Source organism: Chamaea fasciata, unplaced genomic scaffold (assembly GCF_029207755.1).
Source record: "Chamaea fasciata isolate MVZ Bird 193981 ecotype frontalis unplaced genomic scaffold, bChaFas1.0.hap1 SCAF_24, whole genome shotgun sequence".
In the NCBI taxonomy this organism is placed as follows: domain Eukaryota; kingdom Metazoa; phylum Chordata; class Aves; order Passeriformes; family Sylviidae; genus Chamaea; species Chamaea fasciata.
The window spans coordinates 255,908-313,400 of record NW_027094109.1 but is presented as its reverse complement, the minus strand read 5'-3'; the positions used below and the strand labels follow the sequence as shown (position 1 = coordinate 313,400).

Here is a 57,493-nt window from a genome sequence, read left to right as displayed (position 1 = left end):
GAACAGCTTCCCTGAGCGCGGCACTTTCCCCTTTGGGGCAGTTCCGGGCACAGCCAGCAGGGGCGCTGGTGGCTCCCGGCGGGCGGGGCAGGTGCGATGATCCCCCCGGGGCTGCAGGGGGCGCTGTGGGGCGGGATGGGGGAGCGCGCGGGAGCGGAGGCTTTATCCGAGACGGGAAAGGATGGAAGGGGTGGATCAGGAACTCCGGAGCTGTGGCTGAAGGGATGGATCAGGAACTCCGGAGCTGTGGCTGAAGGGATGGATCAGGAACTCCGGAGCTGTGGCTGAAGGGATGGATCAGGAACTCCGGAGCTGTGGCTGAAGGGATGGAAGGGATGGATCAGGAACTCCGGAGCTGTGGCTGAAGGGATGGATCAGGAACTCCGGAGCTGTGGCTGAAGGGATGGAAGGGATGGATCAGGAACTCCGGAGCTGTGGCTGAAGGGATGGATCAGGAACTCCGGAGCTGGGGGTGAAGGGATGGAAGAGATGGATCAGGAACTCCGGAGCTGTGGCTGAAGGGATGGATCAGGAACTTCCAGAGCTGTGGCTGAAGGGATGGAAGGATGGATCAGGAACTCCGGAGCTGTGGCTGAAGGGATGGAAGGATGGATCAGGAACTCCGGAGCTGTGGTTGAACAGCACAGCCCTGCTCCCAGCATGGTCACAGACCCCACTTTAGTGAGGGAGGAGTTTACCAGGTCCCAGTTCAGTGGCTGCTCCCAGCAGCAGGGACTCACCCTACAGCAGAAGAAACAGGGCAAACTTCTGCAGCAGCTGTGAGTTCCTTCCCCAAGAAGCCGCTCCACCCCGCCATTACTGTCCGAAGGCTCAGATCGAGTGAGACAGAGTTTTCCCTCCCCTGCCGTCTCAAGCACCCAGTGCTTCTTAGCAACTCAGTGGGAAAAAATCCCACAGGTAACAAGGAAAGAAAAGGAAAGAAAAAAACCGGCCCCCAACTATATATATATACATAAACAAATATATATATACATATATTTATAGTCTGTAAAAGTAAAGAACACTTGAAAATCCTCAAATACCCAGTGTCTTGGAAAAATATGAACTGACAGCACAGGAATAAATGCACCATCTATACCCAGAGTGTGATTCAGAGCACAAACTGGGCCCTTGGAAATTCAAGTGTTCTCTGCTTTTTAAAAAATAAACTTGAGCAAATGGACCTGAAATTATATTACAATGATGTTATAAATGCATATTATAAAGTTGGCTTTTTGCAAATATTAGAACGAATACCATGTGTATAATTGTACTGTATTATGTTTTGTTAATGAAATTTAGAAAAGTGATGAGTGTATTTTCTGATTGTGACATAATGTAAGTGGCAAGAGGACTGTTTTTTTTTCTTTGTGACGTCTGGACTGACCAAGCCAAAAATTATGGGGGAGAGGTCAACACCTTATAGCCCTGCAAGAAGGCTGCTAGATTTCTGGGGTTTTTTTATCAAAATAAAAACAGCTAAGACCCGTGTTACCAGACAGAGTGGAGCCACTCACAAATCTATCAAATAAGATGATTTGGGATACTTGAAACTGAAAAGAATGTTTTAATATCTATTGAATATGTAAAACAGCAATCCTTAAAAACACAGTAATTGAAAGAGAAAGGTGTGCCTTTGTGGTGAGGCACCCCAGCTGGAACATTTTCCCTTTTTGTCTCCTAATTGTCTATTTTTATTAAACTTATAAATTTTTAAAAGAGAGTGGAACTCGTTTTTCACAAAGGACTTTTCTCATCTGTGGCTTGTAGTTCTTGATGCATCATCCTGAAAAAACAAAGGATGCTTCAAGTTCAACCCAAAAAGCTGGTTTTGGTGTTCACTCTTCAAAACAAGGAGAAAGCAATAAGCAAAAGGCAAAACAAACAACGTTCCCAGAACTGTGAGCAGAGCACTAAACACATAATCTGTACAAAAGGATTATTAATTAAGTAACTGGAATAGCTGAAGGCTGGATCTGTGATCAAGCCTTGAGATAGTTTCAGTCTAGTTCTTGATTCTCAATACCTGGAATGAGCTCCAGTAATTTACTTGTGTCACCAGTAAGAGGCAAATTCATCTCTCAAAAAACCTCAAACCAGCGTGAATCCATCCCAGCAGCTGGATCATTACCCGCAGTTTATTTCTCTTCCAGCATCCAAATACATGGCCAAAAGGAATGTTTCCTTCCTCATGCCTGCTAAAAACTCATGTCCATAATTTCATCTTCACAGGATAACACAAAATCTAAAACAGATTATCCTGTTACATCCAAAGTGACACAGTGAGGGCTGAGTCCCAGAAAAAGGGCTGCACGTAAGTTTGCCCAGAGGAGGAAAAAAAGGATTTCATTTCCCTGTGGCCTGCTCTTAAGGTGAAGTAGGGAATCCCCCTTTAGACTTTCCTGGTCTCAGGTAATCACATAGGTTTTCCTGCCCCAAAACCCATGGATAGGGGCAGGAAAGCTGCTACTGAAAAAAGCAGTGTTATATTCGGCCATCCGGAGAACTACTCTGACCCAAAGCTGGGAGTTCAGTGTGATGCCCTCCAGAAGTTCCTTCCAGCCTTCATTTCTCCATGAGCCTGCACCACCTGCAGGATTATTCCCTGCCAGACCACCACACTGAGAAAACAGTGTTTATTTTTATTAAAAGTTATTCCTCACCTTGCATTTGGTGAGGCAGTGCCAGGCCTGGGAGAAGCAGCCCCGCTCTGTTCTCCACTGCAGGAAGCAGAGGCCCTGGTCAACACACAGGAAAGTAGCCCGTCCTCTCCCCTTCACACATACAGCCTGCAAACCCAAGGAGCAACACCAATAGCCCAGTCTGTAAGGCTTCTTTTCCACCAAGTTGCTCTAAGAACAGGCTCTCTGCCAGATGTTCACCAACACACCATGGAAGCACCAACCCCAGCTCCAGCATGGCAGGTCTGTGCCAAATTCTCAATCCTAGCAGCCACCCAGGGAGCAGCTGAGGGAGCCAATCCCTCTGCTCAGAAGCCTTTTTACCACTATTGGGGTTCCCAGCACCTCTGAGGGCCCAGCCCTTGCAGAGAAGTGTCTAAAAAGCAAAAAGGTTTTAATAGAGAAAGAAAATAATACAAACACAAAGGCAAAGCTGTACCCAGTATAGAGACAGGTCCCGTACCTGCTACAACACCCAAAAATGCCTTGAGCTTCTTTGTTCTCTCTCCTTAGTACTCAATAGTTCAGGTGGGCTGTTTGGCTTTTGGCCGAATGAAATCAGCAATAGGCTTTGAGTTACACTTTCCAAGCCCAATCAATGCTTCTGTGCTGGCACTGAGCCAGTTACAATGAGAAGGGCACAGAACTTTCTAGTTAAAGTTCCTAAAATGTCTAAAGGGAAATGGAAACTCTTTCCTTATAGAGATGCCCACTCGGGGGTGGGGGATGTTTTACTACACACCACTTTCTCCTTGCAGGTGTTTTCTCTGAAGTGCTTGTGCTTTCAGCTAAAAAAAATAAATCCACCCTGGCATCATCCAAGAAACCAGAGTTTCCCTCTTTTTTGAGGGTACCACAGGCAGAGCCCTTCCTCTCAGAGACCTTGCAGGAGGATACACCAAACAACTGCTATGATATAATCCAGAAGGGGTATTAAATTCAACCATCTACATCTCCCTTACCACTCACTGACGCTGTCCAGAGCACCGTAACTAGAAGCATCCTCAGCCTCCAACCTCAGAGCAGTATGTTTTACAAGGAGAGATTCTTCACAGCCACACACACATGGGATGAGTAGAAAGTTCAAAGCCAAGAGTAAACACATTCAAAGTCTCAGGTTTTTCACTTCCTGCTGCACAGTCAGGCAGAGAAAAGCCCCTGGTGTGCAGGCAGGGACTCAGAGGAGAGAATAGATGTGCGCCCTGCCAGGGAATGTTCCCAGGGAGCAGATGAGGAGGAGGAGGAAGGAAATCCCTGCTCTCACATGAAACAGGTGAGGCACTCCTGAAAAGTTCCTGCCTCCAGAGTGGCCTCCAGCCCAGGTCTGGAGGATGGATTTGGACCAGCTCATGTTGCCATGGAGACTGGAAGGATGTTGAGGGTGTCAGGGGGACCATCCTCAGGTAAATTGACTCCCCTTGCACCTTCTGCTCTTACATTCAGGGAACATATGGAGAAATCTAAGGCATGGAAATGGAATTTTGACTAAGGCTCTTACCTTCCCATAGCATGACCAGGCTGTGGGACCCAGAGCTCTAACATAAGGAAGCATTCAGAAAACCCCAAGCTGTTCCAGTCAGACACAGCAATTCAGGTATTAAGTTCCACAGACTCTGTCTCATCACCTCGTCCCCTTAAGTGACTTTACCTCCTCCCACTGACACACATCATGGCAAGGTTTGGGGGAGATAGGACCACTTCCCTCAGATCCAGCCCCTTGTACCACCTTCAGCCCTACACTCCAAGCACTAGAGTCTGTTCAGAGATGGGCCCAGGGAACCTCCCTGATGCCATCCACAGACTGATGGTATTAAACAAGCAGCTCGTTCAGCCCAGAGCCTGTTCTCAAATTGCTCTCAGGAAAATAGTGCTGCTGGAAATAATATTTTTCATTCACCCATCTGGGAAGCACACAAGGAGAGCCTCCAGGCCAGGGGTTAAGTGCTCCTGCTACAAAGCACAGTCTCCACACAGGTCACTGGTAAATACAGCAAAATGCTCATGTTTTTAACCCACTCAGTCCTGCAGAATCACATACACGTGAATTAAACCCTCATCTCTGTCAGGTGCTGTGCTCAGCAAAATCTTCTCCCCACCTCTGCAGCAAAGGTACCAGTGCCTGCTGGGATCAAAATGTGAATTTATGCAGATGTGCCCAGAAGATTCATCATGCTCTGACTCCTGCACTGGGAAAACAGCTTTTGAGCCTGCTGCTTTACAGTTCCCCGAGAGTTCCATCCCATGATGCTAATAAGGATCACAGCCAGGTCATCTGCATGTGGTCCCACTGAGACCTGAAAGCAGGAATGGCTCCACTCACTCTTGCTTTCTCTACCGTACTCTACTATGTCCTCTAAAAACTGTCGTTTTCTGGCTCATCACTGCTGCCCCTCGCTGTGCAAACCTGGTAGCCTTTGTCACCATAACAAAGCCACTGCTGCCACTGACTTAGTTGCACCTGCTCTGGAGACCACCCAAATTCCTGTGCGGTGGCACCAACTTTAGGCACCACACTCATGCTGGACCAAAAGGACACCTCACCTTGAGACTTGCAGCTCTCAAACACTACCTGAAACACCCAGGTCAAAGGATTAGGAGGGTTTATGCACTCCATCAGGTGAATGTCACCTTTTGATGGGGCAACAAGGAAAGGCTCCAGGCACTGCATCACCACCTCGAGCTCCTCACAAGCACCTTTAGTCGCTTCTGTTGGCCAGGACTAAATGATCAAAACCACACTTCACGCAAGTGTTGCTCTGCACATCAGAGACACGTAAGGCTGGTGAAATCAATCCACCCACATCCCATTCACTTGTTCCTGAGCACAGAAGGGGTCTGACATTCATCACTGTGCCCTTGCAGGAGGGCTAAAAACAGCTTCAGAAGGGAGACAAGCTGACCCAGCACTTCCTCTGCTCAGCATTCCCCAAGGCCCTTCTTAAACATCCTGTTTCCTCACCAGAGAGCTACACTGCTCCTCTTAAAGCACTTTTTCTTTAAAATCGGTTTTTCTGTTGAAATAGAACTCTCTAAAACGTGCTGCAAGTCTTCCCCCAACCAACTGCTCCACTGTGCTCTGAATCATTTAAGCATCTTAGTGCCATGAAACTGCTGATATTTCCCCAAACTACCCCGTCACCACTTTGCTGGGATCAGCCCCTCCACTTGCACAGCTGATACCAGGAACACTTGGGACATGCCTTAGCATCCATCTTCAAGCAGCTAAGTTTAAATATGACTTTTCAGAAGCTGTGGTCAAAACCCATTCTAAAGAATCTGTCCCGAGTGCTTGACAGTCTGTGCCAAAGAGTGGAACTAATAGACTTTGATTCCAGCCTGATGCATTTATTTTGCAGGCAGGACTAATAGAACTTATCAAAGGAAAAATCTAATACCCAAATTCAGTTCTGGAAATCAATCTGCAGCCTCTGTAATTCGTTTCACTTGCAGGCCACCCTACCTGAGGGTGCAGTCCAAGAATGGCTTTGGGCTGCAGATATGCTTTGGCATAATTTTAATTATATTTAATTTAAAATCAAAAATCTTTCCCAAGTAGCTGTGACAAGCCAGCAGACGGCATTTTCTAGGACAGCATCTGCTCTTTCCTCGGTGTCTGAATAATTTAACCAGAATATGGAGGTTCCAGTGGAACCAAGGAGCCCATATTCAAGGAGAAACAGGACATGCAAGTGCTTCCTGTTCACAATTGCTAAACCTCCTTTTTTTCCTCCTTTCCCTCTCTTTCTCCTGACCTATTGGGAAATGCACAGATCAGTATGGAGGAAAATTAATTCTATTTACCTCTAAAATGACATTCAAGTAGCAATGACTCTTTGGACATTTCACTGAGATGAAAGAGGAGGAATCTGTGCTTGAGGTCACACCTCAAAGAATAGGAATGACACATGGGAGCAGAAACAGCTTTGAGCTTTACAGGCTGTTAGTTTTAGGTGTTTTGGAAGAGTGACTTAAACCAAAGTTATTTCTCCTCATAAAACAGCAGCAGCAGCAATACAGTGAGCACTAACCTTAATTAGCTGATTCCTGCTCTGGGCTCTATGACTTTAATTATTTCAGATCTGGCCATCCACAAGAAGCAACCACAGAAACTGTGTCACTCTGAGGTCATTTTCCATGCCTTCATATCTAGGAATTCTAAGATTTCCTGCTGTCCTTCTGCCCAGCCCCATTCCTGAGGCCTGTGGGTATCACAGGCTCTGAGCACACAGCACAGGGTCCCACTGGCTCCCAAGAAGTGCAGGTGGATGGCCAGGGACAGAACAGCTTGACTGCAGAGAGCTTTGGCTCCGCTTGCTACCACAGACTGTGCGAGCAACAATCTGCATCCTGGGAATGGGGAGAACCATCTGCAGGATCTTCCACAAGCAGCCAAAGGCAGCCCCAGCTCTCCCCAACCTGTACTCCACCAGCTGCTTTAACGCTACTCAGGATCCGGCCGTTGGTTTAGCATTCTGCCTCCTCCTCACCACAAAGATCGTCAGGATCTGACAATACCACAAAAGACTCCAGGCATGGTTATACATCAATACCTGTACAGTCTTTCTCACTGTCAGGGAAGTCTTGTGGGTTTGCCAGAACATGGTGGGAGGAGGGGGAATTAAAACGAGCCCATGAATAAAGAGAAGAAACAATCTGGAAGTTGAAGTGTTTATTGATGTGTTTAAACTTTGTACATTCCCCACAGACCACACTAAGGAGTTTGCAGGTAAATCTGTGCATAGTGGGAAGAAACACAGAAAGGGGAAGAAAAAATAAAGTCACAGGAAAAATAGAAAAAATACACCACAGGTTACCAGAACCCCCAGATTTAAAAAAGCCATGAGCATTAACACCAACTATACAAGCATTACAAAGACGTGATGATGGTGAGTGGAACAATGCCCCTTTTGGTCTTCTTGGGGCCTATGCATCCCATTTCCCTTAAAGCAGGCAGCATCCATTTCCCGACATGTCACTCTCTTCCCTCCCCAGCTAAGAGAGCTCTGTGTTTGTCAGCTCCCAAGGTCCCAGTTATTGCAGTGATTTGTCATTTCTGGCCCAGGGAGATGCAAAGGCTCAAAAACCTGCAGCTCTTAACTACTTACCATGTTGATGAGGCAGGAGAGCTGGGGAAATTAGAAAGTAGTAGCAAGAGGGGGCTGTTAATGCCAGGTGAGTACTGAAGGAAACTGGCAGAGAACAGAGGATTTCAATGCAATACCAGAACTTCCAACTCTAGAGCAGAACTGAATCTAGAAGGGGAATGTGCAGACATCAGAATGCACAAACCATGTTCTAACATTCCACTAGAATAACTATAAACAGAGATGCTAGAAGCCTTTTAACTCCTTGCCTCCAGGGAGTCTTGATTCCTAGAGCCCAAGCTGCTAAGCAGCAGGGTGCACACCACTGGCATTTGAAGACTGGGGGGCGGGAAGGTGTTTTGTTTTTTTCTCTTTTTCTTTTTTTCTTGTTATAAGGAATTTTGTTAGTTACCATTCCCAATTGCTTCCTTGCTTATGCTGTAATAGCTCCTACTCCTAAATTAATCTCTTTGCAACTCCCAGCGAAATTCACTTAAAAAAAAAAAAAAAAAAAAAAGGAAAAAAGAATAATGCTTTATATATAAAAGCCAAAATGACTGAAGAGCCACAACTGTCTCCTTTTTTCAAGGTAGGCTGGTACAAATCACCCTCAATATACAGGTGGTCTATCAGAAATAAAAATCAACATTTCCCATTTTTATATATATAGAGCTTCTATCAGACAACAGTACAACAGAACTGGTATTTTTCAGATTATTTAAAAAAAAACCCCTACATCTCAGTCAAATATCAGCAATAGATCCATTTTTCCCATTTAAGGAGATTTATATATCATATTGTTATATTATCATTTCTTCACCCATTTAAAAGAATGGAAATTGCAACTCTACAGTAGTAATTATAGTCTTAATGATCCAGGAGTTCTGAATGTAAGATGAAGTCCTCTTGAAGCAACTGTTGGTCAGTAGTTGATCCAAAACACTGGACTACTTTGGCCCTTCACCCGGCACCTTTTCCTGTCGGGGCTATTCTATCTTCATCTCTTTTATATCTGCATCTGCTCCAGGTATTTGTAAGTGGGATTCTCATAGCCATGGTTTTGCATCTTGCTCAGATGCCGCTCCTCAGGGGTGAGCATCGGGTCAACCTTTGGAAAAAACACATGACACTGGTCAAAGGGACACTTCCACGATTGATTCCACAGAACAAGAGGCAACAGACAAACACCGAGTGAATACCGTGGTGAGCAGTAAATAGAGAAAAAAGGTAAACTGCAAAAGGTAATGGAGTTGCTTGTTCAGGAGCTGATGCTTCCTGCCCATCTAATCCCCTGTGGGGATGTTCTCACAAATCTGCCACTGCTCAGCCAACACTGCAAATCAGGGACCCACTTCTCTCATTAAAGAGGTTGTTATGATTTCGTGCATGGGTGGGGCAAAGGGAAAAACAGCTTTCTCTGGGCTCCATTAAGTTGTCATAGAAATGTGCAAGGAAGAAGGAGCTGCTCTTCAGCATTTGGCCAATCACAACATCTTAACTGTCAATTAGCTGGGAGGACAAATTGCTATGGATTGACTGACTACCCTGCTGAAGATACTGCCTGAAAAGCTCATTTACTGCTAAATCCTACCCTGAGAGAGCCAGGGAAGCCTAATTGAATCCTAGTGATAAGCAAATGTAACTCAGGAGTGGCATGTGCCAGCACAGCACACTGGGAACTGGCACCTGCACACTGAGGAACGAGTTAATTCCTACCCAGCCAGAAGCAGAACTCTGCATGGCCTGGCAGCTCCTGCCATCCTCTACCCCCACACACAAGTGATTCAACACTGACTATTTTCATCCTCACTTACGGAGCTGTTTCTCACCTCCACAATTCCATGGCTGATGGTTCCATACTGCCTCTTCCTCAGCATCACCAAGCTGATGACTATAACTGTAGCTATGGCAACAGCAATCACCAACAGCCCAATAAGGGCACTGCTGCTGAAGCCGAAGTCATCACGGAGGGAGCTGTCATTATCCTGCAGGGAAGAAAACAGAGGAAAAGCAATGAGGGAGGTGCATTGCTGAACACAAACCTAAACCACGGTGACTAGTAAGGTCTTTGACCGTCTGTGGTATCGAGATATGACTGATTATACACTAGACAGTGTGTATATATCACCCCTAAGTATTCACCCCTAAATATTTCACCTCTAAATATTCCATCAGAAAGATAATGAATGCAAAATTCTTTCCCCACTTACTAGCTCTGGAAAGACACTGGCCCACATCACTTCCCTATCCCACAAAACACTTTTGTATTAGGGGTCAAGTTAATATCTAATGTGTGTTCACTGTTTACATCTTTATGTATTAAGGGCAGTATTGTATTTCACTCTGCACGAGCCCCCAGAGCAGCATCCAGGCACCAAACCCTGAATTCATGGTAAAAATGGGAATCAAAATCCAGCTTTAGGAATTTGCCAGTCCCTGGATTCAGCAGCCACAAACGTACCGGCTCATCGACCAGCCCTCCAACACGCTCCGCATTGAAAATCATCTCCTTCACATCAAGGGTTTCATCAATTACCTAAAAACGGCCACAAAAGTCGATTATGGTAGGATCCACACAAAAAAGGGAAGAGAAGGAAGAGGAAGAAAGACAACAGACCTTTAAGGAATGAAGGCTCAGGACCACTCTACCAACTCCCCTCTGCTCTCAACAGCATGGAATGTTCTCCAACTCTTATACAGGCACCAGAGATAGTATTACAGCTAATTACCTCCAGACTACCTCAAACTAAAGCCCCAAAGAAAAAAAAACAAAAGAGAAAATAGGTGCTAACTTTGGACCCATCATTTCTGTTATGTAAGATCTAACCTGTGGCTTTAGAACAGTATTGAAAGGAACTCAAAAAGCTGACTTGTTAATTTTTTTATACCCATGGAACTGAGGTGAAATGCCTGTCACTAGAACCTAGAGAATTCTTAACTCTGTGGACAGAGGCAACTGCTGCTGGGTCGCTCACCTCAGAGGAAGGTGAGGCCTTCTCTGCCATGAAAAATACCTGGTAACACAGACAGAACACATCAGCATTCAGTGTGTTCAGAGAGTGAGCTACCAAGTGAAAATAAAAGGAAATCAAAGGGTCTCTGCTTGGGAAAAGCATTCCTAAATCAGAGAGTTCTCAGACTGCCAAAGATCTGAAGCTCTCTCCTTCCCTCCCCCTCCCACCCTTCTGATGCGGATCAGTATTAAGAATCTACAGTAGCCACCGAACTGACTCCCCCACACCATATGGATAACGAGCACACTGACATTCTGTGAGCTGGAACGAGATATGGAAACAAGCCACTGCTATTAATTAGTGTCCACGTCAGGTTTAATTTCACAAAATAAAGGTGGAGAACTCACCACATTTTCATCCACCTTGTTTTTGCTGTTAATCACTTTTTCTTCAGCACCAATCAGCCCATCCAGCTCGGTCATGCCAGAACCTGCACCAAAAGAGCAAGGAGAGCCCATCAGCCCTTAGGAACATTTTGGAAGGTTCACCTACTCTGTGTAGAGCTGCCATGGATCGTGTGTTTAACTGCACAGACCACTGGGTATTAACCTGTCCTCATGCTGCTGCGTCAGATGGCAGCTCACAAGCTACAGTGACAAGTGATTAGGAGCGCTGTTAATGAGGGGAAATGAGGGGACAATGAGAGGAGCAGACAGGACACACCACCAAAATCAGGCTGAGGTGTCAATCCACACTGTTAAGTGCTTCTGTTAGATGGCCCCAGACAAGGCATAACACACAGTAACGGCTGCAGATGTCACCCTGGGTCACCAACACCTCTCCCTGACCCCGGACAGGAGTGGACACATTCATCTGCCAAGAGCCAGCACACAGGGAATGCTTGTAGCATCGCCCACTCTGCTGGAGTCAGGCGCATCAGCAAGTGCCTCGGGAATGAGAATTCCAAGGTCACCCGGCACGGCTCTGTAATGAGCTGCAGTCCCATACCTGGCACAAGCCCAGAAACAATAAATCCCAGGGCAAGGGAGGAGCAGAGAACTACACCAGCCTTTGTACCAGAGCACTACGACCCCACTTTCCAGGCTGGAACCAGCACTGGCTCAAGAGAAGAATATCAATTAACAGAAGGCTCTGCATAAACTGTTTTGATCCAAAGCATTTATAAATAGATCACATCAGTAAGAGAGTCTGATGCAAACTGCCTTGACCTGACATAACACAGCATGTTAGGAGAACACCGGTGTTCCACCAGTGGTAGGCACAATGTAATGACCTGTGACGCACTAGTTCAAAAGCAGGACAGTGAAGCCTCAAACCTTTCCAATGGTGTGGGGGAAATTCTACTACAGCACTTCAGGCTTTGCTGGTGACTGCAAACCCCTCCCCTGCACAAACTGCTGAGCTTGCAAGGTGCCCAAAACATTACGTCAACTGCTGCTGGAATTGGCAGCATGTTCTTTGACAAGATGCAAGGAAAGGCTACTTGTCTTGAAGGCAAGTTTTTACAGTGACAAGTTTGTATTGCCTGAAAATGCCACAGATATAACATTTCACTATGAAGCATCTCAGCTTTTAGTGCATCACATTTTTCTTTGGAGGCAGTAATCACATTCCAAGCACGGCCAAGACTGACAGTCTGACTTCTCACAACTGTTGAAGCAGGTCATGTTATTGCGGAAGTCAATGACTGGGATTTTCAGGAGAAACCAGCCACAAATAGTTTGTACAGAACTACTGTATCAGCTTTTGGCCTATGGTTGCTTTAGTCTAGTCTCAGAAGCCAACCCAGCACAGTCTCCAGGGCTGAGAGTTCAGTTTCTGCACTGAGCTCTGCTATTTGTCACAGTGTGCTGTACTAAGTAACAGACCCAGTTCTATGTAGCTCAAAGGCACAGTTTAAATTATATACCTCATCGGGAAAAAAAACCAAAAACACACACCTGCACAAAATACCCCCCCGCCCCTCAACCCCACCAAAACTCCCTCAAAGCCCTTGAGCAATTCAATGAAAAGGGAAGGGAGAGGAGGAACAAGTGGAGGACAATCCTTATCCCCAGGTCATCAGATACTCTTGTATTTACCCAGACAGGGAGAACTAGCACAAATTTATCATCCTCAAGTCAACAAAGCAGTTGCCCAAAAATTTAATTAATAAAAAAATCAAACTAAAGTCTGTCCCAATTCCTGCCAGAGCAGTCAGCACACTGTACACTGTTCCACAAGAGAGATGAAGGTGACTTACATTTGCAGAGAAACACGGATTATGAGAATAGTTTCAAGCTATTTGGCCATCATCGTGTTACAAAACTACGTGTGCTCACATGAAATGGTTATTAGCAAAATCCTTTTGCTCTCCTTTGAGATATACACAATATATTTGGAACCAAAGGCTGATTAAAACACTGGGTTTACTCTACACACAGCTCATGCAGCACTGCTCTGCAAGAGCCTTTCTTTTCTACTGATCTTTCGCTGATTTCATACCACTAACAGAGACATTATTTAATGCTACTATTTCTATGCTGCTCTTAAAGCTGCTTTTTAGCCAAGCACTGAGCTACTGCAGAATTAATCCTGAGTTAAGGGAGAAATGGAAAACCACACACACTCTGCTGGTATGGAGAGATGCTATATGTGGGAAGGTGATGCTGAAGAAAGCACAAACATGGAGGAGGAATCTCCTGATTTATCTGCCCCATACTAGCTGCACTCTATAAGGACATTTAGATGGGAAACAGCCTGCGTCCTGAAAAATACTCATTCCTTGTTCAGTGGTGTCATGGGGCATCAAGGACAGGTTCCACAGGAGGCGAAGAGCCTCTGGACTATTCCCCACCAACACAGTAGGGTTTAATCTGAGAAGTGTCACACATGGAGAGATGCAAAGCACCACTGCAGACACTGGCCAAGGCCACCTTTCCCAAGGGCTAAGAGCCACTCCAGGCACTTCGAGACCTGTGTGAGCCCATCAGGGAGGAGCACACACAACCAGATGCTCAGACTAGCTGGATTCTTTAACACTAGGCCTAAACAAGCAAAACTGAACATAACTCATCTAAGTGAAAGCAGGGAAATGAAAATCAAGGTGAGTAAGGAACTAAAATGAAGCTATCAAACACACTGAGGAGGTAGGAGAGTGATTGAAAGCACTGTGAGGGAGCAGCTTAGAACCAACCTTTTTTCATTGGATGGTACAAATCCGGCTGAGGATCTAGCAGGAGGGAAAACAAAAAAATAGCAGAGAAAGGAGATTAAGAGAGAAAGGAAAAAAGGCTTGTGCATGATTTCTGACTCAGACCCTGGGAAAAGCTTTTAGTCTACAGCTTTAAGCTCAGGACTCTTGTTTAAGCTTTTTTTAAATTAAATACACACGCACACATCAGCTGTCAACACCCAATGATACAAAAAATAGATAAACATATTTTTTTTAAAAAAAAGGGAATTCCTTCAGCCCTTCAGCAGGTCACAGCGCAAAGATTTAACATTACACAAAAACATTTTTGTTAAAGACTGAAAATTAAATCCAGAGGCAAGACACACTGTAAAAACTTAACACTCGCTGCAAAATGAAAAGAGAGGACAATTTTGCAAAGAGAAGAATCAGAAAATCATCAGAGCAGCTCAGCAGACCTTACTTGCAGCACTGCTTCTCCAGTCAGAGTCCTGTCAGGGCAACTGCTTTACTCTACATCACCCAAAGAGATGGAGCTTTCTCTGTTCCAGCTGAGCCTACTGTCTAAGGAAAATCACCAGTGAACCCAGTGTTCAGTTCCACATACCTTCACTTTCAGGCAGGGCTGGGAAGGTTTTCACCTGGAATGGGTGGAAAGGTTTGCCCTCCAGGGGAATTTCTTCACTCTCCTCTGAGCTCACTCTGACATCCACCTGGGACTCAGAAATGGAGGATGTGAACTGATCCATATCTGCATGCTGCTCCTGTAGCAGCTCATCTGAAAGGAGTAAGAGGAATTATTACACAAACTGCACGAAACCTGGCAGCGACAGAGAGAGGCAGATGGTTTGAACAAGGCTGAGGCAGGACTGCAGGGGAACACTGCTCTCAGGGCTGCCAGGTTATTTTATCTTGCATATCTCATCTGGAATTCTCAGTAAAGGCACTGGTTAGAAATACATTCAAATAAGAGCCAAGAGGTTTGATGTGGCAAGACATTTTGGAAAGATGGGAATTAACCTATAAGGGGAGGAAGCATCTGGGATTTTTTTACACCTTTTTCATCTCCCTTAGAGAGACAGCTTTGCTATTCTGAGCATTGTTGATTTCTTTTTTTAATGGACAGTGAAAATTCTTGGGAACAAGCTATTCTGACTGGCTATTTTGTAACATCCAGACAGTATCTTCCCTGAGCCCAAGTGCTTGTTGTCAAGGACACCCCCTCAAATGAGAAAGCAATCTTTTAGGAGCTCATTGGATAAAAAAACTTGGGAGTCCTTACACAGCAGCATAGGGGCTGGCACACACACTCACCAATCTCATCCTGGATTTCTTCAGCCACATACGGCACCTTGTAGAGCAAAGATAAGCTTTGATTCATCCGTTCCTCAATCACATGAAGATGTGTCATCACCTGCAGATGTAAAAGAGTGTGTTGGAGTAAGCAAATACTCTCAGTTACTTCACGGTACCAGTTCCTTCCTTGCTCAATAAGTATCTATTACTGGTGGATCTGCCATGGTAGGCAATAGGAGACACAGATCCATCCAGTCCAATTCTCTCACCAATGTTCTCACACTTCACTAGAACTGGCCGTCTGTAGACAGTGCTCTCAGAAGTCTGGGAAATGTTGGGAGTAAGAAAGGATTCAGCTGACTCTCACTGTAACCAGCTCTCCACTGGAAACACTAAAATGCCACCAAGGGTGGTATTTCCCATATGACCAACATAGTCACAATTCATCTCCTGTAGCTGCATTATGAAATGGATTATCATTCCTGACTGCTAGAAAAGATACAGGCAAAAGGAGCAGACAGGATATTTTATCAGCTCTGGTTTCAGAACAAAGGTGCCTTTCAAACCAACAGTGGCATTACATTTGTCCTACACCCACTCACGGCAGCAGTGCTCCCCCTTCCTTTGAGAAATACATTCAAGTTCTGGGCAAGCTCAAATCACTCCTCCCAAGCACATTAAATCCAGCGGTGAAGTCACGCCTGACCTGAAGAGGATGCTGCATAATCAGGGATCAAGGACAGCAAGGAAAACATTTACATGGATGGCCAAACATTATAAAAAGCTAAAGAGTCAGACGGACCTGTTTCACAGTTGGATGTGTGCTTGACCTTTAAGAGCAAGGATGAAAACAATTTCATTTTGCATGTGGCAGCTTGTCAGTCAAAGAAATCGACTGAAAAGCTTAGAGTGTATGTAAAAACTAAAGGGAATGGAAGCTGAACTGCACCACCCACATCCCCCGTACGTCGATTTGTTGACACTGCAGCCTTCAGAATGAATTAAGGACTGTTTAGGGTTTAGCTTAAGAACACAGTTCACACACTCTCTCCTGGGCTTGTTGCAGCAGCAGAACAAAGCACTGGGCCGGGCTGAGCTTGACATGTCTCTGAAAACATGACCATGAATTCCACATGCAGAGTCAAGCACCATCTTAACCACCACAGTTGCCACCACTCCTCCTGGGGATGTGCAGTTTAACAAGAATCCCACAAGCTGGGGGAGACCAGGAGACACGAGGTGAAGGTTCACTGCCAACACCCAGAAACACAGTGGAACTCATGGAACCTGCCACCTCCCAGTGTGAGGTTTGCTTCTGGAAAATCACTGTGACACCACTCTACCCCTCACCAGAGATGACAGCAACAGGCTCCAGACCCTGTCCTACCCTTAACCCAGGATGTTTCCACCTCCTGGTTATACAGTTCTTTTATGCATTTTTTCCTCAGCGCCTATTTCTTCCTCTTGGCAGCACTGGATGTGCTCCACTGCACTGTCTTCCTGCAGCTCTCCATTCTTTATTCTTCTTGCTTATCTTTTTCGCCTTGCAGAATTCAAAGATGCGCAGCATACCAGCCACAAACTGGGACTAGGAAAACATTCCTAAAGCTGAAACTGGACAGCAAGATCTCTCTGAACCTGAAAAAGGACACACCCTTCCAAACACATCTTTCACTGTTAACAGGCTATTCTTGATTTGAATTTTGAATCAGTTGACCCTTAGAGCACATCTTTCACCATTTTAAAACAAGTGAAAACAAGTATCAACATAATTCCAAAGACTTGCAGAGTATCTGCGATGAAACTCTTACAAGTACAATGGCCAGGTTTGAAGCAACATATTCACATACACTATCTACCCAGCAGAAGGAAAAGGATTTTCTGGCTGTTCAGAAGTAAAATACAGTGTAATGGTGTAGTGATTCTAGTGTTGGCCAAACGCCAGTGCAGCCACTAGAATTATTTACTCATTTTCTGCTGCAAAATAAGGATTAGGAGGAGAGCAAAGCAGACTCAAAACTTTAGAGGAAATAAAAAACCCAGTTTAATTCTGTTAATAAAGAAGAAAAAAAAAAAGATATCAGAATAAACCTCCAGAACACTTCTCCTCCCCCCAACTTTAATTTCTTTTTCCCACTGACAACGTAAAGAGACAAATTTGGTATTTCCTGTTGTTTTGCCACTTTTTAAATAATCTTTCTTCAGTTGACCTAGGGAGGGGAGTCTCTCCTGCCATGCCATGAAGATATTTCCAAGAAACAGTTCTCTTCTGATTTTATTTTTCACAAATAGCAGCTGCCCAGAAATCTGCAATCATGATGTCCCTCCCATGGTTTGGTAGTTTTCCACAACTACCACTACAGGTAATTTCAGCTTATTGGGGAGCAATTTTAAGGATAAGCTGTTCTAGTACAGAAACAAAAGTTTTTTTATCTCAGGGAACAGAGGTTTTCTTCCATTCCTGGGGCATCATTTTTCATCTCTCTCGTTTCTCTCTGTTCAAGCTTCTCATTGGATCAGATACTTCCAACATCTGCTTGCTTCAACACAGGTGACTCTGCTCATAGCTGTGGTTAGAACGCTACATCCCTCCAATGCATTCCATGAGTTACAGGGGAAAAAAATAGTCTGATGCATCAATTATGCCTTCACCATAGCCTTACAATAGAATTTCAGCCCAAGACTAAGGCATCTCCTCATTCTCCTCCCATCTGGGATTTGACTCCTTCTTCACTGACTTTGGTGTCCCCATGTTCTTTTCTTTGTATGTCTTCACCCCTTCCTTTTCCTCTCACTCAAGAGAGGATTAATGTCTGCAAGTTTCATCTGTGCACTGAGGGAGTGGATATCTCTCCTGGGCCTGCAAATAGCCATGTGATCTCGGCCAGGTGGCAGCCATTCTGGCTGCATGGCTGTTTTCTGGCCCCTGCCACATTCAATTCCAGCCACAAGGCTGCTTTGTGTGCAGGGGTGCCTCTGTTCTTAGCCACAAAGCCGCGTGGAGCCAGCCTGGCCCACCAGCTGCGGCTGGAACTCAGCAGTGGCAGAATCTCAGCTGAGCAGTGCCATGCTGCAGGCTGAGCTGGCAGAGCGGGGCCTGGCCCAGCCAGTGTCCAGTTATCTTTTCAAAGGCTGGAAGCAAGAGAGTTTTTCCCAGGGCTTGTTCATTTTTAAATGGGATTTCACAGATGCATGTTCAGTTTTCTTAAGTGGTTTAACAGGGTGTCAGCATTCAGAACGAGCCAGCTGATCGGTTCTGTTGGGTCTGGAGGAAGCTTTTAGCAGTCCTCGCAGAGAATCACTTCTGTAACTGATGGATTTTCTCTTTAACTAAAAACCAAGCTATGTTAAACCATGACAAATGGTACAACATAAACTCATCAAAACCAGACTTTCTGATAAAGCTATCAACATTGATCAAGTGCTTGGAAAGGGTTATGAATTATGCTTTGGAAACCAGGCAATAACCCTGCAGGGGCACAAGAGAATTCCCACAAACCCCAAACACAGGTACTATGAAGAACAAGCCTAAGGAAAGGAAAACATAGTTAGAAGTGAGGAAGCCTGTTCAAGATAACTAAGTCCCCAGCAAATAAATTTCAGGGGTGCTTGATAAAAGGAAACATAGAACTGATACTTACCTAGTTCTAAACCCTCAACTAGTCATGGTGACCAACAAGGTATAAAACAGAGCTTAAATTTTTAACACTGAGTCAGGCACCAAGGAAAACCATGCAAGGAGCATGTGTGGTTACAGGAAGTAAGCACAGGAGAGAAGAAGAGCTCCAGAAGAAGGAGGATGAAGCTGCTGTAGTACCAAGCAACACACAGCTTCCAGAGCCTCCGACAGCCAGGGCTGGGCAACAATGGCTCCCATGACAGAAACTCACTCATACCTGGGATTTCATCTGTGCAGCCTTCTCCGGATCCACTGCCAGGACGTGCTGGTAGTGGCGGATGGTGTGCAGCCTGTCCTTGTTCTCGGCACGGACATAACGCTTCAGGGCCTGCAGGATGCGGTGGGGCTGCAGAACGTGAGCAGGGAACAGGTCAAACCACTGGAGTCAACCCAAATCCACAGCGGAAAACAGCACTTCAGGTGTGAGCCTACACTGATGCTGGACCGATCTGTCACCTGCATTCAGCCCTGGGATTTTTTTTTTTTTTTTTTAATTAGGCCTGTTTGACTCAGAACACCACAGATTATGAACAGTGCCTTAAGAACACCAAACAAAGCAGAGTTTTATTCCCCAGGCAGGAAGGAGAGGGAGCCAGTTACAGACCCACTGCAGCACCACCACTAAGTCTGCAACAGCAACTTCCACAATGCACAAGCTTTCCTAGGAACTAATTCGCAGTTTCTGCAAGTCACAGGCAATCTTCTCACCAAGACATTCCCACCTGCCACCTTACCCAGTGCTATCCTACTGGAAAATGTGTTGGGAAGAAACTCACACGTGGTGGGTCAGCCTGCAGGGCAGCCAGGTAGTTTTCCAGGGCGATGCGACGGCGATCGTTCAGCATGGCTTCCACACGAGCCAGGTGAGTCTCCACCAGCTGCTGCTTCTCACTCGCTGCTTCTTTCTCCAGAGATTTCACCATGGCCTGGAAGTGCTAGAACAAAGAAAGTAATGTGTGAACAGTTGTATCCAAAGTGATTCATTCCACCATGGCCTGACAGTGCTAGAACAAAGAAATGCACTGTGTGACCAACAATTCCTGAAATCCCTTGGAACTAACAAAGGCTGTCAAACTCCATTTACAGTTAGGAGAGAAAGGCATGGATGCAGATTTCATCTCTGCAAATTCAGTAGCAATAATTTGCCTTCCAAACTTCCTTCACAAGCCATTTAAAAGGTCTGAAGAGTGAAAAGGACCTTGCACTTAAAGACTACGTAGGGGTTGGGAGATCCAGGTTGTGCTGAAGAATTGACACAATATTAACTCTTTCCTCCAACCCTGCAATATGAGAACAGGATTGATCCCTTCAGCCTGGAGCCATTAATTTGAATTTGCAAGTTTACAAAGGTACTGCATAGGGAATTTTCCATCAGCACACCTTCAGATCAAATCTCTCTGTATTCTTTTAGAAAGGTCATAACCCTCATTTCCAAACCAATCAGCATAGTCCACTAAGTGTTATGCTTCAACAGAGATAATGACAAACTTCTGGATTTGCACATAGTTCCAAACAGTGACGTATATTAAAAAATGCAGACAGAAAACTGTGTTCCAGGATAAAATCCAAAGTGGGCTTAAAAGCTGGAGTCAATCACTTAGTTGAATGCTGGTCTGAGAGAAATTCACAGAGTTGTCACTGCCAGAAGAGCCTTCCCCTAATGATCCCACACTGCAATCTCTCATTAACTTCCCAGTCCAAGTGAACTCTCCTCATAAGGCACAAGATTAGCATTTTGGCAGCAAACCAGCTTTATCTGCTGTCTAAGCTGTTTTCACTAAGTCTGCCCGAGCAGGAAACGTGTGCCCAGAGAGCCAGGGCTGACTGAACCAGGCTCTGAAGCCAGTGGTTAGTGCAAAACAGGCCAAAGGTCTGAAATTACAATTTGGCTCCACTGTTGCTACGCTTGAGGAGCGAGATCACTTTCTACTAGTGTTTGTAGGAAAGGACCTGGCATAGTATCAGATCATCTCCAGTTTTAAGAACAAAGCAAGCAATTGAATCAAATCTCCTCTAAAAGGCAGCTGTTGACAGAGCAGGAAGGCTGTTCTTGAATCTCAGTTGTCTTTTGGCTCTGAATATTGCAATCTCTCACAGTAACTTTCCCCTTTAGATCCTTTCACTCTTACCTGGATCAGAGTCTGCCTTTCTGCCTTGGGGAGATTTACAGCCTGGTGCTCTGCTTCCTCCCACTCCTTTTTCACCTAGACAGGAAAAGGACAGAACACATGAACAACACACAAATTTAAATCTTATCTTTATGAGCTGATTTGCCTTCACAGGCAGATCCTAGCACAGCCTGGCTGGGTTTTGAAGGCACAAAAGAGCTGTTGTGGGGTTTAAGTCTAGCACTTAATCCCTCTGAGTAACAAGCCAAGCTTCACAGAATCCCAGAACGGTTTGGGCTGGAAGGGACCTTAAAGCTCATCTTGTTCCACCCCTTGCCATGGGCAGGGACACCACCTACTAGACCAGACTGCTCCAAGCTCTGTCCAACCTGGCCTTAAACACCTCCAGGTATGGGGAATTCACATCCTCTCTGGGCAACCTGTGCCAGGGCTTTAGCAGATTAAAGTGCTGAAGTAAAGAATTTCTTCCCATCATCTAATCTAACTCCTCTCTCCCAACACTGGAGAACTAAAAATCTGACTCCTACGGTGTGATCGTACTGAAAGAAACACACAGAAGGCTGGAAACTGGAAAGCAAGTTACTTCACCACCAATTTTTTCAGTTGTCCTAGGGTGACTCCCTAAACCAGGACATCAGCAAAACAGGAGCAGCAACCCTACACAGAACAATGGCCCAGCACAAAGCCTGAAGGCTGACGCTCACCCGGTCCATGCGGTTGTGGTGCCTGACCTCCAGCTGCTCCTTGGCCTTCTGGAAGCGGGCATGCTCGTTGTCATCAGCAGGGGTTTCAAAGTAGACATCCACATCATCAGTTGGCACTGCACGAAGAGGGAAGGGTAAGCAGAGCATCAGAAACCTGCAATCCTGGATTGCAGAGGGCAAGGAGAGGAACCTCCATGCCTGCCTAATTAATCATCTGGCAAGCTGAGCCTACTGAACCACCACCTTCCAGAGTCTGTTTTGGAATCTTTATGGTTCCAATTTTCTGTCCAACATCAGCTCCATCAGCCCAAATGGCAGCAATGACCACAGCTCCCAACACTGTTTGGCCTTCACAGTGCTGAGGTGAGCAGCACTCAGCTCCAGAAACACAGTGCCTGGCATGGCAAGATAAAGAATTCATTTTCCCTTCCCTTCCACATGGGCTTTGGATGGTTTAAGTGACATTCTGTGCATTAGCTGTTTGCTGACAAGCTGGCTCCAGACATCATTAATACGATTAGGAAGTTTGACAATAAATTTTCACAAAACCAGTATTTTACACTTCAAACCTACCTTCCCTATCAGATGCACCACTCAGGACTTACAGGCAATGATATTAGACAAGACAGCAACAGAAGGAGGCTCAGTGTGACAAAGTGACTTGTCCACTACACTGGATGGTTTGTAACTTCAAGACATCCAAATTCAACAAGGGGAAAAACAAAATTTCAGAACTGATAAACTTCAAGCATCCACAGAATTCACATCAAGAGCTCTGTATTCTATATACTGCAGTTCAGGCAGTGCCGAAAGTATTCCTGTGCTACAGTTTTAGGAACTACACACCCCAGAGCCTTTCTGAAAGATTTGTGGCAAACATGATGCACTCTGTTGTTGCCCTTTGCTTGAGGGAAGGCACAAAGGGACAGTTAAGGCAACGTGTCATCCATATTAGTTATTCAGGTGGAAACTCCTCCAACATGTCATTAAAGACAGCATGCTTCAGAAAAAAAATACCTGGCACTTCAGCACGAACACTGGCTAAGAGTTTAGCATGCACTCCGCCCACCAACCTTCCCTCTCTAGGGGGAAACAATGACAACATACAACACAGGCACTCTTGTGTGCAAGGGACAATGTCACATCAGTCCTGTATTCTGGCCCTGCTCCTGGCATTTCTGAACCAGGCTTGGACACAGAGAACTCTCTTCCCAGCCCCAAATCCTTCTGTAACAGGACAATCTTTTGTACAAAAAGCTCCTGACATCTGCATCTTTTCTTTCACCACCTCAGTCAGATCAGCCCAATCTAAAGCACTTGCATGAAGCACATTTTGTACACAGGATTATGGCTGTATTGTCAGGCTGCCAAGCCCCAGATAACACAAAAAGCCTTTCAAAAGCTTTAATGGTAGCTGAAGTGGAAGTGCTGGAGTTCAACAATAAGATTAATAAGGAGGTTAAAATGTTTCTGGTAGTTTTATCATCTGACATAAAAGCCAGCTGAAATTGGTGCCAAAAACCTTAAGCACTCAAAAACACAGGGATTGAGTTGTGATTTGTATTTCATACCAAGCTGAAAATGGGAATCCGAATTCTATACTACTGGTCTGAAATTTTCCAAAATTAAGATGGCAAGAAAATCCCTAATACCAGGAGAACAGTAGCCTGTTTTTCAGGATCTACTGTCAAACATATGCATGGTAACACAATTAGGGAAAGCTTAAGGGCTTCCTTAAATATATTTTGATTAAAAAGCCAGTTAGGCAAGGGGTCAGAGACACCCCTAGTCCCTGCAATAGATCTGGAAGACGACAGCTGAGCCCGCAGCAAGAGCTTCAAGTCACCAGGGAGTAGAGACAGCATATGGTATGGGGCACTCTCCTCAGGAACAACCACCCTACAGACCTAGAGAAGCAGAGACAGGAGGAGACTGCTGCAAAGGGACAGACACCAGAACCAAAGGGATAAGCTACAGACGGGTCCTCTATTGCCCAATGGAAGGAGGAGGAGACACCACACGCCAGACAGACAGTGGCCAGCTGCAAAAGGCCAGTAGGAGGCAGGACTTACTCATCTTTTTACACACAGCCATACAATACTCCTCTGACTCAAAATTGTTCCTGTTGCCTCCGCAGCCTCCATATATAAAGCGAATGCATTTTCTCTTGTTAGGATCGAAGTACCAACGAGGCATCACAGCCCGGCAGGGCCCTGTCATGGCCTCCTGGGAGCAGACAGCTGTGTGGAGATGGGTGAGAACGTGAGCTGGTGAGGAGCACAGGCCTTGCCAAGCGATTTACATGATGCAGAGGTGGCTCTACTTCACCCCTTCCTCTGAGGCACCGGCCTCAGCATCGCTGCTGCACCAACCCAAGGGCTTCTGTCAGTTTTGCGGGGTTTAACATTCCAAAGCATCCATCACAAGCTGGTCAGGGAGATGCCTGCGTGAGGTGCTTTGGAGATAGCCAAGCACCTTGCTCTGTCTCTACATGGAGCTATAATCTGTGAGAAACTTCTCCAGAGCCAGGGGCTGGGACAGCAAGAATCTGCTCTGCTGTTGCCATAGCATTATGCCCCAGGTGCCCCAGTGGAAGAACCTCCACTCTACAAAACCAACAGCATGGAAAGCCAGTCAATTAGGGCTGCTTAAAGCATCAAAGAATGTCCAGTCCACTGCACACTGCCTGGACAGACACTCCACATCTTAGAGGGCAGGTGCAGGAGTAAGTGAAAAAGCAGGCTAAACAAAAGGAGTGATCTCCATGCCAGCCTCAGACACTGAGGTTTTAAGGTTTGAAACATCTATGCACCAAATATTAAAACTTCATATAGCCATGGCACAGGGGATGAATGGCACATGGCACATGGTGAGACAGCAATAGCAGCTGGGTCGTTTTGAGGCAAGACAGCAGATATAATGTATAAATTATCAACTGTTCATAGTACTTCAGGAAAAAAACTGTATACCCCCAAAACAGACACCCCAATCATGTTCCTCCAAGCCTCTTACACCTGCTGATCTGCAACAGCCCTGTACACATATGAGCTAAGCCTTGTTTCAGCAAGGAAAATTATCTGCAGCATGCTGGCATTTTACCAAAAAGCTGCAAGAACTGCTGGCAATGATTCAGTGATCTGTAGCTAATTGAATTTCATTCCCTCCCTGCTCCTCCCTCCTCTGCAGACACTTCTACATGCAAAGTGTAGGACATCACATAGTGCTGAGGCACCACACCATGAGCCCTCTGCAAGGGCACCTATCACTGAACAAAAGCCATCACCAGCACAGTAGATTCTATTACTACAGAAAGTATACCATAACATTTTATAAAGTTGGGGCAGTTGTGCTAGCTGACTTTCTTTTGTGGAAGAGAAGCATTTATGCAAAGGCAGCACCAAGGATGATCCTCACCCTAAAATGACCAGATGGCATCTCTGAAGAGTACGGCCCATCACCTTCAGCTTCTTCATTTTAAGCTGGTATAAACCACCAGATTTTAAATTTACAGTGTACCCCAAATGTCCCTTTAAGATTTTACAAAATTTGCAGATATGGCTTTTCTGACTCATCACTGGACCTTCATGAGGTGCTTGTTCAACATGCCATACACTGGGCTCTCTGCCAGCAGAACTGCTGTTTATCTGGAAACATATGGCCCATGCTCTAGAGAGGTAATTTCAACACTTGAAACAAGCATCATCAGCTTTCCTCTGTTTGCTAACTTATCTGTCAAATAAAACTTCTAAGCAGCACTTACTGACTTGATCAAACCCCCAACACTAACTGATAGCCACCAGGAATGATCTCAAGGGAGCAGGAGGCCTGTGGACTGGAATGTGTCTTACATTTCATGTCACTGCTCACTTCTTTTTCAGCCATAGCCTTGTGGTTGCTGGGCTCTGTGGGAGTCTCTTCATTGTAGTCGTCAACCTTGTAGCTGTCATAATAGTAATCACGGTCTTCCACCACATCCTCCTCCTCTTCCCCTTCATCATCCTCATCTTCCTCCACAGCTGTTCCTGTGAAGTCTTCTACACCTGCCTCTGTAGGGAACTCACTGGAAGGACACAGATAAATTAGGGAGTAAAGTTAAGGCTAATCACTTGGATGCACCAGAATAATAATTCTTTCCACCTGTTCTAGAAACACCAGAAATGAGAAAAGGAAGTGTACCAGCTATTGATTAGCCCATCACTCACAGCAAGGGGACGACAACCCTCATTACTCTCCTGCTGCTGCAGGCGGAGTTTCTCCACGGCTCTGGCTTCATGTGGCCTCTTTCCATTTTTCAATAAGTGAAAGTCTAACCTCGGGGCAAGTTCCTACTGTAGAATCCCAGAATCGTTTGGGTAGGGAAGGACCTTAAAGCCCATGCTGTTCCACCCCATTCCGTGGGCAGGGACACCTACCACCATCCCAGGCTGCTCCAAGCCTCATCCAACCTGGCCCTGGACACTTCCAGGAATGGGGCAGTCACAGCTTCTCTAGGCAGCCCATGCTAGGGCCTCACCATCCTCACAGGGAAGAATTCCTTCCCAGTATCCCATCTAACCCTGCCCTCTGGCAGGGTGAAGCCATTCCCCCTTGTCCCACCCCTGCAGACCCTTGTCCGAAGACCCTCTCCACCTCTCCTGGAGCCTGTTTAGGCATTGGAAAGGGCTCTATGGTCTCCCTGGAGCCTTCTCTTCTTGAGGCTGAATGACCCAAACTCTCTGCAGGATGAAGGGAGAGGGGGTGTTTAGCTCCTCCAGGAAAAGGGGCACTGCAAACTTCTTCAACCTCAGGACACTCCTTCAGGAAAATCAGAAGCACAGAAATTTGCACAATCCTCACCACAAGGGAGTTGCTGTGTGAAATATTCCCACACAGCAGCTTCATGATACAAAGCTGTCAACATCTACACCAGTAAGAACTCTACCTCTTGTAAAGATCATAGTCTTCATCCTCATCCTCTTCCTCTTTGGACAGAGCCTCATCCACAACTTTATTCTGAGGACAGCACACATATTCTGTTCCGTGGAACTGGTCTACTCCGCAGGGCAGCAGCATCCCGTAGCTGTGCAGGATCATCCCTTCTGTCAGACAGGCCTGAAAGGGGAGCCATTCATGTCAGTTCAGCATCATGCTCTTCCTTTGGGTAAAGCTCAAGTTTGCCTATCAGAGATCCCAAGAATGGTTTAAGTTTTACAGCAAAAACAACAGCAACATATGACCTAAATCTGAACATCAAAGGAAAGTGTATTTGAAACTTATAGTCTCAAAAAAAAAAAAAAAAAGTCCCAGATTCAGAAACACCCAGTACTTCCTGGTGTTAACATTTCACACCCCAGCCCCAACAACTGCTGGTTTGTCAACCTGACAAAGTTCAGGAAAAAAACCAAAACATATTGTGCCAACTCAAGGGAGAATACTTGAAAGAACCAGAAAGGGTGTTTACTGGGCTGGGCATTTCATTAAATTTTCTCTATTAAACTTTACATTGGAGCAAGTTAATAATTGCTCAAATGGACTTTGTGTCATGATCATTTTACCATGCTGCAGATGAAAATCATTCAGGTAACTCAAGAAAAAGTCAAATGTAAACTATGCTTAGACATTATGTCCACACTTCTCTTAAGCTAAGGAAATACTTGGCTTTGAGGTGCCCAGAAAAGAAAGAAGAAAAGCTTTATTATACCCATCAGAACCCTTTTGGGCTTTGCTTTGTTACAGCACAGATTTTAAATGAGCGAAATATTGCTGAAAAAGTTCTCCAACTGTATTTCAAGTACATGATTTTTCAATTTTCTAGACATTAACAAGTTTACCCTCAATTAAAAGACAATTCCTCTAGTACAGCTTTATTTAGATGGATTTTTGCTCACAGGTTCTTAAAGAAATAGGGATCATAAGTGGAGCATCCTTAACCTCATCTGGTTAACAATTGGTCTTTATGTTGCTGATTCTACAATTGTTGCTTCTACAAAATAGAAAACACATACATTCTGTCATGATCTTATTTATATTACCCCAGCTTCAAATGGGAGTGCTGAGCTTTTGCAACAGTTTAGCTACTGAGATAAAAAAAACCACAAACCCAACCCCCCAAAATCATGGGCTGGATTTATTCTGAGAATATAATCCCTCTCTTATGTAAAACCTCCACTAATCAGTCCCAACAAAAATCAGTTTGCTCCCAGGCAAGCCCTCCCAACCAAATCCCCAGCAGAAGGTACATAAAAGCAAAATGTGCAAGAAAAATAGGAAATATCCTATGCCCACTGTATCTCCCTGTAAAAAGAAAAGAAAGAGGGATGAACCATTGGTTAAAGCAGTATCCCAGAGAGCTGATTTCAATTCCTGGCTCTGTGATATGGATAAGCTATTTAGGACAGCTTTTCATGAAGAATAACTCAATTGCTACACAGGTTTTTTAAGTCACCTGAGTACTTTTAAATTTTTATTTCCTTGCTGTCTGCCTCAGTTCATTGATAGGAACATGGGAATAGCAATACAGAGAGAAACACTACAAGCATCCAAGTGGACAGATCCAGAATAAACACTCCTGTCCCAGTGGCTCCATTACCTCCTTTGCCACAGTGTGCCAGTGCTGGTGGCTTTCACACACATCCATGCGCTCCTTGTGGAAGAACCGGCATTTCTCGGGAACCAGGAGGACATCACTTACAAACTCACCCACTGAAAAACACAATGGCCACAGTTCACACTCATCCAGGTTCCAACAGCAAATAAAGCCTCCATCAGAACTCCCCCAAAGGGCACTCTGTGCATGTGCCTTGAAGGCTTGCTATATTCTTAAAGACAAGTCACACCAACTCTGAAAATTATTTCTGAGAATCTAAAGAAAAACAGAGCCTCAGAGATTCCAAGGTAAAACCATGAGCATGGGGTGACTGGGCTGACCCCTAAAGCTGAACTGAAGGCAGAGTTTACAGTGCAAAATTAATAAATAGTTGTTCTTCCATGAAAGGATTGTCTGAAGAGATTTCACTCAAATCTTTAAAAGACTGTGTCTGCACTAGGAAGTTTACTTAATCACTACTTAATCACCTATTTTCAAATGAGCTGCATCATCCCAAAGTTCCTTCATTCCATCTGCTGCTGTAACAGCCTGGAAATTTTTATATGCTGAGAGTGTTATCTATGTTTTCAGTATTTGAGCAAGACTTGTTTGGTTAAGCTTTGTTTTTTTTTTTTCCAGATAGTTTAATTAAAGATCAACTGCAGCACATTCACTGCCCTAACCCAAACACAGAGGGCTTGAAAATAAAAACTATACAGCCTAAATATCAGAGTACAACCAGTCAGCAAATACTGCATTCCAATATCTAGATAACCACAATCTCACTAGCATGAAGAAGCTTTGACACAATCTTTGTGTGAAACCCAGACTTTGGCTTTTGAGGAAGATGGGAGAAAGAGTCTTCTGTACAGACTCTAATTTAGTTGGACTTAAAAGCTATTTAGCCTGAATTTCCATCGTCATTCATTTTGGTACGAACACATATGAATTAAGGATCAGAATTAGATTAGCATCATTTCCTGTTCCTACCCCACAAGTCCCAGAAAACACTGCTGCAGGAATCCAAATGTGAAATTTTCTCCAAGCTGAGGTTTTTCTTTCTTTCTTGCAGATTCAAATGCTGCATTCAGTCATTTTAAAATAAGGAGAGAGCTAGATACTCTGAGAAGACCAGGAAAAGATCTCAGCCCAAGTGTTTCAAAGCAGCATTCCCTGCACACATGACCAGCAGTTTTAGGAGTCATTTGTTAAAATTGGAGAAAAGCTTTTAAGTCAAAGACTTTTTCTCACAGAGTCTCCACAAAGCAAAATTCTTTGTCTAACCAATCTTTCACGCCATCTTTTCAAAATATATTTTAAATATTGTTCACATAACCTTTTTTTTTTTTGCAGCTCCTTACTTTTGATACTAAAAGATCATGGACACATCTACAAAGTACAGAGAAGTTAAAACAGTTTAGAGCTGGATTACCTGATAACTGAAGACAATGAAATCAAATTACCTTCATCATCCCTTGGCAAATACTTACATTTTAAACTAAAAGAGAGATTGTATTTTCCCCATTTTTGTATCTCAAAACAAGCCAGTTAGAATTTTGAGTTAATAACCATTCATCCTACTCTGTCAAGAAAGGTTTAAATGCTTCTGATAAGAAAAGTAAAACTGAGAAAACTATAAAACCAAGAGACTGTGGTTATGGGGGCTGAAGGCAGAAGTTCCACGGGTTCTTCTCTTCACCTTTGAAATACAAAGGGGTTTTCCGTGGTGTGGGAAGGGCAAAGAAGATCAAACAGGGCATGGTGACAGAATCCTACTTTCAAGGTACTCTGTGCATTAATGTATCAAGGAAAACACAACCAAGAAAGGGAACAAAATCCCACTGTTTGACTATAATCCCAGCGAAATGCATCATCTATTTACAACAAGCAATTGTTGGAGCGCTAAAGACAAAGAGATTTTATAGATACATGGCCTCCAGACTTGCAATTCAGATCTGAAAACCAAAGCTGCCTCACAGGCTAGAGCCTGCAGGTCATGAACACTGTGAATTATACTAATGAAAAACCTGCATAAATAGTTCAACGCTTATCAAATTTTAGGGCAGTGTCAGTAAAATCAGCTTATTTTTATTTCTGAAAGAGATGACTCCTTATAAATCCAGGGATCTTGCTTTCATCCTTATTTCCATCAGGAGAAGCTCTCCTTATGAGCACTTGGGCTTGGTTGTTTCCTAAACCTGAATTTTCACATCTATAAAGACAAGCACCCTTTTCCCAGGATGTGTCCACGATAAATTTTATGTTTAATGAAGGGCTTTATGATTGTCCAGTGGAAGGCATTACACAAAGGACAAAGCACACACATGGTTCTGCTGCTTTGCTGGTATTCTCCCCTGTCTAATCACACAGTAACTTGAGATACGGACACAAATTATGAAACCGGGTTCCTACTGAATGCTCCCAGCAATCAGACTCTCCCAAGACTTTTTACTAGTCTTTGTCAGCAGATAACTGAAAATAAAGCCAGCCAGCTGAGACTAAGCTCACTCCTAAGAACACAGGGGGGCAGCGCAGTGTCACCCACAACCCACAACAGGTCAGAAGTCACAAGTTAACCAGTTAAAACATGCTGTGTGATTCCAGTCGGTGGAGAGATTCTGGAAAGCACCATGAAATCCACCACAGTTATCTCATATTCTTTCACAGTTCAAAATAGGGACAGGGGATACAGCTGCAAGAAAAAGGGCCTCTTTGAAACAGCAAAGTTTAAATATAGTCATTGAAATAGAATAGAGATCTCTTGCCAAGACCAAGCAGGAAGCCTGAGCACACTGTGCATTTAAGTCTCCAAGGCAACAAAATATTAAAGCTTCACAAAAATAGGATCAAAGTAATAAATCCCAGTGTCTTTGTGGTACTCAGATACAATAGTCTTCAGGTTTTTATGGCAATTGCAGAGAGAATGAGGATTTATTTTTCATGCCAGGCACCATTATTCTACCACAGCTGTTACCAAGCTGTCGATCTACTCCAGAAAGGCAGAGTTCCATCTTGTGGAAAGGAAAACATTTCAGCGGAAGTTGTGGAAGTGACAACATGATACAAGACAAGTCTGTTTTCTCTGTAAGAATCCAGGACGCAACTCCTTGCTTCTTCCAAAGGAATGCACAGCACACCCACAGCACACACTCACCCAGACACTTGTAGGGCACGACGATATAAGTGTGGTCCTTGCACTGCTTCTTCCCACGCTTGCACCAGCCGTCGATGCTGACGGGCTGGTTGGCTTCTACCACATTGGTGATCTGAAGGTCTGGGTACATCTGGGGGACAGCACAGACAAAGAGGTTTCTCTCCAGAAAGGACAGAGAATGTGCAGAGCAGCTCCTACCAGAGTAGTGAGGCTGACTGTCTACACATGAACAAGTTGGAGTTTGCACATGGACACACACACTGCTCTGGATCAAGCTCAGGACAGCTGGAGACATAAAAAAGCTCCAGCTGTCTGTGACACAGGGCATCAAGAATAGGTATGCCACTGCTCTGAGGCAGAAGAAAGCCAGGTCAGGGCAAGAGTCCTCACTGGCACTAAGCTGGGAGGACTGGATTTGCACAGCAGTGGAGGAGGAGCATTTGGGTATTTGGAGGAGATGTAGCTGCTTAATTCTTTCTGGAGCAGCACAATATCCCCAGAACAGCAATCGCCAACAAACAGGGTTTAGTAACATCTTCAGACTCTCTCATCACTTGTCAAGTTATGAACCCACCCCCTCAGGTTACCTCATGCCTGGTCCATTTATGATGTATTAATTTGATCCTTATGCCCTGCTCAAGTTCTCAAGTCCAGACACTGACTTATATTTAGGTTTTCTACCACATGAAAGAAATGCAGCCCCAGTTATATCAGCCTTGTAAAACAGTTTAAAAAAATTTCCAGTCCAGACATGGTAGATTCTGTTGCTTTCCCATTTAAAAAAAATACACTCCTTGTGGTATTTTATGTGCCTGTTAACTCAGAGGAGCAATTAAAGACACTAGACAAGATCAATATGTTACAGCGCATCTGGAACGCAGTAGAAGATGATTATACCTTTTTCAATAGAGTCCAAAGAGCTTAAAAATACTGGCAACATTTGATTCAAATATTTTTCTAATACTCTGGCTGATCTGAACACGTCACTGAAAACAGCACAGTCGCATTTTAACTAGAATAGGTGTCAGGCTCCATTTTACACAACAGGGAGCAGATACCGGTTAACCAGCTCAGAGGCAGAACACTGGGGTAAAGCCCCGCAAACAGATGAAGATACCTCTGACTTACAGACCAAGGACCTTCTGTGGCAGTGTGAGCTTATCTTAGCTTCTAAATCCCACTGCAGTGTCCTCCCTGCTCTTCCTGGACAGTAACACAGCAGGACAGTGCAGGGAATTGGACTAGGCAAAAGCAAGCTCATCTCCTGCAGGGTTAATTTGCTAATGGGCAACTAAATTGGAATCCAATTCCTCCACAGCAGTGAAGATTCAGGATTACACAGAAAATCTCACCTCCTGGCAGTATTGCAGAATCTCCTCCTTTCTTCCAAAGCAGCTCTTGGTCCCGGAAGTGTCAGGTTCCCATTTCCCAGTCTGAATGTTCACATGCATATTTAGCTTCCCGCAGAACATGGCAATTTGAGGTTCTGCCACCGCAAACCCTGTCCCAGCATTGGCTGCAAGAGCCTGTAAGACAAATCAAAACAAAACACCTTGATTGCATTACCTGATCAAAGGTTCAACAACTCGAAGAACCAGAAACCCTCTGGCATCTTCTCAGACAGTTCCTGCTTGATCCAGAATACCACTGGAGTCTTGGAAGCAATTTTTTAACAACATTCCTTGAGATGCTAAGCCCACCCTAAGTTTTCACCAGCAAGGCTTTTTTTTTTTTTTCCAAACCCTGTTTTTATAATTGAAACAACAGCTTACCAAAACCAAGAATAACTCCCACTAAAAGGCAGCACCTACATGAGCTGAAACAGATGTCTGAAAAACTTCCTAAATAACTAATACTAACAACTTGGCAGAAGGACCTCTTTGAGGTTACACACGAACAAGTATTACTACTACTAATAAAATAACTGCCTCCCACTGCAAGAATCCTGCTCCGAGTTAAAAGCTATGTGTTTATCCTAATATCATTGAATACTTGGGATAGAAATACCTACGATTTTTGCTCAAACGTACAAATAAAGATAATTTCTGCTGAATCAGAAAAAACAGATGTGACAACCAGCTCCTCAAAGCCTTTTGTGTCCCATTCAGTGCACTCTTATGGGGAGCTGTTTCAGATGTGTATTCCGTGCACTTGCCAGACTGCACCAGCAGACATGAACCTGACAGACCAGGCCCACATTTCGGTCAAACTGCAGACTGATCAATGAAAACAAGGTCAGGGCCCCTTTGTGAAATCTTGCAGGCTGACCAAAAGAGGAAAAGAGAAGTAAATTAAATTGCAGACCTTTTTTTTTTTTTTTTTTTTTTTTTTTTTTTCCTTCTGAGAAGACCAAGTGGATGCTGGGAGCTGAACATGCTCTCCTTAAATAACTACTAGCTGTTGTAAAAGAGGCACAAGGCAAAAAAAAAAACCAACCAGATGAACTCCAAAAGCTCTTTAAAGTGTTTAGGGGAATGGAATCCATTTCAAGTACTCCAGATAGAAACAGCAATGCACAGTCTGCTGGCCCTAAGCTGCTTTTCCACTGGCAGGCAACACAACACCAGGCTACCAGTCCTGCCTTCATATTTAACTTTTGTGCACTGAAAAATGCATAAATTACTGTGAGCACTGTTCATTCCCTACTGCCTGCAGACTCCCATCAGCCCATATCAATATTTTTTTTCTTAAAGGAAATAAGGGAGTAAAGAGTAGAATTCAACTGGACAATTTTGTGCAGCTCTTAGTTATTGGATATTAGGAAAAAGAATAACTCCATTACAATTAGCTCACTTCTCTCCCTCCCCTTATCTCTCTGCCTGGAGATAAGACATTTCAACACTCAGAAAGTCAAGGATTGTTTAGTACTGAACACAAGATTAGTGCTTGGGGGAAAAAACCAACCTGAGGCACAAAAGCATAAATGCAAGTATTAACTGCAGAAAAATGACCCCATGACTTTTAAGTACTATTCACCCATGCATCATTTAATAGAAACAGTCTTATACAACTGGTTTCTACTTACTCTGACCCTTACAACAAACAGATGTTCATGACAGCATGTTTTAGCATAGACCACAAAGTAATGAAATACTGAACTACATGTAAGAGATAGCAGCATTGATGTCCCAGTATCAAAATGCTGCCAAGTTCACATATATTTTCAAGTTTACTGTGGGTATATTTGTTGTACTCTCTGTCCTAAGGAAAAAAGTCACATAGTTCAGGTACAAGAAGAACCCTGAGGAATAGACTGAGGCTGGGAATATGGTGCAGTAACCCGGTTCTTTCAGAAATCAAGCCTTTAATAAACATCTTACAAGTGCACACAGTGCACCTGTGACAGGTCTTGCACCACCCTTCACCCTGCTGTGTCATTTTAGAAGAAAGAAGCAAATGTAGAATGATCCTTCAGAACTCCCTAAACACACACAAACATTTTAAGAGGCCCTTTTTACCTCTCTCCAAACAAACACCACTTTGGTACCAACAACCATTTTCCAGACAGCACAGGAGCTGACATGCTAAAGAAAACAATCCCCGAAAAGGTTTCATTTGATGACAACATTGCAACTACATCTCAGTTCCACCCCAGGGGGAAAAAAAAAAAAAAACAACAAAAAAAACCAAAACCAACAAAAAAACCCCGAAAAGAAATGCAAGATCAAGAACCCAGGAAACATTAACCCTTGTAAGAATACAGGGCATCAAAAGAGAATAAATACATGTGCTGTGATGGCACTGCTGGTGCCTGAAATCTGGCTCCTTCAAAGCAAACTTAACAAGTCTGCAGCACAATAAAGGAACTTGTGAGCAGGAGAGGCCAGGCTCAATCCAGAGGCACAAACATCCATAAGTAATCCATTCATCACACCTCTTGCATGTGCAAAACTCATGTTCAAACACATACCAATCTCCTGAAATCATGACCACCCCCTATTTACATACTGATGCGAGCCAGTGTTTGTTTTTGCTGCCTCTCCAGCTTGCTCCTTGCAAAAGTATCATTCCTCCTTCTTGGATTGCTCACATAGTTTGCATATCAGTTGAGTGCTGTTGCCGCAGCTACAAGAACATGCTAAGCCCCAAGTCACAGCTGAACAAAGGAGACTAATTACTTGCTTGATTTCATCACTTTTAATCAACCGGCAGAAATCTTCTCTTGAATTGTGCTGTTGGGTGAGTTAATGAACTTTGAGACACATGAGTTGATTCTTTAACCCCAGGACCTGCAAGGCAAGATTTTTGAGCAATGGGCTTCAATTTTTCCTCCACTGGCAGTCCACTCCAGTCCTCAATCGTATCAGTTATTTAATTTAGTACTTCAATCTCATTTTAGCTGTAATGAGAGAATACAGCACGTCCAAACTTCATGGAGGGCACACCTTTAACACTGACACTTAAACAGGGAAAACGGCCAGCTACAAAAGAGACTTTTGGGACCAAGTAACTTTCCAATGTTTCCCACAATTGCCTTCAGTGTATGAAAACTGGAAGTGGATCCCTCAGGCTACACTCAAGCATCACTCTGCAAAAGGAAGGCTGCAGAACACGCAAACCAGCATGAAGCTTGGGATAAAGCAATGTCCTTAGTTAAGCTCTTTAGTACTTCAGAGAATTCACCCATTCCACATTGCAAAGGGATGAACAAACCGACAGCACATTTTTCTCTGGGAATTTCCCAGCCATAAATGGAAGCAGCTGCTTCTTTTAGTGCTGGGGAACGACTATTCAATCCCTTAAACAAGCAGCCTGACAGATTGGGAGGGGCAACACACACGATGGAAGAGAGTTCATCCAGTTGTATATGTCCTTGTTGAACATTATTTCAGTATTAGTATTTAGCTATTATCCTATTAATACATACCCATAACACGAGAGCAAAACAAATGTTATGTGGGAAAAAAACTGTTTCATAAACCATCCCCACTGGAACTCGCATTTACAAGATGTTTCAGGAGAAACTGGGCTCTGCCTTTTGGTATAATTCTGTAATCCAGTTTGCTTTCCAAGACCAAAGAAGTTTTTGACTCCATAAACACATAAATCTCTGGCCATTTAATGTCAGTTAAATTCCTCACCCTGCCATCCTGTGCCTGATTTATGGTCCTGAAACACTGGAATTGAAGCCTCTAAATCTTCCTTTTCTCTGATGGAAGTGTCTGCCCAAGTATCCTGGCTTTTATTTACTACTGGTCTCATCAGCTTTTGACACAGGGTTGATGTGCAAGCATTACCCACCTGGAGGCCTGGGCTCCAGGGGCGAAAAAAGGGTCATATTTATTCTTCCTGCACGTATCCCTCATCCCAAAGGAGGGACACAAGGCTAGAGACTTCAGTAAAGAATATTTTACATCTACCCTTGAAACACAAACAGTACCTTGCAGTTCTGGTTTATAAAGACCTAAACATGAACACCACACCCCTATCCTTTGCCTTTTATTGCCAGGATCTGTTAAACCTCAGCACAACATAACTTATTGCACATGCTGTCCCATACAGCTCCCTATGGAATGCTATTCTGGAAAACCTGGCAGGCTGCTGGGGACTTCGGGACTGAAGGGTGATTGGAGCTTTTCTCTTGTGAAGAGAAATTGGTAATTATACTTCACAGAAATTAGTTCCTGAGAGCTTTCCTTAATAGCACATAAGTATCGGCAAAATGTCATATTTAACTAAATTCCGCATTTTCAGAGAGGTCAAACATGACTGTAGCCTCGTCCACCTGATCAAATTAGCCAGAATGAGCCTTTATTCCAGCAAAACCAGAGTGGATGGGAGCTTGAGAAGCATGGCTCTTGCCTGTAAGGAGAATCCACCCACCCATGCTTTCCATCTGGCTTCCTCTGCAGCAGCACATGAGTAGCTCTCTGCATAAAACCATGGAAGATTAAGCTGTTTGAAGATTGAAACTCCAGTCTCTAGAATTTATAAGCTGCTGAAGAAAGCTCCAATTGCAATTGCATTGACTCGGTGGCCAGAGAACAGATGACTGGCTGCTGAGGGCATACCCTGCCTTAAGTGACAAGGCAGGGCCCTTTGTAGGATTCCCTACAGGTCAGACATATTTCCTGCTCCTGAGAGTTACATGTATTCCACAACCAACTGCTGCCACACAGAAAGAGGAAAAAAAAAAAAAAAGCTGGGCAGCACTTTGGAAGATTACTTGTGCTGTCTTTAATTAAGCGAAGGCCCTCGAAAGCAATACTGGTTATTAAATCAGGGTCCATGTGAACCACAACCTGAGAGACTTTGGAACAAGCTGTTCAGCAATGTCCTTATTCAGATAAATCATGCTGCCCACCTTAAATTAAAGAAGAACTTCTTCTGGATTTTTTTTTACATTTGCATTTCCTACTCTATCTGTGTGACTCTATGTCAGTGCAATACCTACACATATGGAGGATATAAACTAAATGCGTTTAAGATCACTGAGGAATTCTAACAGTTCCTTTGACACAAAAATGAGCCCTGTTACCATACCAGCCTTCCTGTGACCACAACCCCCCATGGCTGTTGCTATCGAATGTATGAGGATTCTAATGTTTTGCCCTTTCTGGGCTGAAAATTTGGTGTGAAAGTTTGTGCAGGGACTAAACCACTTCAACTGCACACCCCATACTACTGTTGCCTCAAGCTGACGTCCATGGGCCTTTTTCCTTCCACAAGGAGAGGCCAGCCCTTGGCAAAATGAAAATTAAGAAGAGCTGCAGTCACAAACAGAAGCTATTGGAAGGAAAATGGCTGGGATGGTATTGTAAAGCTCAGCCCTCCTGGATCGCAATGTGCCACAAGGCCCTAAATCTAACATTCATTGCTATGAATCTCACCGGGGAATTAACGGTAAGTCTGTATTCAGGAAACCACCACTTCAACTAAAAAGTGAGGGAAGTCGGCAGAAGGACTTCCCACACAATAACTTGTGGACAGAATACTTAAAATTCCCCTGGTTTTGGATTTATAACTTGTAAATGCAAGCAGAGCTCTCAGTTCATGCTTCAATGGTGTTTCATGCTTTGTTTTCCTTAGCTCCTCTTCCTGCTTTTATTCAGCAGATAGGTGGCTTGAACCCAGGAAGGCTAATGAATGCCTGACACAGCAGGCAGTAAATCTACAGACTAGCAGCTCATCCTAGCTTTATTGCTTTATTTTTTTTTAAATTGCTGATAATTACAATAATGCACATGGGCAGGGGTCCAAGACAGGAAGAATTACTGTCTGCAGGCAGATCTGGTGTGAGCTGATAATACCAGCCTGTATTTGCTTTTGAATTTAAATAGCAGAAATCTCACTAAAGTAGTCTTTGGCTTGCTTTAACTTGCTGGAAGGGGTGGAGCTCTCATCAGCCTGTCCTTTATTGACTTTCGTGGTGAAGTCTGCACCAGCAGAGAACTGGGAGCCAAGGCAGAAGCTGCAGTGGTAGCTGGGGTGCAGTTTATATTTAGATGCCTGCGTTTATGGCCGACATGAAGCCTTGAACACTCGGAAGTTCAGTGACAATACTCCATGTACTTCCATACAGCCAAGAGCAACTGTAGAATTACAAAGACCTGCTGCAGCCTGAAGCATTCCTTACTGCTTTGCACATTCCACTGTCTTTCTACAGCGAAAAGGGGAGACTTCCAAGTACCTGCTACTCATGGGCAGCCGTTTTGCCTTCGGAATTTGTACTTAGGACTATCAGATTATTTCCCCCTCCCCCTCTAGTTTATCATGCTCCATAAGGGTGTACATGAGTCAACGGGCACTTAATCTGCATGTGAGACATTTGCACAGGGAACTGCTGCATTTCAATAAGGAGTGTCACACTGCAGGCAGTACTGGTGCACAGCTAGGCTGGGGGAGAGGTGCTCAAATCCAGGAAAGCCACGACTCAGCGCTGCCTCAGCTTCCTGAAGTTGCTTGTGCAATATGGTTGCCTTTGGCATCCTCTTTTCAATCCCCGGAGAGACAAAGTTCGTAACTCTACTGGAACATTCCCTGAACAAATGTTACTTTACCCAGAACTGTGTCCTTTGAAAAAGATTAATTTCAGGGCCTCAAGCTTTCTAAAGTACATCTTGGGTGTAATGGCTGGGACTGGAACAGTTTAACACAAAGCCACCTTAAAAAGAAAGGCAAGAGAAGAAGGAAGCACAAACACTGATGATCCTCACACAGCACACAGGTAAGTCCAAATAGGTTTAACCAGCCAGGTTGCCTTCCATGTGTTGCAAGGATGTCAGGGACAATTTCCAAGCTGTGTCAGACAGACACATTCACGGCCACTTCCTTCCCCTTGCAGCAGAACACTGCCATGGCGCTATTTAATGTTCCCTTTTTATGGTGCCACAATAAGTCCTATCCCAGCACAAGGGAGCCAGGCCTATTTATCACTGGGCTAAACTGAAGCACAAAGTCAAGTGACTCGCCTAAGGTCACCCACCAGCAGGCTCAGCTCCCTTTAATGCTCGTCTCCTCTCTCCAATCTGTGTCATCACTCTGTCTTGCATGGCCCAGCTAATTACTGCTTTCCCAATTTAATTATTTGGGCATATGAGGCACAAAGACCCAAGATGTCCTGTTAGCCAGTCAGCAAGTGAAAACTTGAGTGCAAGTTAATGTTTTTACATTCACTAATATTCTACTGAAAAAATGGCCATGGGGCAATTTTGCCCTCCTGGACTACCAGAAGGGAGATGCAAACCGAAGCCTAAGGACAGCAGCTATGGCTTAATCGTGTTTGAAAAGTTTAACTTTTAGGTCTTGCATTTCTCAGCTGATTGTTAACACGAACCATCAGTGCTGACACCACAAAGGCATCACTGAGAGCAGCACATGTGGCAGAGTACTGAGAGATGCTACTTTGTAAGTAACTTCTCCGTGGGTTTTGACAGGAGAGCTCATGCCATCTTTAAGGCACTTTAGCTACACAACAGTTCGGGAATATAATCACTATAGTTACCAGGATACAGATTCCATAATACACAGGAAAGCACATTCAGAAAATCTTTCATTACTTCAAAGCAATTTATTCAAGGCAAAACTAACTCCTGGACTTAAAACTCATCACAAGTCACAAACCCACAACAAGTTCTCCACTAACTTCCCTAGTGGCCAAAACTGGCAGAAAGTGGACCGAATAATTTGTTAACATCAGGCAGACAGAAAAATAACCCCCCTATTATTGATTCAAAGTGATTTAGCATTCCAGGAGGGAACAAACCAAAATTCCCTTCCTCAAAACAGCACAAACATTTGTTTTACAGATCTTGTGAAGCTCACTGGGTGTTGCACAAAAGAGCCACTGCCGGAACCTGTGGTTCCTCACTCCATCCACTGACCACTCCACTGACTCCAAATAAAAAGGCTGCACAGACTGTGTCTTTATCCAAAACACAGTGATCCAAAAAAGCAAGCAGGAAGCTGAAGGGTGTATCTTAACAGAGAATTTGAACTGGCAAGGAAAAATTCCTGGGGGGGAAAAAGCAAGATAAAAGAAGGATAACAAGCAGGAATGCAGTCTGCAATGCAGTCTGAGTTTGGTCAAGTATCCATCACTTATAGATGTTTTTCAGCATCACAGATTGATTATTTATGTGCACAGACTGCATGTGTTTTCAAACATGATAAAATACTTACTTGGGATTTTCAAGCCCTGCAATTAGGCTACACAGAAACCTCCCAACTGCACACAGGAATGATTCAACAGGTCCTACTCTGGACATGCTGGAGCTCTGCAGGTCATGCCTATTGCTTTCCACCTCTAAATTCACAATCTTCTGTAAAAAAACCCCCAAAACTCAACCCAATTAATTGGTAATTCTGTCCTCCAAACAATTCAGATGAAACTTCGACTCTGCAGAAGAAACCATGAGGTTTTTTAAGTCTTGGCTTTCTGAGCTCTACCAAGCTTATGCTGATCCAGACCAAAATTGACAGGTTACCAAAAAAATTACAGAATAGCCTTGTTGTTTCAAGCATAAAAACTGAGGGTACTTTTACACTTCAAATCTTTTAAGTTCACCCAAAAGCACGGGTTACTTCTACAAATTTCAAATCTATGAAAACAGTGCATTTAGTAGCTGTTACTGAGAACATGTAGCAAGTCTGGCTCTTAGTAAATCTATTTTAAAAAATGGAAATTGGGATTTTAAACCAAAATCATCTTCTCATACCTCTTACCTCTCCTACTGTTATTTATTCAGAGTTGTTATGGAACATCTTTCAGGCAGCAGCTTACATGACTGCTCACATACAAAACAAAATCTTTTAAGAACCTTTAATGTCTAGGTGAGCAGAAATCAGTGCTTTAAAAAGATTCCTATACTGACATTAATTTTTTTCAGCTCCAGTAAACAACATCTTTTTCCTTAAAGAAAACTTCAATGTGAACACTGTGCCAAGAAAGTTTAGTTGCAATTAGCTGCTTATTAGGAAAAGTTCCTACCACTAACAACAACAACAAAAAAGGGCAAGAGAATTAACTCAGCACAACCATCTCAAATTGTCACCATAACAGTCTTTCATTTTCCTGATTGCAGCTATTTCTGATCCTAGCAATAAAAGAGGTGAAAGGCTGCCAGCTGCCTTCCATTACTGCCAGCAAACTGAAGGGGAAGGAGCAAGCCCTCAAGCAAGGGCAGAATGAAGAATGCCAAGCACTGCCCTGGTTAAGTATGGAAGAGGCTGGAGTGCAGGAGGAAGGCTCAGAGCAACACCTGGACTGAGCAGTCTGACACATGAGAAGTCAAATGACAAAAACCTTTTGAAGTATCCCCAAAATTTGTCAGCAGCAAGGTCACAGAAAGTAAAAGGACCTCAGCAATGGCTTAATGTATTTCCCTTTTTTCTACTCTTTAAAAGCAATCCTTAGTAATTTAGCAACACTTTATTTCTGAAGCATTAATTCATCAGCTGGGGTTTAACAGTCACAGCACCACCCTACAGCTAGGTTTGCAAACAATCTCTTATGGACGTATTAACCAGTTCCTTCACAGGAAGCAGCAGAGCTCTACTTAGAACAGCTGCCTAATGCTATTAGAAAATTAAGTGGTAATTTATAGAACAGACTCAAGCTGGCTGGGCTGAGATGCCGATTACTGATTTTGCTCATCCAGAGAGTAAAACTAGCTCCACAGAAGCAAGCCTAGAACCTCCATATCTGAGGGCTATCACTGCAGAATATTTACCGGCATTGCATGTGGAACACCTGAATTTCTTATGCTGAATTTTATAGCTCTTCACTCTGTTGAGCTGTACAAGATTGTGTAGCACTGCATGGAAATAAAACAAAATGGGAGAGGTGATTTTTATGTTTGACAGAATGAAATTTTAACTTGGTAATAGTCTCTCCCAGGTTTCAGTGGGAAGAATGAACCCTGTGTACACTGATAATTATTGCCTTGATGTTTCTTTATGCAATTTCTGAAAAATTTCAGGGTAGGGGAAAGAACACAGTTCTTTTCTGTCTGCTTAGATGAAATATAACTGACCATAAGATTAGTGGAAGAAATTACATGCCGCAGCTGCACCCACCTGATGGTCGGGTCCTTGATGAGTTTTAAGTAATTTGATACTTCACTGAGGGCTTCGAAGCACAAAGCAATCAGGTGCTGAAAGCTTTATTCCAAAGGTAGAAGCAGAAACTGCCTGTTCTGCAACAGCAAAGGAAATCGCTCTCCGAAAAGAAGCAGGTGGAACAGTTTTAGACAATCTTGTTATGCCTTAAAGAGGCACTATCCACCAAGAACTTCCATCACTTCAACTGATATTCCTCTTTAAGGTCTCTAAATGTACTGCGTTTTTTAGTTTGTTTTTTAAACCCTTTGCTGGGGCTGTGGGTTTTGGTTTGTTTGGGGTTTTTTTGGTGTTTTTTGGTTTTGTGGGGGTTTTTTTGGGTTTTTTGTTTTTGTTGGTTTTTTTGTTGTTGTTGTTGTTGTTTTGTTGTTTTTTTTTTTTTTTGTATGAAGACCAGCTGGAAGAATTGTAAAGAAAACTGTCAAGATAAGTTATTTTGAACACAAGCATTCCAAACAATTCTTTGTTTTCCTGCTTAGAAAAGGCTATCAGGCAGGGAAAGAAGTGACTATTGACTTTAACTTAGAGATGCTTTTCTTTCACCTGCTCAGATGCTCTTGGGAGACACGCTTGAATGAAAAAGAAATAAATGGTCAGCCTTCCAAACAAGTTTTGTTTTCCTTGACCCCACAAGCAGACAAGGACAGCGATGGAAATGCTGACTTAACATGCAAATCCAATCACTGGGACAGTGGTTGGTGGGTAGATTGATCTGCCCATTGATGCAATTGGCCACTCATCATTTTCCTAGCCATGGGCTGAGTCATTTCAATAGTGCTTTCTCAAAGTCAAAGGACAAAAATGTTGCATAAAGTTCTAACCCTGAGGAGCAGTGGTTTTATGTTCCAGTGGTTGATTTCAGACATGGCCCACTAAGGTGTTTTTTTTAATTCAGAAACCCAGCTATGCACATATCTCATCTGCAAATATTAACTCTGCCAGAATCTGACAAATCCCTGATGTAGATTAGCCCCACAGAATCTATTCAGACATCTCAAATCATAAGAGAGTAGCACACCAGAAAGCTATGCTACGATTACAGCCTGATGATGCAACAGCATGAGACAGTCAGAAGCATACCTCATTCTAATATTCTTACTTAGAACATCTTACCAAAAAAATCATTGAGAGCCCAAATGAGTTCCTTACCAGACCATGCTTCAATTATCCTGAAGGCGGCCTCTCCCTGCACAATTTCCAGCCAGCCTGGACAGCTGTAAGACCAGTACTACATGGATTTCTGTTATAAGAATGGGAACATTCTGAGAATGTTCCACTGAGAACTTCTGTATCTCATTGTATCTCATCGTCCACTGCTGGGGGAGGAAAACAGGTTTGGTAACCAGCACAAAATGGATTCCTGGTGTCAAGGCTACGTGGCAACTCTACAGCCTGGACACCAAAGGCAAATGGAGCAACTACTTAGTCACACCACTGCATTGGAGGCTGTCCGTATTTTCGTACTTATACCTGTCAATTAAGGGATATGCATGTTAACCCAGAGAGGTGGGAATAAATAAGAACAGTCCTCTGCTTTGGGCTGTTCCCAAGGTTAATTCACTGCAGGAAGCATCCTAACAAATAGTGCCAAACACACCATTTTAAGTGGTACTCAGGAGTCAAGGTGAGGCAGATGGGACCAAATATCCACTCAAACACAGCACGGAAAAATGAAAGCAAGACAGTGTGTCTACAGACAGCACTGCCAAGCATTTCCATATGCAAACTAAGCCCTGGTTTCATCTTTCTGTGACACTGAGCATTCAAAATCTGGCTCAAGTTAAAGGTGTTCCTGTCCTGATGCATTCCAGCAGATTGTATCACTCCAGCATGTTCAGTGTGTCTCTATCTTTATTTTGTACTTTACAGGACATTTAGTATATTCAGCAGCTTAATGACTGTTTTAATCCTCTTCATCAGTGAAGAGCATCATCCTGGACATGCTGTAGATAGAGACTGTGAGATGGATGCTGCTCAGAGATCTATCTGAAGAGCCATTCCAAAGCACAGCAGTCACTCCAAGGCAAATACCACAAAACAAAAAGAAATCTCAGCTTTGCTTGATCTGGTGCATCTAAAGCTTGCTCTTATAAAGATCAGCCCACTTTCATGGCTTGAGCTTAGAGCAGGTCAGCAGCATCTTCTTAAGAAAAAGACAAAGGACTCTTAGTGGCAATGCATCTCCAAGTCAACACCTGGGGAAAAGCTGCTGAAAGTTTAGCACATTAAACCCATCTTAGGTAATGCTGCTGCCAGCTGTGGCTAAATATTTGTTATGCCCCCAGTTATAAGATCAAAAGAAATATAAGAATCTCAGCCTAGTAAATAAAATAACACAAAATTATGAGTAAAGCTATCAGCCACTTAGATAATGAATAATGATTCAAATTTTTTGCAAAAATCTTTAAAGACAGTGACATAAAGCTAAAAAAGCGAAACTGAAACCAAGGAGAGCAAAGCAAATGAAGACAAGTCATCTTTGCTTTTGCCTGGAGCAAAAGGCCTTTTAGGGTCTTGGAAAGCAGTGCTCCTCATGTCCCTGCTACAGCACACATGACACTTGCAGCTCAAAATTTTCTTGGGTGTCTCCATACTATTCTTCCTCGGAGCACCCAGTTTAGCAGTTTGTACACACACCAGTAGAAGTATGACAGTGGCCATTTCAGAACAGCACCACCCCTGAAATCCATCAGCATCTATTACAAGAGGACTACAATGCTGCATTCTACTCAGAGCCCTGCAGTGAAAGAGGGAATTAATACTCTGTAGATGCTCTGTGGAAAGCCTCCCATAAAGCTATAGTTTGAAAAGTATTCTCTTCATCATGCTAATTCCCATGTGAAGCAAGTTGCAAATCCATCCAAACCCAAGAATTTCAGCCTCAACTTCAACATTACTTTTCTCTGTACTGTGGATTTTACATTTAAGCAAATTCAAAAGAAGATTTCCTGCCATTTAAAAGCCCTACTATGTGAGGAATCCAGCTCTTCTAGTTCCTCTTCCTGGCAGCCAGGATGCAAAGGGAAGGACCTGTTGTGCAGGGAGAGATCAGCTAGTTTGTGTTTATTTCTTTGGCTCTTAACCTGAGAAACAAAGATATACTCTGCAGCATGATACAAGGATTTAAAACTAAGGATTTATTAAAAACACTATACATAAAACACAGCACAATGATTCAAACACAGGTAATAGATTTCAGCCCTTGTGAGAAGTGCAAGTTCTTATTCACAAACTCAAATGTGCATACCTTGGAAAAAAAAAAAAGACAAAAAGTGCATAAGCATATAGGAGTGGAACAGAACACGTGACAAGCTCTGATCCAGCCCACAAAGCCAGCTGTGGACAAGGCAGGGATACAGCAGTGCAAACCCTTCCACCGCATCCAGCCTTTGCTCTGGCAAGTCTTTCATCTCTGCCTCAGCTATAGGGAAATTGCTTCCGAGAAAGCGGCTGTGCCCTTAACAGGACATCCACATACCGACTGGCTCTGTTGCAGGGCAAGTATTGATGCAATTTAAACAAGACAGCATTTATCAGGAGTGACAGAGGTAGGGACATGCTTTTTTTTCCTTGTTTCCCCAATGAGTGTCACCTGCAGTGACACAATGCTCTGCCTCAAGCCCAAGCTTCACACACCCACAGGAGCACCACAACTTCATTCTGTGACCCCCTCGAGAACTCCCTCAGCCTCACCTGGGATCTGGCTCTTGCCCAGGTAAGCCACAGCATGATGTCCACCCATGCCCAAAGGGTGAGCTCTAATACATCAATACACTGCAAATGCAAAAATCTCATTTTGGCTGGTTACCAAAGGAAAACCTTCTCCACTGCCTGACATTTCGAGCACTGAGGCTCTACTTAAAGCCTCTGGAAATGAAGTGGTTATTGAAACCCTGCAACTTAAACTACTTAGAGGCACTTAAATCTTATCCCAAGACCAAATAGGAGCTGCGAGCATCCTGCTCCATTCAAGAGTAATAACCGGTTTCCACAATAACATGCACCCTCAACAATTTCTCAGTCTCCTTTTTTCCGGGCAGGCAGCACATTTCAGTCCATGCACAAGCAACTCCTGTACCCTGCATTTCAGAATTCATCTTTGACCAAGGCTGCTAAGGCAGGCTCCACGCTCTGCTGGAATCCTGACACCATTTAATTCTTCTTCAGGGCTTCTAAACATGTTTGTGGTCTTGCAGCATAAAACAAAACTCCTATCAAATTCAGTTTCTTCAGTGAGGGCTTTGATAAATTATGCAGGGAAAGACTCACGTTCAAATGCCAATACACTCTCTGGGAACACCAACCACAAGTTTGAAACAACATTTTGCATTTAATCTTTTGAGAAGAATACTTATGAGATTAAAGCAAATCTGCCCCTCTCTATTTCAGGTCACAATTACTGTTAGACAACCAGTGTAAGAAGTCAACCAATGCTCGGTATAATTCATGCAGATTCCTTTAGGATCATTTTTCAAGTTACTAGGCCTGATATGAATGACAGAAGATTAAACAAACCAACTAAACTTAGACTTGGCAACATGCCATGTCAAAACCAAAACCATATAGAGAATCTGATGATTAAAAGTTTTATGCTAGAGGGTACCATACGTCTAAGCAGAGACCAGCTTCTGCTGTGAATATGCAATCCAAATCTGCTCGGAATCTAACAGGACTGCATAATATTTATTGGAACAGATGGTATGGGTAAGATTTTTCTTTTTGTTGCTGTCATTTCACACCATACAATGACATCATAACTAGTAAGATTCATCAACACAAAATCCAAAAGAAAAGGAACAAAGCTTTTGGCAGGGAACTGGAGCTAAAAATAACATAAGAGCCTTTAAAGAAAAGCCCAATGATTAAAAATGCAAATGTTTGGCTTTTGATTTAAGCATCTCAGTACTAAGTTAGCATAAGGCAACTCCTGGAAAATACCAAGCAGTTTGCTAAACCTCTGTTTCACCTCTGCATCATCAACACCAGATGAAGATTTTTGAGTTCATCTCACTGGCTCCATTTAGAGGTTTGTGGTGATGGGTTAAAGAACCCAAGCACAACATCTTCATGAGAAAATGCAAGCCCTGCTATAGTAGAGCGTTAACAGAATAATACAATTCTCACTAACACAAGGATTGAAAGAAACCAACCCCCTGACGCACACGTCAGAACACCTCAGACATCTGAAAATATAACATAACCAGAAAACATTTGTTGGAGGAAAAGAGACCTAAATGAGAACAGGAAATTTCAAGGTTAAACACTGATTTTATTTAAACATGAAGTCATCCATAAGGAGATGATGATTAGCCACTCTTAAATGGAAACCTCACTGAGTATCAACCTGCTGTTAGAGCCAAGTGAAGCATGGCTCCAGCCAGCTTGGGGTGTCTGTGAGTGTCTGCCCGTCCCTGCCCTTGACCTGGATCAAAATACACTTTGCAATGCTATAATTTTGTTAGAGAGAAGCTTACTGTACGACATTACCTAAATGCATCCCTGTCACAGAGCCAGAGCCTGGGATCTGTGTGCTGAGGCATGTTTATCATCTGCCGCACCTTGGCACAATACCACGGGTTCGGTGACACTGCTAACAGCTGTAACACACCAATGACTCAGTGCCTCACCCTGGAGCTTCTCCAGCACAACTGAGAACCAAGGCACAGCTCCCACCTTCTGTGGGTTTTGTTGGGTTTTTTCAGGCTGCATCTAAGTTATGCTGGCAACTTGGTAACTTGAAAAACTTGAGCTCAAAGTCATCATTTGATAATGATTTTCCGTTAGTCTCAAAGCACATTGAAGACATCCAAGCCAAACAATTATTGACTTGTCTCCTCCATAAGCTTCTTTGAAGCTCGCACACTGCGTGGAATAACAACTTCCCACCCTGCTTCATCAACTGAAGGCCTTGTCCAGTCACAGCATTCTACCCCACAGTTCACCTGTGCAGGAAATCCTGGCATTAGAAATAACTGGTGAGACTTTTGAAGGTCCAGAGGAGGAATCCCCCACAAAAGCACCGGCAAAGAAGATTGTACTAAACTCTGTACGCAGCCACACGGATCTGCAGGTTGAGAACTAAGAATTCCCTCAAACCACTGCTAACGGATGTTATTGCGCAGCCCAACATAGTCATTGTGAGAAACAAATCTCAGGAAAAAATCAGCTCCGGTGAAGCCACTATCCTTGCAGTAAACACACCAACATCAGGATAGCCCAGCTGCAGCAGTCCTCACAGACTACTAGGCCATCTTGCCAGGAGAGATCTCTAAGTCAGATGAATACATAAGTATGTACATGAACCAGGTCTGCCAGTAGTAGAGAACAAAAGGCTTTCTGGACCATGCCTCACCCAGCAGTGAGCTTCCCCCAAGAAACAGAATACCAACATGTGATTTTACTTCCCATTGTCACCAGCTAAAATGGAAAGTGAAATAAATCACCAAATGCCACAGAGAGCAGCAGCATTTGACTGTGCACACTAGTTAAGAGTGATTAGGAGGCTACTGAAGATATAAACCAAAATGAAGGTCTGAAATACATTCATTTGTACAAGAGTATTATCACAGCAGGCAAACATGACAACCAGGAGTTAGAACTCAATTTAGGACATCTACAAGTTGATCCTTCAAGAATAAGAAGTACATCCTTTTCCCCAATGGCTGCATACAAAACACCCCTGTAATACCTCCAAATGAAGAGCTAGTAAGCAGCTTAGCCACATGTGCTCTTGATCAGGTGGACACCTGATTACATAAAGCCAAGCAGGCTGGGTTTGGGTACTAGAGAGATTAGTTTAACATCACTTGCAGAACATTGGTGTTTTGATCAGTCATCTCAGATTGGAACCTAAAACTTCTATAACTGTACATAAAGACAAAATTTTGCATTTTAAACATTAATCCTTCAGAGCAAGCATTAGAACTTACAGACATTTAAAAGCCAAGCTAAAAGGTGGATTTCACTTCTGTATTCTTTGGTACGCGGGTTTTCCCTGTTCTCACGTAAGGTAATATAGCTTAGAGAACACTCACTCACAAATATATATTAATTCCAACTGAGAAGGCAGATGGAGGTGAAAGTGGTAAATCTAGTGCTGAACAAGTTAAAAAAAAAAAAAGTGTCATTCACAAGCTAGATCTCCATGTTAAACGTATGTGCATCTCCCTGCTTACAGTTGCAGGAATTCATAAATTAAAAGACATCAAATCTAATGTTAAGAAATTACTCTCAAAGAAAACCCCAGCCAAATTATGTCCCACAAAATGCACTTTTCCCTGTGCACTGCCCCTCAGGAGTGAGAGTGCTGCTCCTACAGCACCAACCCTGAACTACCACTTGCCCTATATAAGTATCTACATACGGAAATATTGTAAGTTTGCACAATGTTGTCAACCCTTTCCTTCCCACTGAGACTTATCGGCACCTATAGGAAAAAGCTGAAAAGGAAAACATCCAAAAACAAATTATAAAATTAACATAGTTAATGCATGGTCACAGAGCCCTAAGTACTCCATTTAAGATACCTAGCAAGTAAAACCTGTGGTTGGAGATGCCATTTCATTGTGACAAACTCACTGCAAGTAGAGAAAGCAGAACATGTGCATAATGGGTGCAGAAACAGTTTTGGGAAAAAAAGGGGCAATCTTGCAAGATCAAGTACAGTTCTGAATTAGGAGCCTCACCAGAAGGGTTTCTAGGCCACTGTGAGTATGCAAAGCCTTCCAATTAAGAGCAAGCATGGTCTTAAATTAACACTGTGTTTCAGAGGTGCTGACTGCCTGAACTTAAAAACAACGACACCAAGTTTTACTGCACAAAAGCAAGAGTCTGAGGGATTGCATCAGTTTTGAAAGCCTGAGGAGTTAAGGAGCAGAGTGTGAAATGTCCAAGTGTAGAGAGGGAAAGGCTTTGCCTTCTGTGAAGAAATAGCCGACGATGGTGTATTTCTCTTCTATTTTCAGCTGAGGGGTTTTGGTTAATACACATGTAGAGGCAGATGCTGCAAAGTGACTTATGCTTCCAAGATTGAGCCCATACGCCTCCAAAAGACACACACACACAGGGAAAAGCAATGGCTGAAGTTTTACAAGGCACATCTAGAGGAGCACAACTGGTGCAGAGCACAGGGAACTGCACTAATCCTTCCCTGCACTCCCAGGTGCTGGAGGAGCAGCAGTGTGTAATTATAATACAGCTAAAGCCACCTACAGAACAGCTTTTGAATAAATTGCAGGTGATGCAACAACCACATTAACAAAAAAGGTAATTCAATCCCTGGTAGAGCTATTAATGCCTAAATAACATTTAATAGAGGTGATAATTATTTTGCAGGTGAAACCAGGAGAGCTAAAGACATCCTCCAAAAAGGAGCGCTTCCCTTCATGTGCCATCCTACAATGCAGCAGAAAATCTACAGCCTCTCTGCAGTATCAGATTTGCTTTATTTCCATATCTTTGCTTCAGAGAAGCTTTTGTTGAAGCTTGTAAGAGGCACTGCATATAATCACCTTCATAGGAAGCTGTATTTCCTAACACTGGGAAGCAAAGTTTTAAGAACGGAGAGCAAACTAAAGGCCACAGGCTCAAGACTGGAATTTTCCTGAGCTGTTTCTGCCCATGACTCGAACACCAAAGTGGAAATTTCCCTAGGTGGAGTTCTTTGTTCGATGCAGCAGGCAATTAGAAGTCCCCGAGGTCTGCAGAAACGGCACAAGGCTGATATTTTTGTCAGGAAGAATTTAAGCAATACCAGACAAAAATAATAACATGAAATTCTGCTGCAAAACACAGCCTTTTTTTTTTTTTATCCCTCCCCAAAATCCTGGTGATTTCAAGCAGGCAGGTAACAGATGTAAGCATCCAAGAGAGCTTTGGAAAAATACCAAACCTTATTTTGAAAAAAGCAGTATCAAGTCTGCATTGCCTTAGATTTGATTACACAAAAAGGTCAAATAATAAAAAAAAAAAAAACCAACTTTGCACCTTCAAGGGCCTTGAGGGCACAGCAGAAGTAGTTTATCACTGGAATACAGATCAAATTAGCATGGATTTATTTTCTTTTCCCAGCTGGCATCAGTGTCCTGTTTGAGGGACCTGGGGACTTCACAAGCAAAACAAGCAAAATTCAGACACATACTGCTATGGAAAGAAACACCTTAATTGCTGGGATCCATGATTTCTCTAAACTCTTCTATTCATATTCATTTGGAAGAGAGACTGTCAGAGGTTATCAGCCATCTCCACACAGTGATCTGAAAGGGAGACCAACTGCCACCAGCACCAAGTCTTGAGAACGCCCTAGTCAAGAGTTCAGATACAACAATTTAAGAGAAAAAAATAAACTGCCATTCACTCCCCTTGCTCTGTGCAGGACAGAAAGAAAAACAGATTGTAGTTGATAAGAAGATTACTGGGCATTCCAGGGACAGGGAATGGGAGCTAAGATAATCAAGAGACAGAAAATCTACCTAATGGGACCCTGCCAATCCAGCTGAATTAATAACTGCAAACATTGTTACACATTTTCCATAACTTTCAAATGACATCTTGATTATTGAAAAAATCAATTGCTTACATATTTTTATCACATTATCTGATAAAATCCAGTAATGACCACATTATAAGACCCAGAACAGAACCACTTACTTCCTAAGCTCTGCATTGAGAGCTGTTCTTGAGCAAATCTGGCAGCAATGAAGACTTGAGAGCTGCAGCCCCCCCCCTGCCCCCCCGACAAGACAATGGGAGAGGGTGCAGTAAAAACAAGGATTAAAATGCCACTGTTGACATTTTATGCCAGCAGACAAAGGTGGCTATCATGCCTTTGGAGGATGCAAATTGAATTACAGGAACGTTTTCATTTTAATCCTTCTCAAAAAGGTCAGTGACCCCTCTCCGGGGCTGCTGGCTCCTCCTGGAGTGTCAAGGTGTGACACAGCTGCTCTCCCTCTATGCCAGTCCTGAGACAGGCAAAACCCGGGATCTGTTTCATCACACAGACACCAGGCTTTGGAATCAGATGACAGCTAGATTTGTTTTACAAGCTGATTTTTCATGGCACATGTCCTTCAGCAGCAGATTCCAGAAGGGATGTGCACAGCAGCCAAATTTGTCTCGGATGTAAGAGAGGAAGTGACCTACAGCTGGAGGAGTTGCCAAACAGGTGCAAGAGACTGGAAGTAGCATCGGCAGCTACGACAGTCCCCTGCCACCAAAGCAATGCCAAGGAACCTGATCTGGGCATTAGCTCCATCCCCTCAGAGCAGCTTCATCCTTTCTGCAAGGTAACCTCCTCAAGAGTTGTTCCACAAATAGTTATCAACCATGTTCCATTGACTTACAGAATTTTAACAGAAAGACTGATACAAAGTATGTGGAATACTATTCCTCAATAGCAACCAAACAAGCAGAAATCATGGACTAGACCAATTCCATACAACACACATTAAAATTATCCAAGAACCATGTCTACTGCCAGTTCGGAATTACTGCCAGCTTAGAGCTTCGGATTTTTTGCATCACACTGAGGTAGATGTTGTGCTTAACCAAGCTTGCTAAAATTTACTGCAAACTCTCAAATCCAGCCATTCACAAGCAGCCACAAGCCTGCTCCTTATCCAGTCCTAAATAACCCAGAACCTCCACAAGGCGGATGCAGCTGTTTTGCACTTCCAAACAACATTCAGGCGTAGAATATTAAACTCAGTTTACGTGCCATTTCTGATGCTCAGCACATACTTTGCTCCTTCCCTCTAGTAAGGCAGGTTATAGTGTCAAGTTTTTAAACCCGTAAGATTTTTTCCTACTCATCCTGTTGTTTGGAGAGCTAGGTTACACCGAGGTTTTGGATTTAGGATAAAGCTGGAATATCCTCTGTCCAGTTATTTTCATATATGTAAATACAAAACGTATTTTGTACATACAAAAGTAATATATACTCACATATGTGTGCGTGTATGTGAATATATGCACGCACACGCGCAGACACCTATGGGCATCTAAGCCATTTCTATATGAAATGCACAGCCTCTACACTTCGGCTGAAGCATCTTCCCCGAAAACCGAGGTACCAGCTCCAACCCAAAGATTTTTTTAGGATCCATCAGCAACCAAATGGATTTGTTTAACCGAGGTTTTTCTCTAGGGAATGGCTCTCTGTCTTCTAAGCTTCTGGACCCATCTGAAGCTGGCCACTCCTGCTCCCGAGCCAAGAACGCCGAGGTCACGTCCCCAAAAAAACCAGCCCCAAACATCCCAGTGAGACGGAGCTCCCGCCCAGATGAGCAGCCTGACGGATACGGCTTTCCCGAAAACTCAAACTCACACCCTGAAAGGTCTCGGAGAGGCTGGACAATCTCCAGTTGGCTCCACATCAGCCAAGATACCCCGAACCCGCTTACCTCCCTCCTGCGCATCGAATACCCCCGGGGAAACCCCGCCCGCTCGCCCCCGCACCCCCCACACACCTCGATGTATCCGGCGAGGACGGCCGCGGGCCCGAGGAGCGCCAGGAGCTGCAGAACCGCAGAACCCATGGCCACCGCCATCATCCGCCGCCGCCGCCCGAGCGCAACTGCGGCCGCAGCGCCCCCGCGGGGACCCGCCTCGCCAGGCCACGCCCCCTCCCAGAGTGACAGCCGCACGTGCCAATCGAGAGGCGGCGTGTAGCCGCACCTCCGCGACGCTACCAGCCAATGGGACGAGGCGTATGGCAGGTGGGCCCGCCCCCCGGCGGGAAATGGCCGTCGCGGCTGACGGGAGTCGTGGGGTGATGGTCAGGGCTGGGGCGTGGTCGCGCCTTGCAGCCTCAGTTACCCCAGAAGTCAGTTGTAAGGTAAAACTGCGCATAGCGGGGAGCGGAAAAGGCCGCGCCCTTTATCGTCTGCAGGCTAAACGCTTCACCCTACCACTGCGGAGAGCAGGAACGCTCAGGGGTAATAAAAGCCTAATGAGATGTTTTCCTCATCTAAAAATAAAACGATGTTTCTCACTCAAAAAAGTCCATCCCCGATTTATCAAACCCTTGACCCATGTGCAAGCAGCAAGTTCTCAGCCGTTCGGGTTTCGTATTAAAACGTAATACGCGTGTTCTTTATTTATTTTTTTTTCCCTTCAAATACAGCTATTGAATGATAAGAATGATCATCATCAATGGCTTCATCCTGCTGCCAACACTGGGTGCCCTCACCAGGCACTACCTGGAAGACATCACATGTGCTGCCACACATGCTGCTCTGTAAATACAGCAGAGCTCTCCATAAACTTTAAAGAACATCCATGTATTTAATTAAAAAACAAACACATCACCATCACCACCCTCCAGTTTGTGTTTCTTTTCAACCAGAGCATGGCAGCAGTTCCTTCCAGTGCAGATGTTTGGCCACTGCTGGTGCTACTATTTCAGGACAAATTTCTGGCTTTAAAACCAGGTTCTTGTGCCAAATTTGCATGGAGGGTATTTTAATTTCACCATGTTAGTTAAAAATTTAAAATAATTAGAATTTTAAAATAAGCAAACCAGGAACAGAACAGACCTACCAAGTGCAACTGCTGATACCACAGACCTTCCACATCTGTGCAGAGCATTTATTAGCCCCTTTTTAGTACTTTCCTTGGTTTTCCCAATGGAAATGTACATCAGTCAGTTCAGGGATGACAAATGCCCACCTTGAAAATGCAACCCCTAAAGATCCCACTGGTTGCAAGAACAGGAGATCTTTAAAAATACCAATATACTTTAGATTTCTTGGATTTTTTTCACACTGATGTGCAGTGAACCCACTGGCATTAAGTTAGAAAAGCAGTATCGTGGAATCACAGAATGGTTTGGGTTCGGAAAGCTCATCTCATTCCATGCCCCTGCCATGGGCAGGGACACCTTCCACTAGACAAGGATAGACCATCCTATAAATTCCATATATTTGCTTTCATTTTGTGTGAAGATATGTGAAGTGCTTAAATGAGATGGAAAAAGATCTTAGTACAAAATGTCATAGTTATAAAACATTTCCATTCTGAACTTCCATATTCTTTACTGGCTTTTACAAGTACTGTTTTCCGAAATATTTTTTCTGAAATATTTCTCTGAAATATTTCAGAAAAATTTCTAAAACACTGCTGAAATGTTGCAGATGGGGCAAATCTGTGCAACAGATCAATAAGCAGCCCGGTTTAATTAAAATTGCTGACTGGTCCACTGGTCACTTATTATAGTCTCTTTCTTGCACTATTTGAAAACCTTTAAATCTCTTTTACTGCAGTCCTCTGGCATATATAATTTTCTTTGTAGCCTGGCCAAGTTCAGTTGAAAAATGGAGTAACAAGTTGCTTTTGAAAACTGACACATTTTAATGTAAATGTTTTAATGTGCAATATGAATACAGGAGTAAATAACAAAATATTCAGAGTTAGGCTTTTCCCTTTACTTGAAAAGGAGTAATTTTTTTTCCTCCCCATTCCAAAATGCACAAGTTCTTTATAAATATTTGGGTAGGGGCTTTCATTAGAGGTTGATTTTATATAGTATTTAAAGTGCTACATAAATTAATTTACTTTTAATATTTACTTAATGCTTGGTGAGAATTTACACTCACAGCACTGATTCCAACAGTGCTATCCTTGTTTTTCTGAAAAACTTTAAATCTGGTAACCCTTGGGGAAGTCTCTCAGATGAAGTAAAACCTCAGCTGCATTCTCACCTGCTCCTAGTTCTGCACTGTAGATACACCAGGGTGTAAGAGCTGAAGTCCTGCAGCGAGGCTGCAACACAGGATATTCCTCTTCAAGAGCAAGGCCATCAGTTCACTACCTAAAAAGCACATGAAAAATCAAAGTCTGAAGAATAATACATTTCCCTTCATACAGAGATCAGTCCTCTCAGGACAAAAAGTCCCCAGGAAAAAACGTTTAATCTCCCAGATCTTGATCATTCCTTGGTGATGATCAGGAGCTCTACATGCAAGTAAATTCATAGGACTACAGGGTGTCAGGGAGAGAGATTGAGATAAGAACCTCCAGCAAGATGCAAATGGAATTCCATCAGTTGGAAAAAACCCAAAGGCTTTCAGCAGGGAAAGGCTTTGGGGATGGCTGTTTTCAGGTGCCTCCTGTCCACATAGGTCACTGCAGGCATGGAGATGCTCATGATGCCCATGTTTAATTCAGTGCACAGGTCTGTTTCAGGTGAGCACTGGTACTTGTCTGTTGCCTGTGACAACAGCACCTATTTTAATCAATGCTGCAAGGCTGCAGCATTCCCTAGGACACCTCTCCTGCTGTTAAACCTGTTAGGTAGGTGACAGCTTACATTTACTTCCAAGAATCCCATTTTACCCAACTTCTGGAGCTCTTAGTGCCCTTTTCCAGGACATCTGGGCTAATGAAGCACTGAGAATCTCATCCTCACCTTTAGCTGCCAATGTTTATTCTGTAAGAAATGTTTCAAGTGAACATCTCTGGCCCTTATTACTTGCAAGACCATGATTGTGTAAACA

At 43.7% G+C, this 57,493-nt stretch overlaps 1 protein-coding gene across 4 annotated transcripts; it reads right to left on the bottom strand.

Annotated features, from left to right (window-relative positions):
* Window positions 1-7,335: 7,335 nt before the first annotated feature.
* Window positions 7,336-54,574, bottom strand: APLP2 (amyloid beta precursor like protein 2). Of its 4 annotated transcripts, none has more exons than XM_066203617.1 (18): window positions 54,467-54,574; window positions 32,792-32,965; window positions 31,440-31,569; window positions 28,289-28,401; window positions 26,642-26,811; window positions 25,569-25,780; window positions 23,793-23,960; window positions 21,721-21,836; window positions 21,017-21,091; window positions 19,664-19,822; window positions 19,105-19,233; window positions 15,227-15,326; window positions 14,520-14,690; window positions 13,916-13,951; window positions 11,127-11,209; window positions 10,227-10,301; window positions 9,595-9,750; window positions 7,336-8,873 (listed from the first exon to the last, which is right to left on the bottom strand). In XM_066203617.1, exons 1-18 carry the CDS (start codon window positions 54,548-54,550, stop codon window positions 8,772-8,774), a joined length of 2,253 nt encoding a protein of 750 aa, XP_066059714.1. In that variant the 5' UTR covers window positions 54,551-54,574; the 3' UTR covers window positions 7,336-8,771. The 4 variants fall into 4 exon arrangements, with proteins under 4 accessions (XP_066059714.1, XP_066059715.1, XP_066059716.1 ...); XM_066203618.1 differs by having other exon boundaries at window positions 11,130-11,209; XM_066203619.1 differs by lacking the exon at window positions 13,916-13,951.
* Window positions 54,575-57,493: the final 2,919 nt, after the last annotated feature.

What these genes read in the sequence shown, in the direction of transcription:
- APLP2 (XM_066203617.1), bottom strand. Translation starts at nt 54,550, where the DNA reads ATGATGGCGGTGGCCATGGGTTCTGCGGTTCTGCAGCTCCTGGCGCTC. An exon ending in AGTGAGCAGTGACATGAAAT is followed by an intron (nt 23,961 to 25,568) that starts GTAAGACACATT and finishes ATCTCCACACAG; the next exon opens with CTGTCTGCTCCCAGGAGGCC. An exon ending in ACCACAACCGCATGGACCGG is followed by an intron (nt 21,092 to 21,720) that starts GTGAGCGTCAGC and finishes TTTCCTGTCTAG; the next exon opens with GTGAAAAAGGAGTGGGAGGA.